At 36.8% G+C, this 72089-nt stretch overlaps 2 protein-coding genes across 3 annotated transcripts in view; one reads left to right on the top strand and one right to left on the bottom strand.

The window, feature by feature from the left end:
* Positions 1-11900, top strand: part of LOC145992152 (TLC domain-containing protein 2-like) — a 106730-nt gene extending 94830 nt beyond the window's left edge. The window contains exons 3-6 of the mRNA XM_083128425.1: positions 1711-1793; positions 4646-4817; positions 7642-7746; positions 8632-11900. Coding sequence (XP_082984551.1) covers positions 1711-1793; positions 4646-4817; positions 7642-7746; positions 8632-8825 — 554 coding nt within the window. The 3' untranslated portion in view covers positions 8826-11900. The remainder of the gene's footprint in view (positions 1-1710; positions 1794-4645; positions 4818-7641; positions 7747-8631) is intronic.
* Positions 11901-21408: 9508 nt separating this feature from the next.
* LOC145992739 (uncharacterized) lies at positions 21409-61485 on the bottom strand. Of its 2 annotated transcripts, none has more exons than XM_083129125.1 (9): positions 61259-61485; positions 59539-59680; positions 50843-50986; positions 48315-48549; positions 42213-42304; positions 41550-41687; positions 38638-39459; positions 29032-29117; positions 21409-21773 (listed from the first exon to the last, which is right to left on the bottom strand). In XM_083129125.1, exons 1-9 carry the CDS (start codon positions 61301-61303, stop codon positions 21675-21677), a joined length of 1803 nt encoding a protein of 600 aa, XP_082985251.1. In that variant the 5' UTR covers positions 61304-61485; the 3' UTR covers positions 21409-21674. The 2 variants fall into 2 exon arrangements, with proteins under 2 accessions (XP_082985251.1, XP_082985250.1); XM_083129124.1 differs by having other exon boundaries at positions 61378-61485.
* Between the last annotated feature and the right edge of the window lie 10604 nt (positions 61486-72089).

Genomic DNA, 72089 nt, shown 5'->3' with positions numbered 1-72089 from the left:
GTTGTGTAAATATCACTTTCAAGTTATTGCCATATTTTTTTGGGTCTAACCCAGGACATATTGGTGATCAACTCGTTACTGCTGAATTTCATTTTTTTTTACAAAATAAATTGAAATTACTTAAAAGCCTTAATATTTTATTGGAACATTAACTATAAATTGTACAAGAAAAATATTAACATTATTTTCTAAAATTAATCAATTAATTTTCAAATGTTTAATTGAATAATACATTTTCTGATGTTTAGGTAGCCTCTCTGTCCTAGGTAGTTAGTTGACTCAGTGGCTTGTTTGTTTTAAATTCTGGTCGTGAATATTCAATACCGGTAGCTATTTTCATATTTCAGATTCTCAAAACCCCGGACAGCACTAAAAAACCAGGACTGTCCGGGGTAATCCCGGACGTGTGGTAAGCCTACCGATAAAGGGGTTATGTGACTTTTGAAACACTCAGTAGAAACATGTCAGTTTCACATTGAGGGTCAAGCAGGAGGATACATGTGCAAAATTAGTTTTCAATGATTATGAAAAACTTGAAAAAGCTGGGAAATATTGCATGTGTTTGTTGTATTCACCAGCATTATGAATTGCAAGCATATTTGTTTTTTTCTGCAATTCAGTTTTTGATTGGGAATGTTCCATGCAAATGAATTTATCTTATCTTTAAGAGTTTTAAGAAAACTTCAATCTTTTCAATAGCATGCAATGAAGAATGTATATAACCCTTTGTGGGTCGTGCGAGAAAAGTTACGCCGATGGTCTCATACGGTGCCAGAGACCAGGTTTTTAAAATTGCTAAATTAATGGTCTAAAAACACCCAATCCTCGATTATTATGACTAGATCTTTTCTTTCAACAATTGAAATTCTATGAAACTATAAAAAAATAAATTCTATAAAATTGTAACAAGGCACTCTTTGTTGGTCGGGTATGGAAGTCAGACCGTATTTTCAATAAAAACTAGGTACGCCTGTAGGCGCTCATGGACCCATACACCAAGGGGCTTGAATGACCCCCCCCCCCCCCCCCAAGCGGCTCGAAGATCTGACTAACACTGAAAACAGAATTGTGGTGTAAAAAAAGTAAGGTTAGAAACTCAACTAGGCAGAGGAAGGTTATCGAAAAAACAATCATTGATAAATAACGACATTAAAACCACACACCCGGAACTAGAGACCGTGCGCAATCAATGCAGGGTTAAAGAGCATGTTGGAACCCCCTTTCATCTAAAAATTAAGTAAGCAAGGCACTTGTAAGCACTTTGTTTTATAATAAGCAGTTTTTTACAGCCATAGTTACATAAAGATGACACCATCTACATAGAATATGTTTTTTTAAACACAAATTTGAGGTGTCCTAACTATTATTATTACATGTGATATACCTGGTTAAAATACAAGGACTTCACCCAAAATATATTTCTAGATATATATATGCACGGTTAAATATTTAACACTAATTAATAGTGTAATTCAAAACATTACATGAGGTCCAGAAAGCCTGGAACATCAGGGAATTTGATTTAGAAAAATAAGTGGGAATCACACTGGCTTCTTTAGCTCTTTCCTTCTCCATTTTATATGCAGTTCCCTCCCCCATTTGTTTTTATTTTCTTGTGTCCTGTCTAGATTTTCACTTTCCTCTCAGTCTTAGAATCCATTTCCTCTTGTGTTGATTATTTCTTTTTCTACATCTGCATTTTTGTTGTAGGTTATTTCATCTATGATACAGTTGATATGCTGATGAATCACAGGAAAAGGAGTTCCTACGAGCTTATGGTTCACCATATACTGGTATGTTCAAATAATTTTAAGGTAAGCTGTGTGCCAAACTGACAAATGTTAGCGAGCCATTGTGACTACTGCCACAAACCCACACTGTAATCACTATAGAACGGTCATTCAACATTTGTCACTTTGGTATGTAAGTTGGATCGTATAAAGTCGAAGAGCGGGGATCGTAGATAGGCTATGACAGCCTTTAGCCACTCGCTTGTTAGGCGAGAGGAACGTTGTAAAAGGAAAGGGGTAGCTCTGGAGAGCACGTCGACACTTAACTACAAGGGGACTAGCCCCGTAAGTAAGAACACACGGACATATATTTAAACACTACCTTTGACTGAACAGGCAGGGGAAGGAAAGACAAGGAATGTTCGTTACCTGGAGTTCTACGGCGATCTCTTCTCCGCTGGTCCTTGGATCGACGTGGTCCTACTCTGAAACAAAACGGACGAGGGAGCAACTCCGGGCTCCAAACTCTGTACTTTCGCCGACCGATATTCTAACGATAACTTTAACTTCCCGATTGTTCGTTTGCTCCTTTTTCTGAACTTACGATGCCTTTGGAGCTCTCTCGCGTAAACTGCAAACAACTAGACACGGATTTCTTTTGTAATAACTACTTCATCTGACTGACGGAAGACAACTAAGAATGAGATTTTCTCACGCGACCTATTTATGTGAAATTTGAACTATCGGCCGTTACGACGCTTGCTTCGATCGCGTCCTCTCGCAACGGCAATCCTGAGGAAGAACGCTGATTCCTGATTTCATTTTCTAATGCAATGTCAGCGGAGTTTTTCCAACTCCGCTGAAGGACGCTGCCGCGATGAGCTTTTAAGAAGCTCTTTTTCAATGCTTCAGCGGGACCCTTTTTATAACGTGATTAGCTTATTTATTTATGATACCCGGGTCCTAGGTTCGATTCACGTCTGCGGCGTGATACGGGATGAGCATGAGCATTATTTGATTCATTATTAGATTCATTATTAAAATGTTAATTTATCACCTTAGACTGAAAATAATGGTAACGAAGAAATGGTAGTTTCTTTGTTGGAAGTATAGTCAGAGTTGTCATTTTTTTAAAATGAGCATCTGGAAAATGAATGTCCACCATAAATTATATATTTCACGCACATGAAAAGTAGTCGTACTCCATGTAAATAACAAAATGAAATTATCTGGAAATTATTGTTTTTCATTGCATTTAGGTTAAAATATTTGTGAATGCATATAATTTGCACATTTCATGAACCAAAATTATTAGCATCTATAGGTGTGCGCATGAAGGTCAATTGCCCCCCCCCCCCCTTATAATAATGGACGTCTGCAGATTTTTCCATGGAGGGACAAGCAAGGTATTTTTCCATGGGGTATATTACCCAGATAATAGTGTTGCCCCTCAAAAAACACCACTTGAATTTGAAATTATCGCATTAATGTAAATTACTATGACTGAAATCAAATTATACGGGTGAAATATATACTTACATTATTATACTTTCACCTAGAAAGTTAGTGTAGAGGAATCTTAACGCCGTTATTAAAGAAAATCAAGTATTTTCAAGTTGATTAAAGTTCAAAGCAAGAACGGGGGTAGGGGGATGCAGTGGTGCAGCCACAAGGGTACAAGGGGGAGGGCAAACATTGAGTGAAAGAAAGCAAAACTAGTAGAATCCGAGAGTAGCAGGACAAAAGGATACTCAAGATGCATTATTTCTTCCAGATGGCCAAGAGGACCTACAGGAGGCACAAAGGGGCAATTGCCGTAATCCTTCCCTAGCTTGTGAATTGTAATAATTTTCCAAATTCACTATTTTGCTGTTTGAATTCAAATCATGGAGAAGAAATTAAGTCAATTTCATAGAAGATAATATTGGTACTTAACAAATACATACCTGGATCTGTATGAGTTTATTATTTTCATTTGCAAAAACATCGATTTAGTTTAGTTTGTAATTGTCAGGGAAAAATGTAAATTTTGTCCTGGAAAACATGGAAAAGTCATGAAATTTCATTTGTGCTTGTTTGTAGCCACCCTGTCGCAAGCATCACAAAGTATTTCATAATTCTATGAACTCAGCTTATTATGGATCCAATCCAATAGCATGTCTAGAACCTTACATTTTGCATGTAATGACAGATGATTTCATGTCAGTCGCAGTAATTTGCATCCATTATTACAAGAGACTGATAATTACAAGTAAGACTCGTACAGATCATCGTAGAAACAAGATAACTTCGAACTGAAGCAGTGTTTTGGGAAAGAAAAAATACCCTTGTTCAATTTTTTTGTTTTTTATTGACTTAGTGCCCTTTGCCTAACCACCTAAGAGTAGATTTAAGATGAAACTTGAGTCCAAGTCAGTTTTTTACACAACATGAAGACCTCTGGAACTTTGACTGCGTTCACAAACATGTGAGGGATCTTTTCTTTTTTTGCACTGTTAAAAACACTACAGAGCTCCTACACAACCTAGTTGTTAGCATTCTCCCCTTTTGTGCAAGCAGTCCTGGGTTTTATTCTTGGTGGGAACTCCAAACTTTCCATGTCGACCCAACATCCTGAGTGCAGTTGGTGAGCTACTGAAGGAAATAATATCACACCAGACCAGAAAGCCAGAAAACAACAATGGAAAACTATGCACTCACCATGCATAACGGAATGAAAAAAGATAGGTTGTTTGCACCATGTTTGGTTTGGTTAAAACATTACATCCTGTAAAACTGCTTGTTTCAAGACTTGTTTAAATTCTTAAGAGAGGCTTATTGTAATTATTATGTAAATTTACGTACATTCACAGTTTTAAAAAAATGATAATGTTATGACATGATTTATGTATTAAAGGCCACTGTAATTTTTTCAGGTGATCATTTCTTTCTGTTTGGCTGTGTTTACAAGACTTTATATTGGATTCTCTCTCGTTGCACTCTTCATAGAAATCAACAGTGTCTTCCTACACATGAGGCAGCTGCTGCTCATTCAGAATTACGGAAAGGATAAGGTTTTCTACAGAGTAAACAGCATATTTAATATAGGTGAGTGCTGTTTTAAGAATTAAATTAATTGCTAAGTCTGAAAGCTTTTGTGTGTTCAATATATCTGGCATAGTCCATATCAATTCAGGCAGGGGGAAGGGGGGGGTTACCTTCATAGTCTCAGATGTTATTGAATTTGTTAAAATTCAGGACATAGTACGAAAACATAGTACGAAAACCGTATTTTTTTGTTTTGTCCACAAAAATTCCTGGCCCGAGATACAGGTCGCCAAAGATGGCATCCCTGGCAGCATTTCTCACGTGCAATTTTTGGCAAAATATTAAAATGCTCTATTTCTGGAACGGTTCAAGATATTTTGTTGCTGTTTCTTGTATTTGAAAGAGAATAAGTTTCTGATTAAAATGATAACCTCTGTTTGGAAATATGTGTCCCAAGTTCTCTTGCCATAGCCTTCTGTTTTTTTTTTTTTAAATCAAAACTAATATTTTTTCAAAAATGCCAATCCCAAAAATTTTGATTTTTCTTACTGTTGATCAGTATCATACAGTACTACAGAACATTCCCTGACATTCGCAACAAGACTCTGAGGCAAGCGTCCCGGCATCTGTGATTGTCTTTCCCAGTGAACGGGGTCCGTGACAGTCGCACGCTACAGTCGTCTTTTTTTTTTTTTTTTTTTTTTCGCTCTCCCTGCCTTTGCTCTTTTTCCCTTTCTGTTGACGTTGCAGACTTACACCAGTATAATCATCCCTGGGAACTTGTGTTGTGTCGTGTTCGTGTATTGAAGATTGTGGCTTAATATGGCACCACAAAGTTTACATTACAACAAAGGATTTATCTTGTCGAGTGTTACTTCGGAAAGAGAAATTGTGGAGAAGTGCAACAACGTTTTGCAACGAAATTTCCTTGTGTTCCTGTTGCACATAGGACCACTATATTAAACCTCGTAAAATCTAAAAAATGAAGTATACAAAGATAATCCGCACACCATCTGTGAGTTAAAAGAGAGTATTGTACGAGAAATCGTGAGAATAACAGTAGACGAACTTGCACGTGTAAATTCCAATTTCCTTCGGATATGCCAGGAATGTGTTGCAGCAGAGGGACATCATTTTCAACACCTTCTGTAGTCAAGGTTAGTACAACTAATTTTAATAGCCGACTCTACCGACTGTCGCGGACCCGTTCACAGGGAAAGACAAGCGCTGATGCCAGGCTGCTTGCCGCCGAGTCTTGTAGCGAATGTCAGGGAATGCTCTGTACATTCTCTGAAAAGGAGAACTTCCACTTTTGAGTTTAACAGGTTTTATAAACAATTGAAAAGTCCAGTCCCGATTGGTTCAACAGGAAGGCATCACTCAATTTCAAAGGAAGATACTGATGCAGTTGAACAAATTTTTAGTTCATTGAATTGCTAATTTTAGCTCTAAGCAGAGTGCACAGAAGTGTGCTTTGGAACCTGTAATATGTTTTGGAACTTGCACATATATTTTGGAAGCTTTAATATGTTTTGAAAGCTGTGTCTGTTACTTATCTTTATGAAGAATTGTGTCTGTTACTTATCTTTATGAAGAATTAAAATGCCATGTCAAATAAGACTAGATGTTGATTTCATGAGACCAATATGTGAGAATGTGGTAATGGAAACTGGTTTAATGTATGGCAAACTTTTCAATTGTTTATAAAACCTGTTCAACTCAAAAGTGGAAGTTCTCCTTTTCAGGGAATGTAGTACTGCATGGTACTGATCAACAGTAAAAAAATCAAAATTTTTGGGATTGGCATTTTTGATTTTTTTTAAAAAAATAAATCGGAGGGCTACAGCAAGAGAACTTGGACACATATTTACAAATGGAGGTTATCATTTTAATCATAAACTTATTCTCTTTCAAATACAAAAGACAGCAACAAAATATCTTGAACTGTTCCAGAGATAGAGCATTTTATTATTTTGCCAAAAATCGCACGTTAGAAATGACGCCCGAGGTGCCATCTTTGGCAGCCTGTATCTCTGGCCAGGAATTTTTTTGGACAAAACAAAAAAATACGGGTTTCTTACTTTGTCCTGAATTTTAACATATGTTAAATTCAATTACATCCGAGACTGTGAAGGTAACCCCCCCTGCCTGAATTGATATGGACTATGCTACACACGGGAGACAACTGGCCCATATATGGACACTACCTATAAGTTTGTTTATATATGTACAGTGGGATGCACAAGTATTTCTCGGTATGTTGCATCCTATGACTAATTAAGAGTTTCAAGAATTGAAAGAAAGCGTGAAGCAAGTTGCTGACAAAATCTCACCAGCATGTGTCATGTAGAGTGCAAGGAAAAAATCATGAAAATAGTCATGGGCAATACTTATGCATCCCATTGTACCAGAACCACAATTAACATATCAACTGGACATAATTCAGTTAGATATTTTTGCTCATTTATGTACAATATAAAAATATGACGTGTTCGAATTACAGTACAATATGAGTTTTGTATGTTTATTAGAGTTGAGCTTATTTTTCTGAATTTTTAATGCATGAAAATGTTTGTAAATATCATAGAATGACTATTCATCATAGAGAGTTGAAGATTGTTTTATTCTGAACAGAATTACTAGGCCTTTCGCATGAAGTAAAAATTTGACATTCCATCTTGATACAAGTGCAAGTACAATAGTATAAGGCTCCCACATTAAACTGAAGTGATTCGAAAAATTCCAAAATGCAGTGCTGATTTTTCTTAACATAACTTCACCATATGCAAGACAAGTATATTGCAGTATGCTTAAAGTAATAGTTTTAAAAAAATTGCATGGTACTCGGAGTGTAGCAGCTAAGTACACCATTTTCTATTTCCAGCCACATTCATTGTCTTTCGACTAACTGTCATTGGTTGGATGACACGATGGCTTGTGATCAACAGGGAAATATTGCATAAAGGACATTTTACGATAGCAATGATAAGTAAGTATTATACCATCATAGATGATTTTAAAAATCAGTGTGGATTTTTTGGACGTGTTTAAGTTAAGCTTTGAGCTTCCAGCAGCTCTATCTCATTCACTCACTCCGAAATTGCAATTGAAATTTTAGTTCTCATGCTTGAGCAGTTCCGTTATATAAAGCTTCATTCAATATAATTCCTACAATATTTACTCATACAAGATGTAATTGCAAATTTTCCATGAAAAACCTCAATCGTTCATTCACCACTTTAATTATAGGGCAAAAGGTATAACTACCAGCTTTCTGTAACTCCATGTGATGAAGTCACATGAATGTTTTCCTGATATGGGCCTTCCTGATGGCGTAGTGGTAATGTAGTCGCCTTGTAATCGAGGGATTCCATGTTTGATACCCGGTGGAGGAACATAGTGGTTCGGACTCCACTTTAAACATAGATCCAGCAAAAATTCTTGACCACAAACATAATTTCTTGACTTTCTTGACCTACATGTTGATTTCTTGACATTCTTGATTAGTAGACACCCTGTTATACTAATGGTCAATGAGATGCTTATCTAGCCTTCACCTGATGGGCCTGCAACTTTGCCAGAAGGTGTGTAGTGTTCCCAGTCTCGTTACTTCATTGACATTCCTTGTTTTTGACTGTAATAGGCTTTGCCTTAGAAGAAGGCAACTAGGGTTGCGACTTTCAAAAAAAAAAATAACAAAATGATGGACATTGGATATAAAAGTACAGGTTATTTATAGAAGTAACAGATTGGTAAAATTCTCAGCAATTTTCTGATAAATGGATACACAATTATGCTTGTCTTGGCCAATACTGATCAATCTGTCACATGACATTTGTATCAATCCTCCAGTTATGTTAATCTTCTTTTGCAGCATTGTCTGTCGTCATGGTGATGAACATTGTCTTGTTTCTGAGAGTCCTCAACTCTGACTTCAATCAAGTTATTTCTAAGCAAAAGAAGGACAGTAGATCCAACATTGCTAGATTTATGAGCGAAGAGGAAGCAGACAATTCACATATTTCTAACAATATCAAGGCAGATTCCAACAATATCAAGGCAGAATAATGCAACCTTTGTGTCCGTGAAATGAATCATTGCTGCAGTCTTGCGTCATCAGCTGCGTTGAGTTGTAGGTAACATTACTTTTTAAAACGTAACAATATAAATGGTGTTGAGGGAACATGCTTTGTGCTGCGGCAGAGTTTGTGCGTCCACATGTAACACCAGTTGTTCTGTGTTGAATATGTGTGTGGGTGTGCATAAAACAACAGGCTTCCATTTAGCGACATAATTTTAAATAGGTGAAATTGACGGAATGGAGACTTTTGTTTTTTAAGAGCAGCATACGCTACTGAACAGACTTGACTAACTCAGGTTATTTCTTTGTAAAGGAGGAGGAGGAATCTGCCCTTCAAAATAGTATTTTTTGTAGATATTTGTGAAGAATTATATTTTAGTACAGTTTTAAATTTTTAAAAAATGCAGACTCTTCTCAGATTATTCTTCATGCTCGAACATGTGATTTCTGTCAACTGGAAAACAATTCTGAGGTGGTTTACATATATAGAGCTGATAAAAATGACAAGTTTGAAGGAAAAGTGTATATTTTAAAAAGAAGATTCTAGTTTTCCATGCTCTTTTAGAAAAGTAAAACAAGATGCATCTTGTAAACATATTTTATTAATGTAGAAAGATGTACTTTTTATCAATGATTACATCCTATATGCTCAACACAAATCAGTAAAATCAACTCAAATAATAAGGAACATATTTAAAATTCTAGTTTCCTAAGCAATTGTAGTCCTGATGGTTCTGAGAAACGGGGTGCAATGAAGTTTTGTTTATTTTGAGTTTCTATTTCGTAATCCTTTACCAGTATTTTTTTTAAAACTAAAGGGAAGGGTAAAAGCAGAACATGGTTAACATCTATTAATGTGGTATTTTGGTAAGATAATCAACACTCATGATAGTACTGGATGCAATTATTGCATCCTTGTAAACACTATGAGAAAGTATCATTAAATAAAAATACACCAATAAAAAGAAACTGAGAACTTTGTCTTTTGAGCTTTTGTAATCAATGCATGTGCAAAAGTAGAGGACTTGATATTTAAACTAGTATTAACTAATGCAAACTATAAACATTTTCTTTCAATCCCCTTTGCATCTTCAGGGTTGCGAAGGATTTACAATGGAAGATTCTCAATGTTAGAACAGAAAAAGTAATCTGTATTACAGGAAATTTTTATAAGAGTTATTTTCATTTGATTAATTTCAACATCAGGACTTGTGGTGACCAAAATTAATCGAACGAAAATAAGCTGTTTCATGGTATATATGTACATTGCATGTAATGTTCCAAATTTCATTAGGAATGCATTCAACATACTGGCTGTATTAAAACTGGTGCAGTATTATAGTAAGCATTTTTTAAAAGCATTTAATAGTATTTTATACAATTTTAACTGTATTATTCACCTTTCATTGATTAATCAAGAAATCTTTGAGTTACAAAATAATAGGAAAACTACCTCTACTTTTTGGTAGCATTGTTTTACTGCATCTTGTGTTGAGAATGTAGGCAGTTTTTGCATCTTAAGTGAATTCTAAACGTATGAAACACATGAAGTATACATAAAAAAGTAAGTAATATTTTGTGCAAGTCTTTTAATGTCCACAGCTGCTTGTCATGTACATGTAAAAAATAAATTCTGCCATGCAATATAACAATGCATAATGAAATACACAATACCTATGCAAAATGAGTGTCACAATGTTGGTTAGTTATCTGATCCTTTGCAGGGATAATGTGTTACAAAATCATCTGGGTAGACAAACTGAATAATACCATGATTTGTTATTGGCTGCTTACCATATATTCCTTTCTTCACTTGTTTTTACATCCTGTTTTAGGAAAAATCATGTTTGTTTACAGAAACCTAAAACTTACATTTTCAGGGTATTTACAAAGGTCATGGTAAGAGCTGTTATCATTTTAAAAAATGTTTGTGATAGATATTTACTATTATAAAGTGTAGGGCTGAGCTGATACCAATGTATTGTTGCCTTTTCAAAGTCCACTTACTGTACAGTCACAGACAGTTCTGGGTTGTAATGATACAATTGAAAGTCTATGAGATTGTTAAAACCCAGAAATGTCCGTGACTGTACATTGCACATAAAATGCCTGTAACATCGTTCTATAAACACACTGGAAAATATTCAAAATATACACTTTACAATAAGTTTGATCTGAATGTTTTAGGGAGAATTCACACCAAAGAGACACATGTCGCTTTGAAGCCAACACTCAGTAATCAATGCAACCTTTCGAACTGAAGAGACACTGCAAGATGCACGTGTTGCTTACGTGTCTCTCTGACTGTACAGTTTCCTCAATACCTTGCAGCGTGTTGCTTCAGATTGTTGTTCGCGTATACGCAGTGGATGCTTCATTGCAACAAGCTAGCTATATTTAGACTCTGGAAGATAGTCCGGCCAGGATCATATTTGAGCTTTTAAGTCCATTGTATGCACAAATAGACTAATCAGTACTGGATGTGCCTGGTGCCTCCACTGGTTATTGAACCTGGGATCACTTAATTACAAGGAGACGACGTTACCACTTTGTCTTCCATATTTTTATAATTGTCAACAATCCTACACACGTAATACAACTTATTATTCTTTATGTAATTTCATAGGTACATGTTAATTCATGAATAAAATCTTAAATACTGTAAAGATTTATGATGAAAATTCTTCGGCTAAGGGCATCGACTTAAAAAAAAAAAGAAAAGAAATACCGTGACATGGTTTCACGAAGGTTGAGAACAATTTCTCTAGTGTTTAGGTATTCACTTTATTCAGGCTGAAAAGTCGAGCGTATACAGTTTGAGGTCAGTGCATATTATTTCTCAGTTTTCTCATGCACAACATGCCTGTCCCGAGTTTCAATAACTTGCACATTTTTTTTTTTTTTTTTTTGGTGGAGGGGAGGGGTGACTAATCAACTGATTAATGCAATAATATCGGTACCATCATGCATACTGAGCAAAGAAACCAGTGTCGCATACTGTGTGCATCTTGTCTCTTCGGTGTGAATTCTCCCTTAAAGCAAGTCTCTGGTTTTCATATGGCATAGTAAAGGGTGCGGCACGTAAAACCAGCCCGCTCTAATGATATCTTATGGAGGGACGGGCTGGTTTTAAGTGCCGCACCCTGTACAATGCAATACTTTCTACTAATGTTTATAATTATCCTGGAACTTTGAATTGATAGTGTTCAGATATTGCTATCAGTGGCAGAATCAGCATTGGTACTAGCTCTACCTTATAACTTATTGTTTTTTTTATTTAAAAGTATAAATTGAATTACTTTGTTATAGAGTACAGTTCATGGAAAAATTACTCCACTGCTAAAATTATTCAAATCAATAGCACTTATAGTCGGGACGTGTTAACAACCGGTGTGGAACCACCCGCTCTGGTAGTGACGCCGTTGCCAGATTGACCTATTTCAGGATTTTCACGAGCCCACAGAAACATGTGTAGGACAGTGTTAAACAGTCAACAACGGGCCCCTTCCACTGTTCTCATTCAGACTTTGTTCATATTTGAAGGAACAACGTTAACTACTTCTGTTCTTTCATTCATTTTTTGTTTTTACATACAGGTAGCTCGAAAACACATGTACCAAATGTATCATTAATGTTACGAAAATCGAGCAATTGCCAAGCGTTTCGTTGTAGCTTTCCAAATCATCTCACTTCACACACCCACATGTGCCTCCCTGATGGTACAGTGGTAGGGTAAGCATCGTCACCTTGTAATCAAGTAGTAACTGAACGATTTGCCATTTGTCATTTTCTTTTGTTGGTAATTGTGATACGATACAACACAGGCAAGTAAAAAGATGCCGGTAGCTGATGCTTGCAATGTACCAAAAACCCAAAGGTTCTTTTACTGAAGGTTTTTGGTTGCTATGTAGAGCAGGAAGAGAAAATGTTTCATGCTTGCCAGAAAGTAAAATTCACACGGGAAGTTAACGTTAACCTACAAGAAACTTCAGATTCAAACTTCTAGATTCGTTAATTTATTACTTTACGACGGAAATAACATATATTGGCATTCTGATACATATGTGCTTAATTTCGCGTGACGTTTTATTTTTTCCCGACCTTGCCAACAGCTGATTAGCCTGTCGACCCGAACATGGCAACACAGAAAACCCCCAGCCACATGGCAGCCAAGGAGGAACCAGAATTTGGTCACGTTCTGCCATCTTGTATTCTGATTGCACACCGCTTCTTACCGTGGCCCGACTCTAGGCATCTGAGGATGTAAGTTTACGAACATATAATATCATGAGGATACATTTATTTGAAATAATAATGCCATTGGGAAGTAATGCATAGTATATAAGTGAATAAAATAATATTTTGTCATCAAAGAGCATTTCAAAATCTTCCTATGTCTTGTGATTTCTTCAAATTTTGGCAGCTAAAAATGTACTTATGTTAGTGATTTGTTGACAGTGTTAAACGAGTAGTGTGCACAATGGTTTGTCGAGGTACACATTGAAATAGTTATATGTACTTACCACATTATTTGGCTGGTGCGTGTGGATTGTTTATGTAAATGAGTGCACAAGTAAAATTTGGTGCTAGTATTAAAGGTTTTAGAGCCCCATTTGAAAAATGCTCTAGTTTTAAATTGAATATCTGTACAAAATTTGGTGGTGGTGATAAATTATTTATGAACAAATAACTTATAACTTGCTAAGAAAGAATATGTTAATGTTGTGTATACATGATGCTTGCAAACAATTTATCTGCCTTCTATGTGAAATGCAAGTAGAAATTTGTTATTACATGAAAATGCCAATGTCTTATTGACAGCACTCCAAATTGATGGTATTTTTTGGAAACAAATTTTGTTGTGATGATGGAAATTTCAGTTACAGTTGTGTTAGGGAGATTTCAGACCGAAGTGTCTAGCAACATGTGCCTACTAACAGACCGAGACAACGCAGTGCACGATATGGAGAAGGCCCCAGTAGTCTATTGCGAGTTGGGAAGTAGACATCTATTGACTAAAGCAGAGCTGAAAACACTTTGAATCGATAGTCTTAACAAATTCCTCCTGATATTGATGCTTGAAAGTTGTAACAATTAGTATTAGTGTGAGAGTATTCTATTCCCATTATAAGCATCAATTTACTATGGTTTTGTTTCAAAATATTCAGAATTAGATTATCAAAACCCCCATTATGCAAGCACAATATTGATGCAAAATAAGTGGATACTTTGAATTTTGCATAACTTCCAGGATATTTAGTGTGCAGTGGCATTTTTGCAGGCCAAAATGCAGGAAAAGTATCGGCCAGTATTGGTACATAAAATTCAATTGTTATTCTTCCATACTGAAAAAATGTATTTTTTTGTATGGTATGGTCTTACATTTCTTCTCATACAAAGCAACTTTCTATGGTTTACTAACTTGGACAATTGTGAGCAGCTAGCAGGTAACCATAAATAACCAAAGTTTATTTGGTACTGAAGAGAGTTTGAAGGCATTCAACTGGGCAGCCATTTTGATGCTAAGTGAAATACATCACAACTGTATATATATCATTGTAATAATTATACTGTAGTCTTACTACTATATTTTGCATGTTATGTAAAGACCAATCTTACTTTAAGCATTTATGTTTAGTATAATTGCTTTTTTATTTAACAGATACCATGTGAATGTTCATGTAGGGCTGTGTTTACATGTAAATATTTTGTACATAATGTGAAAGCATTCTTATTGCCATCTGAAGTAGTAACGTTATATATGACATTCTCCTTATCTAAACAAGTTTCATAACTTTGCGTAAATATTGTTTCATGTGATTACTCACACTTGACAGGCAATTAACATTTGTTAATTGTTACTCTGAGAAAATGAACTAGTAGGCAATTGCCAGCTACAATATTGACAGCATAAATAGGTAAGTTAAAACCAGGGAAGCAAAGGAATTTGGATGTCTAGAATTGGTCGTATTTATCTGATCTAGTTTAATTTTATTGTCTACTTGTGTGAATTGCTGTTATTGACATGTTAAGGAAAATCATTTTCCATGTCCGACATTTTAGTGATACTCGTTCATTTTTAAAGATAAATTTTTAAGTGCAGTTGTTGTATTGGATTGCTTGTATGGTTGTAGCTGCAAGAAAATTGGAAGTAAATAACGGGTCATGGAATTAATTTATCCAGTTCAATATCATGTTTGCTTTGCTCTTACCTGATTCTATCATTGTTTGCAAAGGTAGCTAAAGGTGCAGTGTTCTTTCACTTTGTTTTCACAATCCTGAATTTGTTTTTAAAAAATAGTCTGATATCTCTTTTAAAAAAAATTAGGATCATTGATATAATTAACATTTCTTTTGTGCCCCTTAGCAGGCCCTCATAAGGAAGATTCTGGTTTCATGGTCGTGGTGGTGCTAACAAACCAGTTATGTGTCAACATTATTATGCATTACTGTTGTGAAAAAAAAATCTCATTTTGACAAGTCTATGTTCAGAATCAGCTTCATAGAAATCACACCTTCCCTTGGTGGCAAAGCTTAGTTATAATGCAATGTTCACATTTAAAAAAAAACTACAATGTCGAAAAAGTCCAGCTGTGTCCCATTTGCTTTTTTTTTACTAATGATCACACTTCAGTGTACATGAATTGTCAATTTAAAAATTAATCCTTTTCCACTGCCTATAAATCCATACATGTTGTCTTCCAATAATATATATATATATATGCACTATCCATGGAAACAATCTAAGCATGAAGCTATGTACAAAATATTTGTAGATGTTTTGGCAATTTGTATCTCAGGTGTACTGACCACAGTGTAATAAAAAAAATATGTCTCTTCTATACTTATTTCCTTATCCTGTAGTACTTTGTAATGTGTGCAGAATAACATGAGCTTATTTTCTCACCACGTGAATGAACATGCCTGCTACACTAAAATTGTAAAAGATGAAGTTGTTTCAACCATTGGAGGCCAGGATTTTCATCAGAACAAGTCACTTGGTCAGTGTTACACTGTTTTAAGTTATTTATACTGACAAAGATGCTGGTATGTATACATCTATGTTCTATATTATTATATACAGGGAGGTTATTTCAGTCGTTTACCGCCAGCGTGTATGCTGCTCAGCGGCCCCTTCATGCAACAGGCCCTGGCAAATTGCGTTACAGGAAGTCCGTAACAGAAACTGCTTGTTTTGTAATGTTCCCACTTTTCACAATTACAGTTACAATTGAAATAAGCACGTACCTTGTCGCAAGGATGCTGGAAAAGGTGTCCTCCCAAATACAAATATTTCTGACATCTAATCTTAGATTAGACATCGCTACTTTATCCTCAGTTGACAGAAAGGGAAGACAGCATCCCGGTGCATAAAGCAAACCGAAAGCGTAAAATGATATTTAAAAGTAATAATAATGATGATCACTAACCTCCTGTGTTATAAGAGATGTTGAAAATGACCTCCTTCAACAGCAATACAACACGTTTCTTAAGTTCAAGAGATCCTGTCTCTTGTAATTGCCTGACCACTTTTCAGCAAGAATTAGTTTTCACGTAATTATCGTACATAAAAACTCTTTGTTCAAGACTATATTTGTTTAGCGGCATAAATAATGAATGAATAACAATTAACACACAATAAAGCACTAGAACTGAATAGCACACCAACTCAATAAAATAACAGTATAAAAAACACGCAAACAGAAGTGAACATGAGGGTACGGTACACTCACATCTGGTAGCCGACAGTGTTGCTAACCATTTTTCGGCAATGTCCCTATGCCAAGTAAAACGACTAAAAAAAACACCTCATGAGCATGCAAAACAGAAGATAAAATATACACATTTACTTAGCAAATCTTTCTGCTCGGTGCTTCCACAATTAATGAAGGAGCGAATTTACAATACAGGACCCCTCCCCGATTTTTGTAATATTTCGCACACTCACTAATTGAGGCCTACTAATCATGAATTTGAAGTTAAAAACTGGGGGGTCACGTGTAGAAATTGCAAAATAAATTAAATTGAGTGGCCCGCGATCGGCATGATTGCTCATTATTTACCGGAAGATTTTTTGTTTCCAATACCTAAAAAATGAAATATACATTCCTGATATTACTATGACCCCAAATTTTAACTGTTTGCCTATCCTAACCTAACCTTACCTGAATGGTTCGTGGGGCTATCCGTCAATGGTTTGTGGGACTACCCGTGCATGGTTTTTTGACCCCAAATTTTAACTATGTTTGCCTTGCCTAACCTAACTTAATCTTACCGAGAATGGTCAGTGGGGCTATCCGCGAGTGCTTTTGCGCTAATTGTGATTACGAACCGAAAAAAAAATTTTTTCGTAGCACTTTAACGGCAAACGTTCATCATTGAAGATGCCATTTTCGTATCCTGCATTTTTACGATCGATGCACTGTTGCCAAACCTACCTGTAATGAAATCAGTCCACACTCCACATGTTCTTCTACATCGTGATTGTCGCTGTCACATGTAAGCACCTTCTTTGGGCAATATACCGAAATCCATAAGTATATTAATTAGCCCACGGCCATCCTCCTGCACACTCCACCTAACAATCTGTACAACATTAACAACTTTTGTACTGTTCTCTTCCGCCATTCTTACACGATCCATGCTCTTCAAGTATGAAATCAACAGTGTGGCAACGTAACTAATTGCGAACGTCAATTGTTCATATCAACAAATATGGCTACCATACTTGTATATGGAGAATCATTGCGAGAATTGAAAAGCTTATGTTACAACTTCTACATGTTAATGAACAATTTTTTCACTTCACCCCAACATGATAACTTGAGATAAATCATCACGACTAATTATTTCGTGAGTATAAGACATAGCATAGAAATTACAGAAGGGTCCGGTATTGTAAATTCTTGCCTTAATGAATAATAGTGGTGTGCGGGACAGAATTTTTTGGGTCGGGATGGGAATTTTTTTAAATCACGACATTCGGGATGGAAGCAATTTCCCAACCAAGTCAGAAAATTCTCTGGATGGGAAATGTTCGAAAATTCCCGAAGCTCTGGAAATCTCAAATTCTACACGTCATTTTCACTTTAAGTGATTGTTTTTGCATTTCTAGAATAAAAACTTACTATTTCCGATAAGTTCCAGAAACTTACAATGTAGAAAACATCAAGAATTAACGACTTTTTAAAGTGACCATTCGGTATTTCCCGACTGCTTGGGATCCCGAAAAGTTGGAAAGTCTTTTCCCGAAGTTGGGATAGGGACGGGAAATTTTTTTCCCGATCCCGGTCCTGACTTTTTGGGATCCCGCACACCCCAAATGAATAACGTTGAGTCTTTTACTGTTGATTATGTTATTTGAAGTCATACATGCTGCTACTGTGAAGAGATAGATGTTGGTTGGTGATGCTGTATTTCCTGCAGTTTTGAACAATTCTGGTCCAATTTTATTTCTCTTTTTTGTTTTTGTATCACTTAACATTGAAAATATTCTTTCCGTGGCAATGTTAGCACTATTTTCGCGAGAGTGGAAATGTTTTAAAAAAATAACTTGCTTTGAAAGTTCTTGGTAAACGATAACATGTTCCAAAATTCTGATAGAGATTTGTTAGTTAGTTCTTTTTTCTCCTCGCTAAAGTATCCATATAAACTAATCCATTCATTCCAAACCGAGCATGAAGAAAGTGCAACTGACTGGCAAGTAAGCTTTGCACCTCTGCACAAGAAAATGTTATTTTCCAAGATTGAAAAAAGTCCCTACGTTTTCCCTCTTTTGGCAAAATCTGTCCCTACGTGGGCGAAATATAGTGGAAAGTCCCTATGCGTAGGGACATGTCCCTACGGTTGGCATCACTGCTGACAGGTGCAGTATGAAGCGCCCTCTCGTGGCTGACAACTCCCCGATAAGCTGCCGGCGCTCTCGTGACAACTGAGGATAAAGTAGTGATATCTAATCTAAGATTAGATGTCAGAAATAAGGTGCCAGAAATATTTGTATTTTGGAGGACACCTTTTCCAGCATCCTTGCAACAAGGTACGTGCTTATTTCAATTGTAACTGTAATTGTGAAAAGTGGAAACATTTGAAAACAAGCGGTTTCTGTTACGGACTTCCTGTAATGCAATTTGCCGGGACATGTTGCATGAAGGTGCCGTCGAGCGGCCGACAAACTGGTGGTAAACGACTGAAATAGCCTCCCTGTATATAAAAATGGATGTAACAGTTGGGCTGAAAAGTTCATAGGCTGACTCATAGATGGCGTTACTAGAATTACATCCATGTGATTTTACTTAGTACTAACCTTCAAAAGATACGTGTATAAATTTCACAGCTGCCGGATAATTAGTTCGTGAGATATAGCATTGTGAGTGAAGCAGCTTTTGTTATTGTGAAAAAATGGATAAAAAAGAATTTCGTGTGTTAATAAAGCATTGCTTTTTGGCGAAAAAAAATACTGTTGAAGCCAAGGCTTGGCTTGATAAACATTATTCGGACTATGCACCAGGAAAATCAACCGTTGAGAAGTGGTTTGCTAAATTTAAACGAGGCGAAATGAGCATCGAAGACGATGCACGCAGTGGACGCCCCAAAGAGGCTGTTACCGACGAAAACATCAAAAAAGTCCACAAAATAATTTTAAATGATCGTAAAGTGAAGTTGATCGAGATAGCTGAGACTTTAAAAATATCAAAGGAACGTGTTGGACATATTGTGCATGAATATTTGAACATGCGAAAGCTGTGTGCAAAATGGGTGCCGCGCGTGCTCACAATCGATCAAAAGCAACAACGTTTTGATGATTCGGAGCAATGTTTAGCGATATTCAACCATAATAAACACGAATTTTTCCGTCGATATATTACAATGGATGAAACATGGCTCCATAACTACACTCCAGAGTCCAATCGACAGTCAGCCGAGTGGACTGCACGTGATGAACCGAATCCAAAGCGTGGAAAGACGCAACAGGCGGCTGGCAAGGTTATGGCATCAGTATTCTGGGATGCGCATGGTATTATATTCATCGATTACCTCAAAAAGGGCCAGACCATCAACAGCGATTATTACATAGCGTTGTTGGAGCGTTTAAAGGATGAAATCACGAAAAAATGGCCCCATTCGAAGAAGAAAAAAGTGCTGTTTCATCAAGACAATGCACCGTGTCACAAATCAATGAAAACGATGGCAAAATTATATGAATTAAGACTACGAATTGCTTCCCCATCCACCATATTCTCCAGATCTGCCCCCCAGTGACTTTTTCCTGTTTGCAGACCTTAAAAGAATGCTCGCTGGAAAGAAATTTAGCACTGATGAAGAGGTAATCGCCGAAACTGAGGCCTATTTTGAGGCTAAAGAGAAATCGTACTATAAAAATGGCATCGAAAAATTGTATGACCGCTATAATCGTTGTATCGCCCTCGAAGGCAACTATATTGAATAATAAAATCGAATTTTGTCAAAAAAATATGTTTTACTATGTTAGCCTACGAACTTCTCAGCCCAACTGTTATGTGTGTTTGTTCAGCAATAACTCTTGGAGCAATTTCAACCAAACTTTGTACACATACACTTGCAATCTCCAAAGAAATACTGTGGGGGTAAGACACCACTGGCACTCCTAGGGGTGGGGGTGGGAAGGGGACATAAAATAACATTCTGTTGCATGGCATTTTTGTGTTGTATCCTGCAATTCATGCTTCCTGCAACAACACAGCAAAGTTAGTTGCTTACACAGAAGGTGCGATATTGCTATCCTCGAGCAATTTCAAAACATATCACTTACAATCTGTAAAGAAATACTGTGAGGGTAAGATGCCCCTGGCACCCCTAGGGGTGGGGATGGGAAGGGGGTGATGTGTAAAAATAATCGAAAAAAAAACCCCACAATATTAGTGTGTAATCCATAGTTTTCAGATCACTAAGATGCATAGTTCAATGCTGTTCAAGTCCAAGTTAATTTTACACTATAGTTACAATTCATTATTTTCCTGTCTAATAGAAGATTGGGATAAATAAATACCTGAGCAATCAGCTAGTAGTGTTATATTTCATCATTAGAAATGTAATATGAAGTGTAGCCACCTTCACAATGCAGTAGGGATGGGCAGATATTAAATTTTGGCCTATACCGATATAAAATTTACCAATACCGATAACCGATATAAAATTAGAAATGGTCCTTGAAGAACCTGAAATGATCATTGATCTCTTTAATAAATGTGTGTTTCGAGGTGACTGCAGTGCAAAAGAAGTTGAATATTTAGACATTTACTTTTTTAAAAAGTAGGCCATCGAGATTCTCCAGAAAAATTGCAACAAAATGACAGAAGTTTGCACTAAATTATAAGATATTTATCGATATATCGGATCGGTAAAATAATCTGTAATTGTACCAATATCGGCCGATACCGATAGAGTACCGATTAATCGGTCCCATCCCTACAATGCAGTATACTCAGTGCTATAAGTGTATGATTTTAATTCCTTCCCGTGTACAAGGGAGAAAAGACTGCCATATAACTATTCTTGATTTTTACAAATGTAATAGAAATGACATTAATGTAAGGTACATTTTTATTAATTTGATTTTTCTAAAGAACTCTTGATTATAGTTACTACAAAACAAAATGATACATTATGAATCAATTCATATAAATTATATATAAAAAAAAATCAGACACTTCTGACAAAAAAATGAAATATTTTCTGGTATGTATATATTCAAAGGTAACTATTATACAAGACACAAAGCATTCATACATCCTTCCACAATTATAACAAGAATAGATGCAAAAAGAATGCTAGCTCTGAGGAACCCAAGGCTCTCGTATTTACATACCATACATTTGCTCTGCACATTCAGCTGCATGGCTACTCAGTCTTGAAGTTTCAAACACATCTCCACATACAGGACATTCTTCATATGATGCCTGAAACAAGTTTGAAATCAATCAGCAAATGTTTGGGGAGGTGCAGCAACTACTGCATTCACGTTGTAAAATTTACTCTTTAATTAGATAATACAGGATGTACACAAATGAAGTATACAAATTCAGAAATAAAACTTCAAGAGATTATATTTCTAAAATACATACATAGGTATGTCATCCCCTCTAAGGTCTGCCACTGGCCTTGCACTTTAACGCACTTCCTGTCTCTTTAAACATTTTAACCCACTACTCTCTTGCATAGGTTGTTGTACAATCTTATAGAAATTGTTGTCTGTACAAACCATAAGAGAAACGCTGAATTTTACCCATGGAGATAGCATTTCTGTTAACAATACAACTAGCACAATGTCACCAGTCTACAAAGAAACTTCCACAGTTAACAACTATTTTCCCATGACCGACAATTTCCCATATATTGCAATTTTATTTTTATTACACTCCGAAGTTGTATACTTCATTTGTGTACACCCTATATTATGTATAGATAATCTAATACTTGTGTAATTTCAAATCCAGTACCTCAATATACATAAATTATACACATTCTTACTCTCTTAAAAATAGGCAAAGACCAAATACTGAAACCAGTACTAAGCAAGAGTCTTTGAGGGCCAAGGTTTGTCGGCCAATTGGTATCAAAGCCAATGTAGCAGTGGTGGACAGTATTGATTCAAATTTAATCTACAGTATAGGTGCTTACAAACTGCCTGCTCAAATACACAGCCAGTAATAAGATGTAATGCACAATATTAACAGAACTTCCTTAACACCTCTATAAAAGGGTAGAAACAGATTAGGCACAGATGTATGTGTTACCTGGAGGTACGTCATATTGAATACAACTAAAAAAAAATATGAGATGCAATATATCAAATCAGGCTAGAATTTTACGAGAAATGCAGTGGTGAAGGTTTTCTCAATGAATCTTTAACCAGGAAGAAGTTATGAGTGCATGCTTGTAACCAATTTCTCCTTTTTGATATGTCAGAAAAAACATTAGCATGGGATCAAACTGATGTCTGGGGAGATAAATTCACGTACTGTTGCACATGTGACATCCCCGAAAAGATCCTGTGTCACATGTATAAGTTACAAAATTAAGACTGAATCAGTCCACGACAAGCAACGATCAGGATACCGCAAACAAAGTAATGCAGCCATAGCAGTACGTGCTTCATGTGCTAAGTCCCCAGACTGCAGCGCACGCTGATTATCACAAAGAATGTGGTGTTGGTCAACGATCTATCGTCTGATTCATGCAATTACACAAAATGACATCCCTATAAACTTCAGCTGCTCAAACTATTACTGTTACCCTTCCTTTGGAATAAAAAATCCTTCACGGTGACGAAGCTATTTATGTTGGTGAAATTAATAAGCAGAATATATAATACTGGTCATACAATAACCCACTTTAGTCATATCCAGCCAAATGGTTTGTGTTGGGGAGATAATGGAGTGGTGTATGTGGAATGCAATTTGTTGGCCCATTTTTCAGCGACAGAACTTTAAAATGGTAAGTGCTACGTGGATTTGTTAATGAACAGGTTTTTCCATCCTTGCTGACGGAAAATTGCACTTATTTCAGAGGTTTTTTCAACAGAAGGGAGTGCCATTACACTATGGGAACACTTGTGAGAAGAGAAGTTTCTTCACATTCAGTTTCCCAGTTGATGGACTGGCAGCTGGGGACCAGTTGAAAAGCCTGCATGTTCTCCTTTGGACACATTTGAAGATTGGTATATCCATTGTATTGACCATCAGAGAATGCATTGTTGCTGCTTGTGATTCTGTCACACCCATTACATTGCAAAATGTTCTGTGTGTGTGGAAACCTATGAGTGTGCACACAGGTACAGTGGGATCCACTAGTATTGTTTGGCAAATTGTCCACGACTATTTTCATTAATTTTCTCTTACATCCTATGTTTTTAAGCGATGGATTTTTTTATAAATCCTGGTGCAGAAGTTGTCAACAGCTTGTTTTGAGCTTTCTTTTAATTCTTGAAGCTCTTACTGGGTCAAATAAAGTGCACGAACATGGTGATGGACAATTTGCATGGTAATACTCATGTATCCCACTGTACAGCCAATGGCAAAGATAACAGTAGGCAAATTGTTCATCACTATTGTCATTCTCTTGTATTCTACATCGTGTATTGTTTCAACGCATGAACTTATATTGATTGAAAGCACATATTGTCCTCTGCTTATTGACCTTTTTTATATTAGTTCATGATCATGATGTGGAAAACTGAGTGAAAATGGTGATTGGCAATTTGCCTACTATTTCTTTTGTCGTAGCAGATTTGAGAAGTGGAAGATATTCATATAACATTTTACTATCATAACTCCTTTACATTTTATATTGGGGGGGGGGGGGGTTAAGGGACTTCCAACTAACCTTGTAGAATATTTTGAAACACAATTTGATAGAATTTACATGAACATGTGATCATTTCATGAGTTTGTACCAGTCATGGACAAATCGGGGCAAATCCATATTTTTTTTTGTCCAACCATTGGATGGCACAGAGAAACTGATGTATCCTTATATAGAGTATTCTTGGTCTAGCAACCAAATACAGATGGGGGACAAAATAATACGAACACCTGTGAAATTAGAAAAAATCTTTATTAATATGGGGTTGGACCACCCTGTGACGGACTCCAAATATCCCCACAAATGTTCTATAATGTTCAAATCAGGAGACTGTGGGGGCCATTCAAGATATCCTACTTCATCGTCATGTTCTTCGAACCGTGTTTGGACAGACCCAGCAGTGTGGATAGGAACGTTGTCGTCTTGAAAAAGCAGCCGCTCCCCAGGAAATAAAGTCTGGCCAAAAGGATGGAGATGATCCCCCAGAATGCTCCAATAGTGATTGGCGTTGATCGTCCCATGCAGAAAAACAAGTGGTCCCACACTATTGCATCCCATGCAGAAAAACAAGTGGTCCCACACTATCGCATCCCATGCTTACAGTCTGCAAGATGCAGTCAGGATGGAACTCATCTCGGGGCGTTCTCCACACATAAACATGCCCGGTGGTCTGAAATAACGTGAATGTTAATTCATCAGACCAGATGACTTGTTGCCACTGATGTGGGGACCAACTTCTGTGAGCTCTGCACCATTGCCGTCGCTTGACAGCATTACGTGATTTCACCAATGGCTTACAAATTGCCACTCTGCCAGGAATGTTTGCAGCATGGAGTTTCCTTTTGATAGTTTTGGTTGAACTGGGGTCCTGGAGATGCCTGTTCATTTCAGATGTTATCTCGGATAACGATTGCTTGTGCTTTCGGACCACTATGCGCTTCAACACCCTCCTATGATCCTATCCTGAGCAGCAAGCTTTGTCTTTCATCCACTGTTGTGCTTTGAAGATGCCATCTTACTTTGTGTTGTGTATGCTGTCATAACGGCTGATACTGTGCTCTTTGCACACCCCACAAGGTTTGCGGTTTCAGTCACCGTGCCTCCAGCTGAACGTGCTCCATCAATCATGTCTCTTTGGAACTCTGTCAGGTCTGACATTGCAGTGTCTCTTGAGAGCGTACAATAGACGAATGCACCACCAATTACTGCTGTTGACAGACTAATACCTTCCCCTTCACGGCCACTAGGTGGCAGACTTCAGTGCCAGGTGGTGCTGCTATATTGCCGGTGTGAAATGTGACATACTTTTCCACAGGTGTTCATATTATTTTGTCCTCCATCTGTATATTACAGAGTGCTTAACAGTGAAGCAATTAAACACTTTTTTGTTATCTGGAGAAGTTTCAAAGCTTTCATTTCTTGGGAGTTCGGAAATTTCTTCCAGAACTTACTTCGTTATAATTAAAAGAGTAGGTGTCTACTGACCAGGATCTCCTTGGGGAATTATTCATGTATGAAATTTTGCATTATTTCTACTTAAAAATGTACTGCACGTAGCAATTCAAATTACACTAAATCTAAAAATTCATAAGATTCTGATGTACATTTATCAAGGTTATTTTCCTATTATTTTCATTTACCTAGGAAGCTTAGAATATTGTTAAAAAGATTTGTAGGTTATTTAAGAGTGAAAATAAAAAGGAACAGCACCAATCCTAATTTTGCTGAGACCTGGATGTATAGTATCTAGGACAGGCGATGGCACAAAATAGTGTTTTAAAACAATAATAATACAGAAATTTGACTAGGCTGGGGTCACGTACCCCACATCCTACCATACTCGCATGATTATGAAGGTCTTTTAATTTTCTTGAATATTACTTTGTATAAATTTTAATATTCCTCAGTCTCAACAGTTCAATACAAATATGGAGGATCCCTGATTTTACAATTTCCTGCATTCAAGTGTTTTCAGCTTGGTCTCTTGGAAAACGTTAAATTGAGGTTCCACTGTAATGATTTATTTACCATCCTGTAAAATGCACAATGCAATTTTCATGTACTTGTGAATGAATGAAGAAAGAACTATTAGTAAGTACAAGGTGAGGCAGTCAAATGGGAAGATTTTAAAAATTCACAAAAAATAGAGAGAGCAAATATTAGTTATTTTTTTAACATGAATGTACTGTACATGAGTGGAAATTACTAGTGTACCTGAAAATGTTCATTTTTTAAATATGGTGTCAGCAAAATGGCATCCTTGGTTTTGCACACCTTGTCAGTCTCAGAGTAAATCTACCCATGACATTGCAAGAGGCAGTCAAACGGCAAGATTTCAGGAATGGCTCGTGGGTGTATTTGGGGGTTATGAGAGTGGGAGAGGGGTGACCTTGAGCATCTAGACAGCCGGAAGCTTCAGTAGGGATGACGCTGGACGTTATGCTGACATGTTAGTAACCTTTTTCCTGCCTGCCCTCGATGACTATGACCCAGATGAAGAAACACTTTTCCAGCAAGAAGGTGCCATACTGCCAGTGGTCTATGGATTTGCTTAGACTGGCATTTCCTGGTCGTCTCAGCAGATCCGGCGATATTCCGTGGCCTACCCATTCACCCGACTTGACAGGTCCTGACTTTTTTCTTTGGGGTTACCTCAAATCCAAAGTATTCAAGGACAACCAACCCTCCAAGAACCAGGGATTATTTGAAGGAGAAAAATCTGCAAGAGATCCACAACACACCGTTGGACATGCTACGCAACGTCATGTGCAGATTTACTCCGAGACTCCGACAATATCTGCAACACCAAGGACGCCATCTTACTGACACCATATTCAAAAAATGAACATTTTTAAGGTGCACTAGTAATTTCCACTCATGTACAGTACAGGGTCATTCCATGCCAAACCATCCAATGGTGGTTGCATGACCATTTTAGAAAAAAAATCATTTTTAGTACATACCTTTGTACAGGTTTCTAGATATCAAAACCAATGTTCAAAAAAAATATTGTCTTTAGTTCTCCTGGGACAGCCATTTTTCCAACATGGCGCATGGCTTTTTTTGCTCATGTAGCAGTATACAGAAACCTTAATATCTCAAAAACCATTAAAGCTAGGGACCTGAAACAAAATTCATTTTGTAGCTAATGAAGTATACTTCCTATGATATTCAGGTATGTTTTGCTTGAAATTGCATCATAAGTACGAAAAATTATGGTGGAAAATGGGGTAACAATAGTTAAAAAATTGCATTTTTAAGCCCGATTTTTTTAATGAAGGGGTTTTGTCTAAGGCTTGATTTTTTTTTCATTTGTAGACCTGCCTGCAGGGTGTCTGTAAATAAAAGATCAATGCCTAGAAATGCACCCCTTTTTTACAGCATGGGCTCAAACATGGCCGTTCATTGAATTTTGACAGTTTTCAGGGTTAAATATCTCAGATGGGTCCCCTTTAAAAATTCTGAAATTTGGCACATAGGAAGCCCTTCATGAACCTAACTCACAATAAAAATCTCAACTTTTAGATTCAACTCGTTTTGGTCAATATGAGGTACCGTATGCCACCTAATTCTTACGTTGCAAAGTAAGGTTGAACTACATCCCATACTTAAAATAATGAAGTCTTTTCTTTTTCTTTTTTAAATTTGGGTTAAATAAAGGCTCAGAAAATAAAGTAACGTAAGGTTTTTATACTTGACTTACCAGAAATTGAAATTACAAGGTATGACAATTGAAAATCTGCGAAATTTCATTGCAAAATGTTTGATTTATTAGGTACCCACGACCAGTTGGTATTGTCAGCTCCAGTTTCCTATTCATTCTCTTTGTTAAATCAGGCAGGATTCTTTGTTCTTTCACTAAGTTCCTAAGTTCATCACATATTTTTTCTTGACCAAGTGGTAGCAAACTGATGATTCTGACCTTTTCAACATTAGTTTTTTTCTTATTTATTTTTCTTCTTATAATTTCAATTATACGATTGTACTGGCCACACAAAGGATTGTCACACTTGCTTTCCTTTTCTTCAGTTTTAATACTTAGTGAAAAGCAACTTGCCAGTTTCCTTTGCACTCCTTGTAGGATGCGAATAGTTTTTCGAGCAAGATCACTTCATTGTTTATCTACAATCAGCCACCTCAGTTTTGAAACAGAAGATGCATAAAAAACAGAACAGACTTCATGCATTTCCTTTAGTTTTCCTTGGCTTGGCACAAAGATATGATTTCAATTCTGGCATTTAAGTGAGTTACTTTCCCCACTTTTTTACCTTACCTTACTTAACCTTATCTTTAAGTGGTACTTCTGAAGATCACAACATATTTTACCATATAAAAAGCTATATTTAATGGTATTTGCTATTGTCTCTAAGCCATACACCTGTAGTCTTGTTGGAAAAATGGCTGCCCCAGGAGAACTAAAGACAATATTTTTTTGAACATTGGTTTTGATATCTAGAAACATGTATAAAGGTATGTACTAAAAATGATTTTTTTTCTAAAATGGTCATGCAACCATTTTTTTAAAAAAATGGTTGATTTGACCCTACATTCATGTTAAAAATAAAACGATATTTGCTCTCTCTATTTTTTGTGATTTTTTTAAATCTTCCCATTTGACTGCCTAACCCTGTATTTGAACTTGCGTCTTGGTCTGAGAGTAGACACCCTCAAACAAGATCTTTTCACAATTCACCAATATAAAAAAATACCACAGAAGATTTGTGTGTTTGGATACTCAAGTTCATTCCAACATTACATTCAATTTTCTATACTGTGAAATTTTGACTTGGGTTTCTAAGAAACAGATATTGGAGAATAAATGATAGCCAATTAAACTATTTGATATCAGCTTACCAGAACTGGAGGGGGACCAATATCAAAATTTGGGCCATCTGTACAGGCAAATGCATGTTCCTGGATTTCCATTCGAGGAAAATTTTCTAGAAATAAATCAAGAAAAATATTAAGAAATATTTTATGGAGAGAGCTATTTATCAACCCACAATATTATTTCTACAACAGTTCCTACACAGAAAATTACTATAGTTTATGAACTATGCTGTTAGTAACAGTTGGGCTGAAAAGTCCGTAGGCTAACATAGTAAAAAATATTTTTTTGACAAAATTCGATTTTATTATTCAATATAGTTGCCTTCGAGGGTGATACAATGATTATAGCGGTCATACAATTTTTCGATGCCATTTTTATAGTACGATTTCTCTTTAGCCTCAAAATAGGCCTCAGTTTCGGCGATTACCTCTTCATCAGTGCTAAATTTCTTTCCAGCGAGCATTCTTTTAAGGTCTGCAAAAAGGAAAAAGTCACTGGGGGGCAGATCTGGAGAATATGGTGGATGGGGAAGCAATTCGTAGTCTAATTCATATAATTTTGCCATCGTTTTCATTGATTTGTGACACGGTGCATTGTCTTGATGAAACAGCATTTTTTTCTTCTTCAAATGGGGCCGTCTTTTCGTGATTTCATCCTTTAAACGCTCCAACAACGCTATGTAATAATCGCTGTTGATGGTCTGGCCCTTTTTGAGGTAATCGATGAATATAATACCATGCGCATCCCAGAATACTGATGCCATAACCTTGCCAGCCGACTGTTGCATCTTTCCACGCTTTGGATTCGGTTCATCACGTGCAGTCCACTCGGCTGACTGTCGATTGGACTCTGGAGTGTAGTTATGGAGCCATGTTTCATCCATTGTAATATATCGACGGAAAAATTCGTGTTTATTATTGTTGAATATAGCTAAACATTGCTCCGAATCATCAAAACGTTGTTGCTTTTGATCGATTGTGAGCACGCGCGGCACCCATTTTGCACACAGCTTTCGCATGTTCAAATATTCATGCACAATATGTCCAACACGTTCCTTTGATATTTTTAAAGTCTCAGCTATCTCGATCAACTTCACTTTACGATCATTTAAAATTATTTTGTGGACTTTTTTGATGTTTTCGTCGGTAACAGCCTCTTTGGGGCGTCCACTGCGTGCATCGTCTTCGATGCTCATTTCGCCTCGTTTAAATTTAGCAAACCACTTCTCAACGGTTGATTTTCCTGGTGCAGAGTCCGAATAATGTTTATCAAGCCAAGCCTTGGCTTCAACAGTATTTTTTTTCGCCAAAAAGCAATGCTTTATTAACACACGAAATTCTTTTTTATCCATTTTTTCACAATAACAAAAGCTGCTTCACTCACAATGCTATATCTCACGAACTAATTATCCGGCAGCTGTGAAATTTATACACGTATCTTTTGAAGGTTAGTACTAAGTAAAAATCACATCGATTTAATTCTAGTAACGCCATCTATGAGTCAGCCTACGAACTTTTCAGCCCAACTGTTACTCGAACATTGATATCAAAATTTGAGATGTGCAATCCATAGGTTGTGTCAGGATGGTTCTTGTGCACCCCAATTTTAATATCAAGTTGGGGCAGATTGATTGATTTGATTTATTTTACGTTGCTTTTCTGCCACTTTTGGCTAATCACGAAGATGAGGGTGAATGGTGATAAGATGACTTCCATGAAAGGACAATTACGGACAGCACATGAGAAGAGACCCAAGGAGGATTATACTGGGGTTGCAAGTCCAGAGCCTCGTTAGTCTGCAAAATGCAGTCCAGGGTGTACTACGGAGAAGGGAGGTTGACATGAGGCAAAAGTTCACCCCTTACACCCCCGGTTGGTGCAGATGCAATGTCCAGGAGATGACCAACATGTTCACACATATGTATAAATAAGAAACTTATTACTCACATAGCCAAAGCAGTTTCCTCGGAATCCAGCGACTGTTGTCAAAGTCCTACAGTCCCGTGCGAATTAATCGGAACAAGATATTGTTATGCATGATAGAGTCTCAAACTTGACTATGGTTTCATGATGATGAATCTATGACAAATCGTTAGAGGCACATATTTTTGGTAAATAAAAAAGCAAAATTTCGGTACAAAAATAGAGTTGATTTCGGGTTCAAAACCAGTAAATAAAATAAAATGTCGGTGTTATAGCGGTGAATAATCACATCAAAAGTGCTATATAAAATGACGTTTTGGTTTTAAAATTGTGAATATAATCCTAAATTTGATTTATAAACTGCACTTTTTACACAAAATAAACATATCCCTTCTAAAAGCACATTTATGGAGTTACCAGAGTACTAAGTTTATTCCTGTGTAAAGGGGTACATTTTTGCTTCTCAAATATTTACAGCAGAATTAATCAATTTTCCATGAATTGCATAACCCACAGGATACTTCAGACTTCAGAAAGTGTCACGTCGGTATATAAATGGTAAATTTCGTGTTTAAGAGTATATTTCGCATTTTGCAGTTCATTTCGCATTATTTTGTAACAAAATAGGGTAGGAAAATACACCTCACACCTTTCAGAAACATGAAAAATGAATATTACAGCATGTTATTTCATATTTCATGTTTTCGTCAAAAACGAAATTTGCATGCCTCTACAAATCGTGTAATACAAATTATATAACAGAAAGAAGAACAATAGTTTTTCTTGTATGTACGCATTGCTTGCATGATAGAATTATTTTCCTGTAGTTTACGGTTATTACAAGCATAAGAAAACAGTTTTTTCTTTGTGACGTTTCAGGAGAACACACGCTCCTTTCATCAGACATTTATTTTTATTTTGACTAAAGATACAGTTATAACAATGGTTATTAATTTATAAACAAAAAGAATCTGTTATATAATGGATGTTGTCAATGTTACATTGTTGTAATATAGCAACTTAACTGTGAAAAAAGCAGTCTATTTTATTTTTATTTTAGATTTTTTTTTTTTAATTATGAATCCCAAATATCATCAGGTAATTCAAATTCATCATTGTTTTCACAAAGTCTCTTGATGTTTTCTGTTACATTAAATTTTAAAGATGGTGGCTTACTCCATTTGTGAAAAAGAAAACTCCACACTGGATCTATGTTACCATTTTCATTATTTAATTTATTCCAGTGTTCTTCTGCAAAGAACGAGGCTTCCCAGACATTCAACTCTGTGTTTCCCGTTAATCTTTTTAAAACCCTTCTCTTTTTAATCAAATGCTTCTCTTCGATGATATGAGTTGACAAACCTGTTCTTGGGTTTAGATTTATAATGTCCAAATCATGTTCGTGCCATCTTATTGCCATTTTCCTTGCTGTTTGTCCCACATAATCTTTTGAACATGAACAACTTATATTATATATTCCTGTGGTTTCCACATCTGGTAGCGAGTTTCTCATTTTGAATTCATTAAATGTACATTCCAAACTTCTTGGTGATTTAAAAACAATTTTGAAATTAAAACTTCTAAAAATTTTTGCAATTTTATGTGAGAATCCCTTGTGGAATGGAATGCACACAAATTTCTTTTCAACAGATTTTTCATCTTGTCTGTATTTCTCTTTTCCTTTAGTTTTCTTGCAACTTGTTTTTTGATTTGGTTTATTCTGTTAGTGTGAAAGCCATTTTCTTTTGCTATATTAAAGAGCCTTTCTTCTTCATTTTTGATATCCTCATTATTAGAACATAGTCTTTGTGCTCTCAGGAAAAAATTTAAAAATATGTTATCCATTGTTATACGCGAATGTTCTGATTTGGCATGGATGTATTTTTCCCCCGCTAATTTTTTTCTATGGACTGATGTTTGAATTGTTGAGTCAGTTGTCTTAATTTGCAGATCAAGGAAAGAAATTACATTGTTATTCATGGGTTCGCAAGTGAATTTTATGCGACGATGTGATTCATTTAACGATTTAAATACGTCCATGATGGTGTTCTCATTTTTAGCAATAATTAGCACATCATCTACATATCTGATGTAGAGTTTGATATCCGCACCTATCGCATTAACAATTGGAGATTCTATGTAATGAAGGAAAATGCTGGAGATGATTCCGGATACTGGGTTTCCCATTGATAGACCATTATTTTGCTGATAGATTTTGCCATCAAATATAAAGTAATTGTAATTTGCACATACAGTAAACCATCGAACCATTTCCCATGATTCTACTGGGTTAACCTTCATCTCAATAAGCCATCTGTGTAATGCATCTGTGGCACCTTCTATTGGGACACTGGGATATAAATTTTCAACATCAAAACTTGCAATACGATACTCACTATTCCAAACAATATTTCTGTTTTTAAATCACCAAGAAGTTTGGAATGTACATTTAATGAATTCAAAATGAGAAACTCGCTACCAGATGTGGAAACCACAGGAATATATAATATAAGTTGTTCATGTTCAAAAGATTATGTGGGACAAACAGCAAGGAAAATGGCAATAAGATGGCACAAACATGATTTGGACATTATAAATCTAAACCCAAGAACAGGTTTGTCAACTCATATCATCGAAGAGAAGCATTTGATTAAAAAGAGAAGGGTTTTAAAAAGATTAACGGGAAACACAGAGTTGAATGTCTGGGAAGCCTCGTTCATTGCAGAAGAACACTGGAATAAATTAAATAATGAAAATGGTAACATAGATCCAGTGTGGAGTTTTCTTTTTCACAAATGGAGTAAGCCACCATCTTTAAAATTTAATGTAACAGAAAACATCAAGAGACTTTGTGAAAACAATGATGAATTTGAATTACCTGATGATATTTGGGATTCATAATTAAAAAAAAAAATCTAAAATAAAAATAAAATAGACTGCTTTTTTCACAGTGAAGTTGCTATATTACAACAATGTAACATTGACAACATCCATTATATAACAGATTCTTTTTGTTTAAAAATTACTAACCATTGTTATAACTGTATCTTTAGTCAAAATGAAAATAAATGTCTGATGAAAGGAGCGTGTGTTCTCCTGAAACGTCACAAAGAAAAAACTGTTTTCTTATGCTTGTAATAACCGTAAACTACAGGAAAATAATGAAAGAAGAACATATTAGCTATTGAGAAATATTACGAATATGTAATTTATTGTTTCTGAATAGTGTAATTGACTAATTTAAAAAAATACATAACATGTGTAGTTATTGTCGTATTTCAATTAATTCGCATGGGACTGTAGACCTCATTTCTGATTGGCCTACTTTATTTGAAATATTTTCTCAACCTTCATACATTTATTAGTGGGCGAATTCACACACACGTACAGTCCCGGGCGAATTAATTGCAATACGACAATAACTACACACTTTATGTATTTTTTTGCACTTATACCCTAATTCATCAATTAAACTATTCAGAAACAATAAATTACATATTCATAACATTTCTTAATAGCTAATATGTTCTTCTTTCTGTTATATAATTTGTATTACACGAATTGTCATAGATTCATCACCATGAAACTATAGTCAAGTTTGAGACTCTATCATGTATAAAAATATCTTGTTCCGATTAATTCGCACAGGACTATACCAAGGTGTGTGGCCTATGATGAAAGTGTAATGGCTGTAACACTGCATGACACATTAACCAAAAGTGGTTAGTGTGGTTTTGGCTTGAGTTCGCTTTAAGTCCACTTTATGCACAGCTAGTCTAATTGGGACTGAACCTGCATCTAAAGTTGGATCAAAACCACTATGTGCCTCCAGATGATATCAAACCTGGGATCCCTTTATTGCAAAGCAGCATTACCACTACATCATCTGGAAGGCCCTGGGCCAAGTGGTTAGAGATTATAATCAGTTGGGAAAGAGATATGGTGAATATGGAGAACGAGGAAGGGGTTCATACCGAAACTTGCCTAGTGTTAACTGCATTCTTTGACGCAAGGGGGTGAGCATTACCGTGGACAAGAATGTCAGAATAAGCCATAACTAGGGAAGGGATTTTAAGGTGCAAAATTATGGTCGGGAAAGGGGGAAAAAAATGTTTTCAAAAAGGTGCTGATAAAATGCCTTTCTTCAATGCTCTTTTTTTGAGCCTTCTGTATATAATGAGAGCGTACTGGATGGAGAACTGTGATTCTCCCAAATAGGTATTGTTGAAGTTTATGTTTTCTCTCAAGGGTTTTGCTACATTATCTTGGGAACTATTGGGGCTGCAATACCATTTTACAGCTCTCGTTCTGCTCTACGAAATAGGATTTTATGTCGCTGCTCAAGAAGAGTGAAAATCATTTACTTTTCTGTCCAAATTTTTAAAAAAACATGAAAGGAAATGAAGGAAAAGGTGCTGAAGCATCAAAGAAGGGATTAAAAGGGGATTAATGTGCAAATCTCATAAAAAAGGTGCAACAAAGCATGTTCATTTTACTTGATTTCATGTCCTAAAATACATAGCTCAAACGATCAGTATGAAAATAGCTATATTTTTGGAAGGGTGCTGCACTTTAAAATCCATTCCCTAGCCATAACTATTTAATTATGTCACTTCTGTCTTCACCTACAAACAATGTAAAATACGCAAAATATATAGGATAGAAATTTTATCGCAAAAACCAGTGTATAACCATACAATATTGGCACTGCCATGCTCAGAAATTTCATAGGGAGTGTGATATGACAAGGGAGCAGATTTGTATGAACTAAAAAGGCCACAATATGCATTAAAACAAGCAAAATATGCACTATAAATTTCAGCAATGTGTCCTAAAAATTGTGTATTTCAATCTCTGCCTCTGCCTGCACAATTCCAAGATTTGAGGCTTTCGCCTATAATATAATTGCTCAACATGGAATACAGAATGATGACTGGTTGCTGGGGTTTATTTAGGGTATTCGTTCCAAATAAATGGATCATCATGCACTAGTTATTAACAGCTAAACAGCAGTAAAAATACTCTTCACTACATGCAAAATTTGTAAAAGACGTTGATAAAGTTGCACACACATCCACAACAACTGGTGTTATGCTGTCAACAACTTATAATTGACCTACACTGTTGCACAGGGTTTACAAGGTCCTGAAATCCTTACCCAAACCCAAAAGACCAATTTTCTACTGTAATATTTTTATATGCAGGGAATGCATGGGCAAAAGTGGTATTAATCAAAAAATTTAGAACAAAAAGAAGGCTTTATCCAACATTGACTTTGCATGCTCATGGCCATGACGGATGGTAAGAAGTTGGATGTGTACGACAATAATAGTGTATGGAAATTTCCATGTGAATCACAAGAAATTATTATTGTAGATACCTAAGACATTAAATTTAATACTTAAATGCTCATAGTGGACCTAACATTAAATAACTGTGGTATCATTCTCTCTTCAATTACAAATTTCGGTATTACAAATTTCTAGCTATGGTCTGTCCACAGCAAGAATGGAGTGGATGTAAACAGATGCACATGACCCGTGAGAAATTCTACTGATTATTTTCGATGGCAGCTGTTCCAAAGCATAAAAATATAGAGCATTTGACAATGAAATGCCATTTACGTAAGCTTCTATATCAAAGCAAGGGAGGAGGATGGGAGCTTACTTCACATACCTTATCTAAAAATGAGCTAACATCAGAATTATGCTTTTGTTTACATTTACTTCATTCTTACAGTGGATGAACAATAGCACACTCCAATGTAGTATTTTATATATTTCCAGTTCGGGAGGGGATGCTCCAGTAAATTCTTTTTGAAGCATGAGCATATATATGTAGCTCTCCCCCAAATGATGTACAGTTGCAACCAGGAGAAATGCCCCCATTATCCCCCCCCCTTCCCCCAAACAAGTACCGCTTAGACATAGGCACTCACACAGATTTACGAAGATAACATATCAAAAGCTAATCAGTAAATAATGCCACTTTGCTGTTGTCAGTGATACCTGGAACTGGGTCCCAGGTTCGATACCTGGTGGAGACACATGGCACAGTGGTTCGGATCCCACTTTAAATTGTTGGTCCAGTCCTGATTAGCCTTTCTGTGCATAAAGTGGACTTGAAACAACAATTATTTTTAATGGTAGTGATTGGTGGGAGGGTGGATATCTTGATCTTTGCAACTGTAGTTTTCAGTTACTGGATGTCCTTGACCCAACTAGGGTGATATAGGTTACATTTGACACGAAGGACAATAAAATGGAAGAGGCACACTTGAAATAAACACTTGCATTAAATTACTACCATATATTGCAAATATATATGCATTAATGCCTCAAATATGCATTTATATGTACTACAAAACCTTGCTAGGTGTGTTCCCAATTAGGTTAAATGATTGATTCTATTGAAAGCATACAAGCTTTCCCCAAGGAAAAAAATATGCAAAAATCTGCATACGAGAAGAGGTAGATGTCACAGCATATATCTTCTATTGAGATAATCATGATGTGTGTGTGCTAATACATAAGGAGGAGATCTTTGAAGTAAGTTCTGTGCCACCAATGATTTCATCTCCAATTTTACAAGTCTTTTTATCTCTTATAATTAGGGCTGAGCTGATACTCTCAGAGATTCCCATCGATACCAATACTAATATTGGTGGTTGAGCACTCCATCCTGATTAAATGCATCAATTTGCCAAGATTTTGACCTTAAAATATTCGAGAATTACATCAGAATATTAAAGTACGGGGTGGCACAGAAAAACGGGAACATTTGAAAAACCCACCCAACACCAGAGAAATCAGATAAAAAACATATATTGACAGAAATTGAACTGTTACAACTTGCCATTTAAGATACAGTAATCCACAGTATCACTTTTTGAAATTACGTCCTTGAGATGGTGTGCTGCATTCTTACAATCTGCCATTGAGGTCCCTCATTGATCGCTGCAACATGTCAGGTGGGATGGCACGAATTTAGTGTTTAATTCGTTGCTTCAATTAATCCCTTGTTCTTGGCCGAGACGTGTACACCCGACTCTTAAGGTGGCTCCACAAGAAGAAATCACATACGGACAAATCCGGGATCTTGGTGGCCAGGGAATGTCACCAAATCGAGAGATAACATTTTTATGGTGAAAGCACGATGTTGACCATTCCACTGATCCATGATTACTAAATAGCAAGGTTGTCTGTTGCTCAAGATACCATTATGCAGTGCTGCCAATTACGCAGTGCTATGTTTTTCAAAAGTTCCCATTTTTCTGTGTCACCCTGTACATGTTATTACAAAATTAAGTTGTTTTTTTTACGGAAAACTGGTGCAAAGTAAAAAAGGAACTTTGAATTTTGTATAATTTCAAGGATAATTAGACCCTGCAAAAGTGTCTCGTGCGATTCTTGTGGAGCCCATGAAAAACCAAAATGCCAGGAAAAGTATCGACCGGTATCGGTAAATAAATTCTGACCGATACTTTTAGATACCAACACCACTACACTGGCATCAGCTGATACCAATATACCACCATCAGAATTGGCTCAGCTCTATTTAAAATACAGTCAACAATCTTGCCTTCTGTGATCAGGCCTTCAGCAGTATAAAACAATGAAAAATGTTTAACTTGCCCACACGATCAGACTACTAATCAAGCTTTAATTTTTACATTCATCACAAGAAACAACGAAGAAAAATACTCACTGTTACATAAGGGACATGTCACCATCCTATCAGGAGTTTGAATCACCAACCGAGGCTTCTCATCAGGTGACGGACATGTTTCAGTATCACTGGACACTTCAATAACATTGCTTTCCGGAATGTCTTCTCTCGTAGTCAGCCAACTGTCCGAATCTGTGCACCTGAAAGTACCTGTTGATCCATTACTTCTACGACCACCTCTGGAAGCTTTACCAGTCGGTTTTCTTCCCCTGGAACTGTTTTCCTTTGATTTTTGCACACACATATCAACAGGAGGTAAAAAATCACTGATATCATCATCACTATCTTCCACAGAGAAAAAGGTTCTAGTCTTAAAACTGGGTTCAACATATTCGAATCGTGAGTTGGAAGGACGTTTTGTAGGAGATTTAACGTTCTCCTTTCTGGAATTTTCACACACATCCAAAGTCGATATGTTGTTTCTGTAAACAGGCGAATCCACATGTTCACCGTCGATGGGAACTTGTTGACGTAACTTGTGGCGGGCTTCGTTGATCTCTTGAGACTTTGAGAAAGTCATCCTCTTCCCGCTGCTCACTGGTGTCTTGCTGCCATTTGCTGGACTGGATTTTGAATTTCCAAACGGGGAACTGGTCCTGCTTTCTGGTGTCCTTCCATATGGTACCTTCGGGGATTTCAAATTCCTATTTCTTGGCGTAGAGGTGCTTCCATTTTGATCCTGCTTCCCTGGACTGTCCGTGTTCAACCTGAGAACATAGCTGTGAGCAGCCTTCAAAAACATTTGCCTCTCCTGCTTGGAAAATTCCCGGTTTTTAATGGCTTCGAACTGTCGTCTCAAATCTGTAAATAAAAAGCAGAATTAGAATTTTCAATAATGCAAGGTGAAGGTTAGAATATCCAAGTGTCAATTACTTTCTCGCTTTATCTTAAACAATTTTTTTTTCATCACTTGACGGTGTTTAGTAAAGTGTGTCTGACTGTGTGTTGTCCGAGTTTGGCTCACAGAATGGCACAGAAATTAAAATAAATTTCTAATTAAGTAAAGAGGTAGAGTTTCTTTTGTCTCACACTTAACACAAAATTGTTCATGGCTATAAATCTGGGAAAATATTTTAAGAATAGTTATGTTTAATCAACAGTGTAAAGTTTCATATTTCATTGCCCAGAAGCTGTAAGAAAAATGTTGCTTAACTGTCAGTAGAATAGTTACTTTTAATATAAAAAATGTAGTTCGTATGTCCCACCCGTGACAATGGAATGTCATCACATTATATTTCTTCCTTTAACTTTCATTATTGCGAGGTACAGTGTATACACAATTTCACCTCCGCTAAAAGCACAGTCATTACAGGAAAAAAAATAAAAAAAATTATATCTCTCGCTAAAGGTTAATTTAAATACACTCAAGTCCATAAGTTAAGGGATTGCGAGATCCACTAGAGAACATTGGGCCATGGCGATAATTGATGCAATAAAAGGTGCCCTGGCAACACAAACACGTACCATACGTATCAGACAGGTCAACACCATGCCCGCTCTGTACAAGACCGATTAGTGTGACTGGAACAGTCAGTGTGGGAAGAGGTGTTTAGTAAAGTGTGTCTGACTGTGTGTTGTGCAAGTTTGGGTCATAGTGATCGAGTCGTACGGACACAGGGTAGCACAGTGAACACATTTGCATGACATTATTAATGGCTGGATCATCGACAGATTAGAGGCCGGCCAAAGTCAACAAGAGGTGGATCAGACATGAGTTGACGCCAGTAGCGTCATTTCTCATCTGTGGAGACGATTCCAAGTGGATGGAAACATTCAATGGCAGTATGGGCAAGGTCGACCAGGTGCTACAACCCAGCACCAGGATCGTTATGTTGCTTTAAATGCCCGAAGATGTCCAACCAGTACAGCACCTGCACTGGCTAGAGACCTTGAGGCAGCCTCTGGAACACACATCTCTTGTCAGATGCATTCCCTCAACTAAAAACACCACATTGCTCACCGAACATGGACTATTGCCCACTGTGATTGGACCCAGGAACAGTGGGGTAGTCTACTGTTCACGGATGAGTCTCGGTTTAGCCTCGAGGAGAGTGATTCTCGGTGCCTGTTCATCTGGCGTGCCCCTGGGACACGTTACAATCCTACAAACATTGTGGAAAGGGGTCGATATGGTGATGCCCGTGTTCTCGTCTGGGGATGCATCATGTTAGGAGCACGTATGCCACTGCATGTGTTTCCACAGGGTACTGTGACGGCTGTGGTCTATAGGGATAACATCCTGCAACATTATGTAAAACTCTTCCGTGGTGCATATAGACCTGGGTTCCGTCTGGTGGATGATAATGTCAGACCACACACAGCGTGCCTTGTGGAGGAGTATCTGCAGCGTGAGGACATCACGCATCTGGAGTGGGCAGATCGCTCACCAGACCTCAATCCGATTGAACATGCATCGATGCTCTAGGCTGCAGGGTTGCAGCCCTAACTCCACCACCACGGACCATTGTAGACCTCCGAAGGGCACTTGTCCAGCAATGGGATGAGTTACCGCAGGACATGCTGGATGGCCTGATTCACAATATGGGGAGCCTCTGTGCAACCTGTATTGCCATTTCGGTCTTTACATCCTGTATTGAATGGTTCTGGCACCGTCCACCACGTATGTATGCCACTGGCAGAGAGAGACCACACCACGTAAGTGTGCCCACTATCACGTTCCACTTCTCCTGTGTACCTTGTATCAGTATTACAGTGTCATGCGTTTCAGTGTTGCCAGGTCATGTTTTATTACATCAATCAATATTTTCCAGTGGATCTCACAAATACCTTAACTTATGGACATGAGTGTATTATCAGTATGGATAGAACAATGTAACTGATTGGACTCGCATCAAATAGCATTGTCATGAAAAAGGAAGAATGTAACATACCTGATACCTTCAATGTAGCCATGTGCTGGTTTTGCAAGTCCAGTGACTCCAGAAAGCTTAGTGATTCAACCTCGAACATATCTGCTTCCTTCTCTGTTGCTGGTATGGGTACTGTAGCACTGTAAGTCTCCTCTGTGTCTGAAATTTTTATACAGTGTTTCAGCAAATAAATATACTACTTTTTATTAATGCTACTTTTATTGATACAGTGTACAGTAAAATCTCAATTTTTAAGTTTTTCAGGGGATCAAGCTGAAAAAACTTAAAATACAGGAAAATATAAAATCGAGGAAAATTTCATAACATTTTGCCATGTTGGGACCATCAAGATTGAATATATAAGCTGGGAAAACGTAAAATCAGGGCTCCACTGTATCATGTAATTGGAAAATTTCAAAACTTGTCACAGGAGCAAGGATTTTTTACATAATAATTCTACCTTCTCTCACAATACAATGTTTGATCCTACTGATGCCATAATGAGCAATTTAAGTGCTACACATGTATGCTGATAGAAACTCTCAAATTGTTACTTAGATTACAGTTGCTACTAAGATGTATGACAGTACAAGACGATGAACATATTTAATTACGATTCAAAAGCCTCACTTATCATAAACAATCCTACGACAACATATGCACTTTGAAACACATATACAGTACCTTCAAGTTTCTGTGTATTTCTAGATGCACCATACTCAGAATCCTCTGCAAAGCTTGACTGCCTATTGCGAGATTTCTCAATTAAGTTGATGCTGGAAAAGAATGCTATGTTGTTATAAAAATACAAATCCAATTATAATGAGCACAAAATTACACAGCTAGAAATAAATTTACTGTACTGCAATTTGCTCCCTGCATACAAATCAGAATATTGGTATATCCCAGTGTGTTGGTTATTACACTTTTTAACCGAGTGCTAATGAGGATAATTTATAATATAATGAAGTATAATATGCCGCTTTTATTACACAAAATATTACTTTCTTTTAGCTTTCATGGTTTCATAAACAGCAAAATTGAGGCAGGCAACGTTTTCAAAAATTAATATTGTATTGGCATCTTAACATTCAAAATATATTTATATTTGTTAAGAATAGGTTCATATAATGCCTTTCAATTTCATATTTTTTACTCCCACTGACAAACAGTTCGATCAAGATATTAAATATCATATTATATTAGAACTAGGGTTGAGCTGATGTCAATCAGCCGATACCACTGGAATTGCAAAATTTGAAGTTTCCATTGAATTATTACTAATACTGTATTATTTATTTATTTAATTGAAACACAACAGGCACATGTCCAATTACAGTGTTCAATATTAGATGCCACCATTATATTACCAAGATCATAATAAAGATAGTTCAATAGAAATATGAATGACGTAATATACAATTTGAATTAAATAACAATTGTGCAAAGAATTTAATTATTAGATTATAGAGACAAAAAAACAGAGGTAATACAATAATAAAGAAACTAAATTGTGGGATATGACCTTACAAGCTAATTGAAAACTGAAATTCTATGAACAGAACAAAATATATAAAAATTCAAAGATTAGATCTAATTACATTTACATTTAAATAAGTCTATGCTTGGGATACTCTTAGAAAATGAGTTGAAATAATTGCACATTCTCCTCATGGGTTCAGCTTCGGCCATTTTGGTACTTCCGAGGGGGCATTTAAGAGAGATCAGTTCTGGGCCTTAACATACAGTTTGGTACGTAAAAATTTAAATTCGACAGCAGGTTAGAAAAATCTATTTTACCATTAATAAGTTTGGAGAGGAAAGTGAATTGACTTATTTGCCTTCTCTCTTCAAGTGACAAGATATTAAAGATTTCATGTAATATGTTACTAGGAGTGAGTTTTTGGATATGTACCATCAAGTTTAAATACTAGATATGAGAAATTTATTTTGAAGTTTCTCTAATTTTAGAAATCTTTCTTGAATTGTGGGTTCCATACAGCAATATAAATGTTTCCTTCCTTCTAAATTGATTACCCATTATCATTATAAATCCCAAATATCTGTGAGATTCGCTTAGAATGCGGGCAATGTGTGGTTGTAATGATAACTTTTGGTCAAAGGTGACCCTTAGGTCAGTAATGATATTCTCACTTTGTACTAACACATTAGAAATATTAGTTTTTCTTGTATGTACGCATTGCTTGCATGATAGAATTATTTTCCTGTAGTTTACGGTTATTACAAGCATAAGAAAACAGTTTTTTCTTTGTGACGTTTCAGGAGAACACACGCTCCTTTCATCAGACATTTATTTTCATTTTGACTAAAGATACAGTTATAACAATGGTTAGTAATTTTTAAACAAAAAGAATCTGTTATATAATGGATGTTGTCAATGTTACATTGTTGTAATATAGCAACTTAACTGTGAAAAAAGCAGTCTATTTTACAACAGAAGAACTAACAGAGGTCCAAAATACACAGAACGGGAGAAAGAGCATATAAGGTTGGGAAAAAAAGTTCATGGTTTCAAGATCTGGTTGAAAGAAAACGACATTTTCTTAATAAAATCGGACAAGGAAAATAAACCTGTCCTTATCCGAATTAAGGACTATAAAGAAAAAATGGAAGAATGTTTCAAATTAAACAATTTCACAGAAACCTCTCGAAACCCTATAACTAAAATAATAAATGAGGTAAAGAAAGTAATTGAAAGCAGTATCACGATAACAAGAGAAATGAAGAAAAAACTCATTGTCAAAAATTCAACCCTGCCGATTGCCTTTGGACTACCAAAAACTCACAAACCGGGAACTCCAATACGACCCATCATTGCAACTTTCACACATCCTGCATACAAACTATCCAAATATTTAGTTGAAAGACTTGCTATAATTAAACAACAAACACCATTCAGTGTTAAAAATGCATATGAAGTCAAACAGAAACTAAAAAATATTGTTTGGAATAGTGAGTATCGTATTGCAAGTTTTGATGTTGAAAATTTATATCCTAGTGTCCCAATAGAAGGTGCCACAGATGCATTACACAGATGGCTTATTGAGATGAAGGTTAACCCAGTAGAATCATGGGAAATGGTTCGATGGTTTACTGTATGTGCAAATTACAATTACTTTATATTTGATGGCAAAATCTATCAGCAAAATAATGGTCTATCAATGGGAAACCCAGTATCCGGAATCATCTCCAGCATTTTCCTTCATTACATAGAATCTCCAATTGTTAATGCGATAGGTGCGGATATCAAACTCTACATCAGATATGTAGATGATGTGCTAATTATTGCTAAAAATGAGAACACCATCATGGACGTATTTAAATCGTTAAATGAATCACATCGTCGCATAAAATTCACTTGCGAACCCATGAATAACAATGTAATTTCTTTCCTTGATCTGCAAATTAAGACAACTGACTCAACAATTCAAACATCAGTCCATAGAAAAAAATTAGCGGGGGAAAAATACATCCATGCCAAATCAGAACATTCGCGTATAACAATGGATAACATATTTTTAAATTTTTTCCTGAGAGCACAAAGACTATGTTCTAATAATGAGGATATCAAAAATGAAGAAGAAAGGCTCTTTAATATAGCAAAAGAAAATGGCTTTCACACTAACAGAATAAACCAAATCAAAAAACAAGTTGCAAGAAAACTAAAGGAAAAGAGAAATACAGACAAAGATGAAAAATCTGTTGAAAAGAAATTTGTGTGCATTCTATTCCACAAGGGATTCTCACATAAAATTGCAAAAATTTTTAAAAGTTTTAATTTCAAAATTGTTTTTAAAGCACCAAGAAGTTTGGAATGTACATTTAATGAATTCAAAATGAGAAACTCGCTACCAGATGTGGAAACCACAGGAATATATAATATAAGTTGTTCATGTTCAAAAGATTATGTGGGACAAACAGCAAGGAAAATGGCAATAAGATGGCACGAACATGATTTGGACATTATAAATCTAAACCCAAGAACAGGTTTGTCAACTCATATCATCGAAGAGAAGCATTTGATTAAAAAGAGAAGGGTTTTAAAAAGATTAACGGGAAACACAGAGTTGAATGTCTGGGAAGCCTCGTTCATTGCAGAAGAACACTGGAATAAATTAAATAATGAAAATGGTAACATAGATCCAGTGTGGAGTTTTCTTTTTCACAAATGGAGTAAGCCACCATCTTTAAAATTTAATGTAACAGAAAACATCAAGAGACTTTGTGAAAACAATGATGAATTTGAATTACCTGATGATATTTGGGATTCATAATTAAAAAAAAAAAATCTAAAATAAAAATAAAATAGACTGCTTTTTTCACAGTTAAGTTGCTATATTACAACAATGTAACATTGACAACATCCATTATATAACAGATTCTTTTTGTTTAAAAATTACTAACCATTGTTATAACTGTATCTTTAGTCAAAATGAAAATAAATGTCTGATGAAAGGAGCGTGTGTTCTCCTGAAACGTCACAAAGAAAAAACTGTTTTCTTATGCTTGTAATAACCGTAAACTACAGGAAAATAACATTAGAAATAGTATATGAATATTGAGTAGGGTGTTTGTTGTGGGTGAATTATAGATGTTTACATTTCTTTTAAGTTCAGGCTGACTTTATTAATTTCACACCACTGAAGCAAGGTATCCAGCTCTTTTTGTAATATCCTACAGTCATCAGCATTTAAAATATTTTTATATATTTCAACATGGTCAGCAAATATTAATGTTTCAGATTTTGTGAGTATCTCTGGCAAATCATTTATAAAAATTAAATATAGCAAGGGACCAAGATTCGACCCCTGTGGGACTCCTGAACTGGCCATGTATTCAGTTGATCTGCAGCCTTGATACATGACATATTGTCAGGAGTTCTGCAGGTACGAAGAGAGAAGGGAGGAGATAGGCTATTGATGGCTAATTTCTATATTAATATATCGTGGTGAACCGTGTCGAATGCCTTTGAAAGTCTGTATATAAAACATCAACTTGCTCTTTGTTACCTATACTGGATGTAATATAGCTTGTCAGCTCGACAAGATTAGTTACGGTTGAGTGCTTTTGGACAAATCCATGCTGATTGGGGGATAAAATGGGTTTAATATGGGAATATGTATATGCTTGTATATTATCTGCTTGAAGAGTTTTGCTGGTACTGACAATATTGCAATAGGCCTGTAGTTACATATGTTGGCCTTATCATGAGCTTTGAGAATCAGACAGATTTCAGTTGTTTTCCACATTGCTGGAAATCTCGAAGTTCTAATAGCCAAGTTGAAAAGGATGTGAACAGGATACTTAAATATTTCCGAACATCCTTTAATTAAATAAGGGATAAAAAAAACTATTTTGTGATTGCCTAACAGGTATATTTATATCATGATGTGATTTTTGTACATTTTGAAGAAAAACTCTGGTAAACTGATCCTTATAATTGGAACTGAATACTCACAATAAATAGAAATCAATAATTTGAAGAGGTTTTAATTGTTACAATTTAGAAGCATCGGTATTGGTTCAACGTGGTATCAACTCAGCCTTAATTAGAACTTACTTTTTCTTTCACTTCTGATTGCTTGCTTGCAACTTTCTGTCTCTATATCTTTAGTTAGGAGTAACTATGAACTGAAAATGTATCTGTGTGGTTTAGTCACTTTTCAGTCTCTTATTTTATTCAAAACTATGAGGATAAATGGTGAGTAGATGAAATCAGTGCACATTGACAAAAGGACACTCATGCCCAAGTGAACTTGAACGCAGAATGAGTTGACTGCTTAACGTGTTTAACCACCATTGGTAGTTCAACGGTTAAGTGCAGGAGGAGAAAAGTTAGCAGTACAGTTATGGGAGTATTATATTACTTGTTCTCCTGGGAATAAGAAACTTCCATAGAAAAACACATGAACGTAAAGATGACATGTTGAAGATTTGATTTGTCATAGGAAAAAGTCAAAAACTTCCATTCCATAACTTGAATAGTAGTGTTTCCTTTTCTGCATAAGGAATGCATGGGAATCTGAATATTCTCACTTATCATATTTTTCAAACAGCATGTCTAGCTTAATAATCAACTCTAACAGCTTCCACTTGCAACATGGGGAGGTTTCTTTTTAATAGCAGGGCCCATTTTGACAGTTGGAATCAATGCACATCTGGTACGAATTTTGGCTGCGTTGACTCCTCCTGCTTGAAGGGATCTAATTCCACCACATACCTCACAACTGGCAGGAGTAGTAATATGAGCAGCGTCAATGTCCGTCAGTTCCTACTCTGGCACTGTTGAAACATATGGACTGTGGTTGTGTGTGGAGTACGATTACACATTACTACTTGCTACTGCGCATGTGCCTTGGCGGTGTGGTTATTGCTTTTTGTAAGCTAATCGGAAGTTGATTTCCGAATAGCCCTCGTATATTATATAGTTAGATTTGATATATGTAAAAATAAAAATTACATTTGGCGAATTAGTACATAAATTTACGAATGTGTACAAGCTGATGGAATTCCAACGAATAGTTTGCATGAAATAAAAAAAAATTAAAATGTTGCATTAACGCAGTGTTGGTCTTTAATGGGTTGTTAAAAAAAGAAACACATATTTGGAAGTAAGTGTAATTTGAGTGAAAATGTTGCACACTTTGGGAACCACTGCCTCAAGGTGTTCAGTTGACCTAAAGTGATAACACCCTCTTAAAGAAAGACCTACCCAGCAACCCATTGACAAACACTTTCTTTTCAGAGAAAATACAAGAGTCAAACCTTCCCATTAACGCTGAATTTTTGTCATTGATTCTTGGAAGAGATGCCAAGAGCTTGTCTCGTTTTTCTGAAGCATCAAGTTCCTTCCCTTGTTCCACATCCTTGCTGTCAGCATTGGAAGACGAATGAACCCTCAGGAAACTAAGACCAAATTGCTTTGACTTGTTGTACGGCTGAGTACAAACAACTTTGATACGATCCCATTTGTCCTTGGAAGCTTCCTGGTTAAAGTTCTCTGGAAAACCAAAAATTTTAATACAGCAGATATAAAGATACATGATAAACATGTGACTAAACCCATATCTGAAGTCCAGAAAAAATACAGGTGAGTCAGAAATATTGGTATAAGTTTGAAGTAAATGTACAGTTTTACTGCAAAATGTAGAGGAAAATGAGGAATGGTATATTAAACTTGAAATTTCATTCTTTCACTTCTGATAAAAGTCACGCAACAGCTTATGTCATTAGCCAAGATGGCGCTGAAGGCAGCAGCAAGTTACAGTTGCAGCGTGGGCAATTCTATACCAGAATGATCGTGAGACTGGCGAGACGTCATTTTAACGTAACATTGTTTCCGTTGACTGTGGGAAAGTGGAGAAAACGACTGCTTACATCAAATTGTTGTTTAGTTTAAGTCCATTGCTGTGCTCAAGGCACTCACGATCATTATGGCATGCAATTGCCAATGGTCCAACTGTAACTTGTTGCTGCATGTTCAGCACCATCTTGGCTAATGACATAAGTTCAGGCGCGTGACTTATCTGAAATGAAAAAAATGAAGTTTCAAGTTTAATGTACCATTCACAATTTCCCCTCTGAAAATAATAATAATTATTATCCTGGAAATTATACAAAATTCAAACCTTTCTTTTTGTTTTGTTTTGCACCAATTCTTGCGTGAAAACTGGATTGTGTGATTGCATAACGTGTATTTTAATATTCTGATGTAATTTTTGAATCTTTTAAAGCAAATTTCTTGATAAATTGATGTACATAATTGGGGCAGAATACTTACTCACTAGACCTAATATTAATAATTATTTTGAACAACTTTTAATTATCATAGTTTTCAAGTATGTATGAATCAGTATTGATTCAGCTCTGGTAAAAACTTGATTTCAATCATGTAACGTAATGGCTATATTTGTAAATTCCTATTTGAACTTCAAGTCTGAATATAAATTCATCAATTACTTGATTCACTTTGCTTTGTGAAGCGATTATGATTTGAACATGTCTTTATATCTAAAGTATTTTCTAACCCTGGATATTAAAACTCTTGAGTAAAATATTTTTTTGAATAATTTTCTTAGTGCAGGCCTAAAAAAGTGTTTTCTATAAGATGTAATTTTCATAAAATATGTAGAGCAAATTGCTACAAGGCCAGCTCTGGTCATGAGTATACAGTAAGTGGCTGAGGCAATCACTGACATACAATTGTAATGATCAGGGGTAGACAAAATTAAAAACAATTCAGGCTCCACCCTCCCCCCCCCCTTTAATATGGGCTAATACAGCAGATATAAAATACATGATAAACATGTGACTAAACCCATATCTGAAGCACTGTAGCACTGCCACAAGTGCCACGAATCTAAGATAAAGCTACACATTTTGAAATGTGACCTTAATTTATTAATACAAAATGGATTAAAAGTAATTAATTCCTTCTCCGGAGTGGCCTTTCTATAGAAAACTTTACCAGTAACACTATTAATAACCATGCAATACATATTAATACATGGCTGACTACCATATTGGTGCTTATTTGCAACAGTGCAAAAATTTATAAAGGCATGTTTATTATTCTGATTTAATGATACACGCGATACAGAAAACACAAACATTAAAAAACATACACTGTACTTTGTATCTAAAGATATCCGTAATTAACTCTGATAAACTTCCTATTCATTTTTTCGCGAAAGTTTTTTTCAGCGATCGATTTCGCCACTCGTCTGGTGGCTTCGTCAAGCGTGAACTGTCTTGCTGTGGCTGGCGTGGTTCCTTCTTCTTCCGCTTGCACTTGTGGCTGCACATGGGAACAAACAGCACTCCACGAAAGCAGACGACAAGATCTAGAACAGCCTTGTGCAGTGCCAAAACCCCGAGGCGCGACAACAGAAGGAAGCTCTACACCCGCATGAGAACTACAAAAAGTGAAAGGGCTGCATCAACTAGCGCCACCACAAGTGCAAGCGGAAGAAGAAGGAAGACAGTTCATGCCTGACGAAGCCACCAGGCGAGTGGCGAAATCAATTGCTGAAAAAAAAAAAAACTTAAGCAGAAAAACGAATAGTACGTTGATCAGAGTTAATACACTGTACTTATTATTTGAAGAAAGGTAATGGAAATTTCCATCGGTGAACTCAAAATATTTCTTAAAAAATTAAAACTGGATTTGAAATATCAGTTCTCATGGCAACCCTGTATGTGTTTACTTCTGGTAATGAATATTCCAAGCTTATATTAAATCTACAAATGAAATAAATACTTGGAGAAATGTGTTAAATAGTGCGACAAATTACCTGAACTAAACATTCTAACTGTTGTACAATTCTTCCATAGTTTACTTTCAATTGGCGTCATAAATACCATCGCAGGAAGAAAAGACACGAAGTTTGAAGATGAGCGGGAAACCCACACTGCTATGCATGCAGATCCACAATTTCCTGTTTAAGAGAAGCATTACGTATTAAAGCAATGTCATGTCCTCCAGAAAGCATCTCAAATGTCATGCTACATTACTAATTATCATTTTAATCTTCAGCCAAGCATGTTAGATATCAGGTGTAACATACTTCAAAAGACAATACCTTAGTATCAACCGTAAAGTATTTTGATCCAATGTTTCATAATGTTGTGGGAAGACTTGACAGATTGTACCCCTGTCGATTTTTTTAAAAATCGATATACATATTTCAATGTTTTGTGTAGAATAAAATGTGTTTCAGGGCACATAAACCATAATCGAGACATTTGATCCTAAAGTATGGCGTGTGTAAATAAAAAAAAACTATCTCTCAGCACTATTACTATTTTTATGCATAAAAAAGGTTTGTGTGCACGAAAAACATGTGCAAATGATTATGCCACCAAATTTAGCATTCATAGCCTAACAACGTATGAAGTGGTAGGCAACGCCCCATCAGGTGTTGTCTTGGCTTGTTGCGCTGGGTGCAATATTCACTTGTGTTAGGTCTTCTGGCTACGATGCTTTAACAGAAGTACAGTACTCCACCATAACAAATCTCAGTGAGATAAACACGCTAAAATGTTAATAAACAATATATTTATTTACAAGTAATGTGCATTTTAAAATTTTCTAGCGAGGAGACAGAGGATCAAGGGTACTGACGAAGAAAAATTAATGTTTTTGTTGCAAGGCAGACTTAAAGTTACAGGGCACAGAACATGTTTTGTGCAGCAATTTCACAGAAAAAAAAGGGGGTGGGGAACTGTTGCATAGTCTACATAGGTTCCCATTATAAATGTGGTAAACCTGTTAATGCTGAAGCTTCTTAGGAAATCATGCCTAACAAAAGCATAAACTCACTGTAATAAATGTGACACACAATTCACATGTTTTTGAATTTAAGTGCAATTTTATGCCAGGAACTAAAACCGCTTAACTCATTTATAGAAACAAAGTACCCGAAAGAAAATGTCATTATACATATATTAACAATGTCAAGAAATAAATATATTATTTAGAAGGATGACCAAATGTAGCTGGCTAACTTACATATATGTAATGCATCACATTAATAAATACATTGGATTGGTGCAGATGAAATCTGGGAGGTAGCCCACACATTTACACGTGTATAACATTAAATGAAAGAAGTGTCATAGCTGCGACATTAAGATCCACTGCATGGTAGTTCTGAAAACTAACAGAATGATCCAGGTGATGGATTATAATCAGTTGAGAGAGAGGTCTGGTGGATATGGAAGGTGACAAAGGGTTTCATATACCAACCCATGTATGCTGCATCCCCACTTGTATCAGATCAAAACTTGACATGCACTACAGATACAGCCTGAATACTTGTAAGCTAAGCAGCGTGGATGCCGCAGTGACCAGTTTCTCCAACAGATGATATCACGCAATGAAATAAGAAGTGTGCTGATTAGAGTCCTGCATGGGAACACTTTTGCTCACTCTAACATTCTAGTATAATTTTAATGTGAGAATAATTGCAGACACATCAATGTAAAATGATCCGCCTAGGTAGTTTCAGCCCACAATCATCTATTTCATTTCATATATCACTGTGTATTAGTAAGATAGACTAAACCTCATTTTAACATGGAGATGATGACTGTTCACTTAAGTTTCAATTTCACTGTCTTTCACTTCACAGTCCATATTTGAGGACAGACCACCACAGAAAAATTACTGTTAAATGTGTACTACTTGGCTTTTGAGTGTATACCTGTGCCCGTTTGAGCATTATTTGCTCGAGCGAAGCAGCTCTCAATTCTGTATGCTATCTAGGGTCGTCCATGCATACTATTTGGCACTCAAGCAAAACTCTAGTTCTGATGAATGATGCCAGCTACAGACCACCACACAAGCAGAAGCACCTTTTGGGTGTTGTTGAGCAGTACTCTTGAGACTATCAACAGCAACCAATCACTGTGCTCATTGGCAATTATTACCACATCAGAGCCACATTTCATATTCATTGAATCAAGTCATGGAACACCCACATCTCCAATGTAAACCATAGTGGAAGTGTGCATATGCAGCCTCTTACCTATTGTGTGGGCACTATACCAGGGATCAGCTTCAGAAGTTAATCTGAAAATGATTATCGTGGATGTCCAAGTGGTTGATGAAATGAAGTGGGTGGGAAATTTTGAAAACCAGGAGCATGTAGTGCATTCTAGAGCCTTATTATTCCAAATGTTGTGTTAATGTTTTCCACGGGACAAGCAGTATGATGTAGTTTCAAGATGACCAGATTTTAAAAACATTTTTTCACATTTTCTTGAAGGAAATATGGGACAAAACAGGTTGCAAAATGTACATATTTTAATTTTAAAACTGCTCGTCATAAATACTGAGCACTGCAATAAATTTGATATCATTTTGTAATCTAATAACTAGAGCCCGGAAGTTTGGCAAAATGCCTCTTTTTATCTACTGCATATATTGATAAAATTTTTCCGGACATATGTTTTTTATGTTGTTTCGAATGTTTTAGAAGCCTTTTCATTTTGCCTATTTGGGACCCCACTGCCTATTTTTCATTATAATGCCTTTTTTTGCCTTTTTCAATGAAATTTGAATATTTTTTTTAAAAAAATGTGTAAATAAATTATTTTTCTCCCAAAAAACGTTGTTGGCATTTATTTTTCTTCCGTTTATTATGTGAATAATTTTTGCCTTATTTAAGTAATATTGAACTCACGTATGTTTCAACATTGCTGAAGGAGAAAAGTGTGTTTAAAAAAAATAGTATTTCATGCTGAGTTAAGATATTGCCTTTCCGTTAACATGGCCTTGTGAATGATTGACTGCTGAAAACCTGTTGTAGAACACCTGCACAAATACGTCATCACGTCCAGCATCCATGTCAGGAGGTTACTGACAAGAAACAGCACTAATGCCCAAGGGCCTTTGCATGGATTCCAAAATCAAGTTCTCTATCTTTAGTTTAGTTCTGCACTTTGGAAGGAAAGGATCGTGTAGTTGTCATCATGCCGAAATTTAGTATGCCATTAAGTGGTAAGTTACATGGTTACGTGCATGAATTTGGTGAAAGCACATTTTTGACAGATGGTACTATTCTTCTCTGCAAGATATGTGAAAAATCATTCAACCATGAGAAAAAATACTTTATATCTCAGCATGTGTCAACAGCAAAACATAAATCTGTAGTTGCCAAAAAGGTTGGACAGAAGAAGATATCCCAAATTTCAACAGTGGGCACTTCATCCAACAGGCAATCTCAGTTTTCTCTTGAACTGAGCAAAGCTTTCATGGAAGCAGGGATACCTTTCTGGAAAGTGGAAAACAAGTCACTGAGGAAATTCCTGGAGAAATACACTAAAGAAACGGTGCCGTCGGAATCAACGCTGCGGAAAACATATTTAAGCATCTGCTACGAAGAAGCTCTGCAAAGAATTCGTGCTGAAGTTGGTGTAAAGAAGGTTTGGATTTAAACAGATGAAAGTACTGGCACTATGGGACGCTGAATAGCCAACGTCATCATATGAACTATGGACCCACCATGCGGAGAATCCTCGTCATTTCTTCTCACATCAGAACAACTAGAGAGAGCCAATGGTTCTTCAATAGCTCAGTTATTCTCAAATTCCCTACTTCTGCTCTGGCCAGATGGTGTACTACATCATGATGACATGTTACTTTTTATCAGTGATGCAGCTCCCTATATAAAGAAGGCTGCCATAGCATTGAAAATTCTCTTCCCGAACATGCTTCATATCACATGTGTAGCCCACGCAATGCACAGAATCGCCGAAAAAGTTAGTGTTGCACCCAGAAGTGGACAGGTTGATTTCGAACACAAAGAAGATATTTCTGAAATCTCCCTCTCGAACCCGAACATTTTAGGAAGTTGCACCTGAGCTTAGTTTAACTCCGCAACCAGTCTTGACGAGATGGAGAACCTGGATATCAGCAGCTATATATTATGCTAACCACCTTGAAAAAATCAGTGAGGTGATCGATGCTCTTCCAGAAAATGAAGCGGCTTCAATTCGTGAAGTGAAAAAACTCCTGTGCTATTCAAAACTGAAGAATGAACTGTCGTTTATTTTTGCACATTATGGTGCATTGCCAGAGACAATTACAAAGCTAGAAAAAAGAGGTGAGACTCTTGTAGCATTAATGAAAATTTTCGAGGAATCTATGCAGCAGATGATGGAAGTGTCAGGAGAAAAGGGGTCAGCTGTTGTGCAAAAGTGCAAATGGGTAGCGAGTGCAAATGATGACTTGAAACAATTGAAAACAATTTGTGATATTCTAAAAGGTGAAAATGCTGTTATCGAAATGAGTCCAGCTACATTTGCTTGTTTTATGTATGCTTCATTAACATTTTGCCAGAAATTATAGATAAAAGTAAGTGACTTTCAAATGTGCCTTTTTTCCCATTTTTAGTGCCTATTTTCCACATTATAAATGCCTTTTTGCCTGCCTATTTTAACGAAAATAAATGCCTGAACTTTCGGGCTCTACTAATAACGTTACTAATTCTAGTTCAAATGATCCGAAAATTTAATAGTATGTGTAGAAAAAAGTGTGTAATGTGCATGAAGACAACTTTGATACATAACTCGTTTTTAGTGATGAGGCCATATTCCACACGAATGGCAAAGTCAACAAGCACAATGTTCGCATTTGGGGCGAAGAAAATCTCCATGCGACACTCGAGAAACTGAGAGACTCACCAAAAGTGGCTGTCTTCTATGCCATCTTTTCATGGCAGTTTCTCTTTGCGGGAAATGTGACCACTGATGAATATATGCAAATGTTTCAGATCTGGCTCATGAATACAGTCATTGTAAACGAACATGAACACTTCATTTTGCAACAGGACGGGTCGCCACCTCATTGGAAGCTCACTGTGCAGGTTTATCTCAATGAGAGACTGCCATGGTGTTGGATCGGGCATGCTAGTGATGATGATAATGTGCTTTTGAAATGGCCACCACGTTCACCAGACCTGAGCCCTTGAGATTTTTTCTGGGGCTATGTGAAGGGATTAATCTATGTCTCCCTTCTTCATACAAGTGTAGAGGAACTCCAACAGAGAATCACCACCGCACTGGAGACTGTTACCGCATACATGCTACAGCATGTTTGGTAGGAGCTGGACTACGAACTTGACGTGTGCCGTGTGGGCATGTTGAACACTTGTGAACAATCATTTGTGACATCCACGTACCTTTGAATTTCTTATTCAATTTTTTTGAACGAATCTTATTGAGTTGAGCATTACAGCCGCGTAGTTTCCTTTACCTTGACTATGTAGTTAATGAGATATATGTACATCTGTAATGATATAATTTTTTTTGAAACACACTGTACTTATGCTGAAAACTAATAAAATAAATAAATACTGTGTAAATAATATGGTGATATTCACTGCACTCCAACCAAGCAGTCCATTAGAATTAGAAGACATTCATTGACATTTTGCTGGTAAATCGATCTTCTTCAGTACATCCATCTATCTTTTCGAATAACATTTTGTAAAAGTAAAAATTTACACACATATGATTAAAGTTCACTATATACCTTATTATAATAACCCAGATCAGGGCCTACCTACTCACTGCTGGCCTCACCCACACCTGCAAGGTTGGAGATCATTCAACACGTTATGGGATGATGTGTGGTCAGCACGACGAAACTCTAGTCGTTTTAGTTATCCATTACGTTAGTCATTCATAGCTTCCTACTTTTCTCACCCGAAATCTCAAGAGAAAAGTTGTTCAACTTCCCCCAGGATACTAAAACCTTTGTGTGTCCCATAGCAGGAGCCCAAAGCATGGTGCCTTAGACATCACAGCCATATATATGTATTTGGTTTAGGAATTAATTTGTGCGCCTGGACAAGAGATGGCATAACGAGTGTATCGTCCCACAGTTCCGTGTAGCCACACATGCTTTGAAAACTCCTGTCAGCGTGCATCGTTCGTAGTATAGGGCAGTTGACTGACGCGTCAACAACAGCATTTTGTAGTCAACTGAACATGGCGCAGTTCGTGCCAGATAAAGTGTTTTTGTAGGGTGTTCTGCTTCATTACTTTAACATGCAGAAAAGTGCTACCGAAATTCGCTAGCTGAGCGAACGTGTCAGAAGTGGTTTGCACGGTTTAGAAGTGGTGATTTCGGCCTGGAAGACCAAGAGCGACCTGGACAGCTAAAAAAATTTGAAGACGAAGAATTGAGAGCATTGCTCGATCAGGATATTCGTGTCAAACGCAGGAAGAACTTGCAGAAGCATTAGGCGTTGATCAAACAACAGTTTCCAAATGCCTCAAAGCCATGGGAATGATTCAAAATATGTCACATTGCGTTCCACATGAATTGAAAGACAGACGTTGAAAGACGAAAAACCATTTGCGAATTGCTGCTTCAAAGACAGAAAAGAAAGGGGTTTTTGCATCGCATTGTTACTAGCGATGAGAAGTGGACCCATTATGAGAACCCGAAACGAAAAAAGGCCTGGGTGAAGCCAGGTGAACCAGGTCCATCACAACCGAAACGAGATATTCACTGTGCAAAGGTTATGCTGTGCATATGGTGGGATATGAAAGGTGTGGTGTACTATGAGATGCTGCAACCGGGTGAAACTATTAATGGAGAACGTTATCGACGACAATTACTGCGTTTGAAGCAAGCTCTGGCCAGGAAACGACCAGAATGGGAGAACAGACATGAGAAACTTATTTTTCAACATGATAACGCTCGCCTACATGTCGCAAAACCCGGTCAAAACCTATTTAGAGAATGTCGGATGGGAAGTTTTACCCCACCCACCGTATTCACTAGACGTTGCTCCTTCGGACTACTACTTGTTCGATTGCATGAATAACGATTTGATTGGACAGCGGTTCACTTCTTCAGAAGATATCGAAAAATGGGTCTCTGACTGGATCGCTTCAAAGGATGAGGACTTCTTTCGCCACGGAATCCATAACTTGCCTGACAGATGGGCGAAAGTGGTGGCTCGCGATGGACAATATTTTTCTTAAGGTATTTATGTATTTTGTGTTTGAACTACAGCTTCAATGTGTGCGTAACAACCGCACGAATTAATTCGTAGACCATATATATATATATATATATATATGAGTTGGTGTTTTAAGTCCACTTTATGCACAGTAAGGCAAATTGGGACTGGGAAAGTGGGATCCGAACCACTAATTGCCTCCACCGGGTATCGAAACTGGGACCCTTGATTACAAGGTGATGACAACCACTGCACCATCAGGAAGGGCTATATATATATTAAGGACTTATAGTTTATTAATCCTAGAAAGCTAATGCGTTGTCTGGTAGACTACGCATGTGGGGCCATTTTCTTGTTTCACTCCCTTCCACTAAAATTTTCCACTCCCCCTCCCCTCTACCTTCATTTGGATCGAAGAGACTGACAGTGTAGGTGCCCTTTTACAAGCGTTCCTTCAGTGTGCTTTTAACGGTTTTTAATTTTGCATCGTCTGGCGAACGAAACATTAGTGTCTACAAACACCAAAACCTACATAACAACTTTGTAATATTTTGCTATCATCCTGAATGAGGAAATGTCAAAAACTTATGTAGATGCTCAACAAGAAGGAAGGAAAATTTGTGCATTCTGCCCCTCAAGCAAGAGAAGGATGAGCAGATTTTTCTGCTGCCGTTGCTCCAAAGATGTGTGTGAAGAACACCAGTCAAAGGGTTGTTTTAAGTGCACACAAGACTTAGCTTTAACGTTTGGCACAGGACACGTTACCTTTCTAGGGTTAATCAACATAATTTTCAAAGTTTGTAGTGAAAGAGGGTTCTAGTCACTTGTCCACAAACTATTCATGTACAAAAACACTCGACCCGCTGCAGCATGTCAGGTGTAACTTCCTCAACTGCAGCGTAGATTCTTGCTCTGAGATAAACAGGAAAGAAACTCCAATATTTAAAGAAAATTGTAACATGGCACATTGTATACATAGAATGTTAAATAATTTCTACCCAAAGTAGACAGGGGTACATTTTGGCATCCTATATATCGTTAAAAAAAAAAGGGACTGCTACAGTTGATACAAGACATCTGGTCACCTTAGTTTGAACCTGAACAGAAAAACATCCGCAGTTGTGGAGAGTCCATGGTTCAATTTTGAAGGACCAGCCTGCTGCACAAGAGCACACCCAAGGATTAAATGATACAGCTTATCACCTGCCTACCAAGTGCATGACGTTACACACAGCATTACACCAATTCCTTTGAGCCATCAGTGTCATGAAAATACACAGACTCAATGGAGTCCTAATATCGTTATGTTATACTTATTGCATCATGCCAATAGTTTTAATGTGATGAAAGAATGTTCTAGCATACTCCAAATAGGTTTTGAACATGAACCTGCACTGAAACAGGTTATCTTTTACATGTATGTATTTAGTGCCACTGAATAATGCAAACACACTTAACTGCAAAGATATGTCTGAAATTAAGAAATATTATCGGGATTACAAGATCCTTACCTATATCCAGGAAATCTATAACAGTAGCTCTTTGCAACTGGAATGTTCCCTCCAAAGTCCCACTCTTATCTTTCGACGATATCAACCACTTTCCATCTGATAGCTTATTTGTAAGTAGATTTTCTGCTGTATACTTGTCATCCTACCAAATTAAAAATTATTAGCATAATTCCAGCATTACGTGTGACATTTTTACATAGCCTATAAAACATAAGGTTCTAGACTTGAGATTAGATTAAAATATTCACAATGAACTGATTTTATAGAATTACGAAGTACTTTGTGATGTTTGCTAACAAATGAAAGAAACTAGGGGGAGAGGGACAATTTTCCATAGGTCCTTCTCTCTTCAGCAGCTGCCGATCACTGTTGCCAGCTTCGCTCTTTTGGAGCCAGATCTGGCTTTCGTGAACTCGTTTGGCTGTGAATTGTGGCACCTGCTCCCTGCCCCACTATGATGCCATCACTGGCTCCAGCTTACATAGACCAACTTTTGTCATAAGTATACATTTTGCACGTGACGTGATATTGTTATATTCGCTGCATCGCCCCATCCCCTCTTACATCCCCAGCTACTTTTATTTATAGTGCCTTGGCTGATGCAATATTGTTATCAGGGAATATGGAATACTTTATTTTCGATTTCATACAACCATTGTTGGATTATTGAGATGGGTGATGCCGCCGGATCTAGATGGTGAAAACTAAGAATAAATTGCCATCACTTTAAAGCTAATAATAATAATAATAACAGCCCCTCCTCACCCACACCCAAAATTACCCCAGGGGGGCACTTTATCCAGTTTCATAAATCTAGCTACTTGAAAGTATTTACTCTGCTTACGGTGAAATTTAGCTCTTTTATGCACATCAGGTTTGGCAACACTGCCAGGGTGGAAGTAGGAGGCAAGGAGAAATACATTGCTCTTATGGAAGTATTATTTTATTTGTTCTCTTGGGAATGTCAAACTTCCGATGACAGAGAAATATATCAACGGAAAAAAGACAGACCGAAGTAGTAATTGACAGGCGGAAAAGTTGAAACTTCCATTTGATTAGCCATAACTTGAAGTTGATTCCCCATAAGGAATACATAGGTTTCTGAAAATTCTTATTCATCATATTTTTCAAACATCGTATCTAGCTTAATAATAAACTTTAAAAAAAAACACTTTCACTTGCAACATGTGGAGAAATTCATACTCTATTCAACACCAGCTTTCTTCCTCAGTAGCATTGCCCATTCGGACGATATTGAAGTAAATGCACAACTGGTGCGAAATTGTCCCTCATCCCCTTAAGTATTATGACAAAAAAGCCTGAATGCATGAACAAGAACGTGTTAAATTTTTTGCAAAGTTTAGCTTCATTTATCTGTGAAGCATATATGCTACAGATAGTAATAATTTTTGTTGGTGAAATATACAAATTATAAACATTCACAAATATTTAAACCTTAATGCAATTATAAACAATAATACTTTTCAGATTGACTCATTTTGTTATTTGCATGGGGTCACTTTTTGTGGAATGTTCCATCGTAAAAAGTAAAAAATGATTGTAAAATGATAACTACGCACATGAACTTCAGAGCTCCTACAGATCAAAATTTCACAAAGCAAATAAATAAGTAAAATATCAAAACGGGACAAGATAGTTCATTATGTATTTGAATTTCTATATACAAAAAGGAAGACAATATACGTCTGGTCTTATTTACCTGCGAGCTGAACGATATAACTTCTGTCAAGTTAACCAAAGGCATTCTGATAATAAAACAACTTATTCATCGGTCACTTAGTTGTATCACTTTTCACTAGATTTTGAATAAAATTGTACCTGTATGCAATTCGAATCAATAATTAAAGCCATATACGCAAAGTACTTCATCATTTAACTTCCTCACATTTTCCTATCTTCCCGCCTCAACTTCATGCACAGACATGCAGAAATTAACCGATATGCCATCTACCGGGATTTTCAGGAAGTACTCTAAGTAGGATACGTTGTGTTGAAGTCGTTTAAAGCATGGTGAATATGCGAGAAAGTAAGGTCTATTGTTCAGTTTTTTTTTGTGTTTTTTTTTGCTCTAAATAGTTTTATGGGTCAGAACAAATTAAAAGTTTTTATGTGTTTCCACCCCGTGGAATCAACAAAATGAAATTTGTTAATAAATCAGGGAAAACGTAATTGACAGAAGATTGGTATGGGGCAGTAGCGTACGCAGGATTTCATCAAGGGGGTGTTATTTCTAAAACTTTTTTCCAAATTCACATTACCATTGTTTTATTATACTTTAATTAAATAATAATAATCACAATTAATTAATAATACTTATAATTAATTAATTAGCTAAATTAATGCTAATAATACTACTAATACCACTACTACTGCTATTAAGTAGTAGAGATCTACATAAATATATTATTTATGAAAACAATAGAACGAAATTACTTTCTAGTCATTCGATTTTTATCAAATCCTGGGAGCATTGTTCTGTTTCTTTGTTACGAAATAATTGTCTGGTCAACGAGGTGAGACATTTCAAGGGTGAAGAAGATCCATAAATACAAGAAAATATATTAAAATAAATTGAAATAATCAAAGTATGGAACTCATCCAAGGAGCTGCGGTGATCTGGTCGGTAGAGCGTCTGACAAGTGACAATCACGCGGGAGATCCGGATTCGATTCCCGGAATTGGTTGGAATTTTTCCGGCTTCTTCCCCGCATAAATGTCCCCGATAATTCACATCTGGATTGTCTCCCTGTTCTTACCAATAAAACATTTTACAATAGTTAAGCTTATTGTCGTTTCAATAATTGTCTAGTCAACAAGGTGACACATTTTAAAGAGAGACATTCAAACGAGCTGCGGTAAACAATACAATGGGAAGGCGAATTGGTGACTGTATTTTTGTCCGCCTAGCCTTTGTCTATACATTAGCCTCTTACAACGAACCAATAACTTTATTTAGTTAATTCTCATTGTTCACACACAAAAAAAAATACATGTTCGTTGAACACTGGCGTACGTAGAGGGGTGGCCGATGGTGTTCCAGCCCCTACCGAAATTTTGAGAAAATTAGAATTTTCAAATAAAAATCCGTTAAGAACTTTAAAAAATCAAAATGTGTAAATGCGAAACCTCTTTTAAAGTGAATCCCGATTACCATTTTTGTCTTTGAATACAATTTTAATAGACTGAAAATCTCCAAAAATACGAAATATTTTATTATGTATCCTGCCCTCCAAAACGGAGCCATGTGCTATCCACACTTACTATTCCAGCCCCTCCCGAAAAAAAACCTGCGTACGGCAGTGTATTGAACATTGTTGCAACTGAGATACAAAACAACTTTTTTTCTCTTTTAAATCAGTTACCCTAACCTAACCTCATAAACTCGTGTTTATTTTCAAGGCATCACTCTGAAAGACGCCTATGTTTGGAATGCTGTGCTTTTCTCCATGCTGCATGGAAATAATAATTCAAATTATTATTATTATTATTATTATTAGTAGTAGTAGTAGTAGTAGTAGTAGTAGTAGAAGCAGTAATAGTAATATTATTGTCCCAGATCTTTGACTGTGAAAAATTGGCCATTTCATTTTTTTCCACAGCATTTTTCATAATATTTCACAAGCTCAAGGGGGGGGTTTAAACCCCGTAACCCCCCCCTTGCGTACGCCACTGGTATGGGGGATATAACACTGTAATTCGGCAAGGAAATTACGAAGAATGCACGAGTCTGCTTACTTTATTTATCGAGAGATAAATATATATTTCCATGAAAGTAAAGTTTTAAATTGTACTTTATAAATAAAGCTTTTTTTTCCGAAAAATCATGAAGCGTCTTAACCAATGCGTCCATGTATTACCGGTGTTACGTATGTGTGAAATTTGGAACAGGTGCAAGTCGATTAAGAGGGAAGATGAAAATAGTTTGAGAATGAATTAATGTCAAATGTAACCAGAAAAAAAGTGCATGCAAAAATAACACGGAAAATGCAGACGAAACTATGATACAGCACTGCTTTGGACAACCAGTGCGTATACATAGTTTCGTCTGCATTTTCCGTGTTATTTTTGCCTATCATAATTAAATGCTTCGTTCTCAGTACAGCTTCACGTTTGTTAGAGTACCTGGAATTCACATCGCATTCGCAATATTTAAAAATAATGCGTAATTTAAACGTTTTCTACCATGCCAGTCATGACAACACGCTGCTCTTTTGTACTACTGCTGAATGTAAACAAAGATCTATCCAGGGGGGTGAAACTCTAATGCCACGAGTTGTGGTCTTCGTGACGTCAGCGATGTTAGCGACATCTATTGGCAGTGCACCCAAGTTATGCGCTTCTCAGTCGCGATGTATTTCATAGTTCAACGCTAGATGTCACTCCATCGCCAACTAACAGTGAAACCAAACACAATATACATTTGCTGATCCTAGTTACATTGAACGTTTTTAGGACATCTACTTGAAAGTTCTCGCAGGAATATCTCCAGAAGAAGTCTTGAATTTTAAGTTTGTTTTATGCACAGATAGGCTAGTTGGGACTGGCCCAGCAGGTTAAAATGGGATCACACCATTAAATACTTAAAATGGACAACGATGTGCGGGGTATCTCCAAGGTAGAAATATCTACGCAAAGCATCCCAATCTGTCCTATTTTATAATTTATTATTTGAAAATATAGGAGCATTCAACAACTGAACTCACGGCTCCAGCTAGCATTCCCTCATCTAAAAACTTCCATTTCGAACACACTCTCCAGTCTCCACCAGTGTGATATCGAACCCGACACACCTTGATTACATGGCAACGAAGTTACCATAACGCCATCCGGGATGCGACATGGTCTTATGCATCGTGCATTATGTAATACAGTGTTGAACTTCTTTCCTTGAATAAGAAACTCGAAATCTGGCCCTGAGTTCCCAAAGAATACTGTAGACATCTTAGAATTAATTATTTATTAATTAGTATTAATTATGAATTATATCTAATCCTTGGTATTTGCTGCTTGTAATATGAAGCTTATATTACACAGCGCTTCACATTGATATTTATTTCCACAAAACATTTTTTTCTGTCATCCAGTGCTTAGCTTATTTTCTGCTGGTAGAGTTAGCAACACTCATTCAACGTTCGCCAGCCCCCGCGAGCTCAGCTTTGAATTTGAAACGGCTGTCACCGCCAGTTGGACAATAGACGTGGATAGACAAGGGTCGAAGGTGCAGCGTGATGTATGGAGGATGCTTTGTTTTGGACTCGTTAGCAACGGCAGTGGGTGGATGCAGTTTAATGCACTGTTATTGTAACCTATAGCTGCAAAATTAGTTATTTCGCTCATGCTTTCATAGAAGAGAAGATGATATTAACAGTAGGATATTTAAAAGGTAAAAAGGAGAAACTTAGAAAAATATTTGAAATATATTTGTTGGTACAACCCCCTCCCCTCCCACTCCTCTACACAGCCTGCCATCTAGCGTGCCCACAGAGAAGCAAATTGGCAACGTAGTTGGGTGCACTGCCAATAGGTGTCGCTAGTTTCGCCCGTGACGTATTAAGGCCACAGATTTTAACATTGAGTTAACAAGTCTCTCCTAGTAGTTTGTCTATGGATCTATCCTACTTAGAGCGGCCATATTGGAAGCGACACTAGCGCTCAGGTGGTCATTTTAATCGCTCTGTGATTGGGGTCTTCCCTTCAGCACAACAGTTCTGCTACCTTGTGTTCTGACGTCAGTCGAGGTATGCCTACGAGGTTAGGTTAGGCTTTTAGCATAAATACAATTAAAAATTATTATTTAGGCTAAGATAAGTAAACATGGCTATCCTAACCTAACAACGTAGGCACTTAGCCTAAAATTAAAAAGCCGTCTCCCGTGACGTCAGAACACAAGGTTGCTCAAGTGTTGTGCGATAAGTGAGACCCCCCCTCAGGTTGAGCCAAGTTCAGCAGACTTGTAATGTTGCCAAAAGGGGTGATAAAAAAAGATCAACAACACTCCTAAGATGAGATAAAATATGAGATACAGTACTGTATATTTAATTTATATCAGACATATAAAGGCAGGCAGCAAATGTTTTGGTTCCGCACATTTAGAGCACTTTCCAATGATGATAAAGATTGGCATTACAGTGCAAAACAAAAAAAATAGTCGTTTGTGCAAAAGGGCCAGATTTAGTTCCAAAATAATCCAGTTGGCAACAGTGCGGGTTGGGCTGTCGAACAGATAGTCATGGAGCCACATCAATATCTATGACGTCACGCGTCATACATATCCATTTGACGCACTGAGTCTTCCTTATCGCACAACACGCTAGCTGCTTTGCGTTCTGACGTCACAGCGGAATGTCACCATCGTGACACTTTCGCCCGAGGAAATGAAATCTGAAGATTATCCAATGATATCATTGAGATTATCCCTCTCTTTACCACTGTTAAAGCTACAACTGTTTTAAACATTGCCATTAGCTTTTTGGGGTAGTAATCGAATCCGGGACCCCTTGGTGATAAGGCGACGACGCTACCACTGCCATCGGGCCTCCAGCGGATATTGAACCCGGGACTCCTTGATTACAAAACGACGACATTACCAACACACCATCTGCAAGGCCCCTGGAAAATTAATGTCTATCTAAAATGATACTTATTATCAGAGACTGAAAATTACGAGCAAGAAAAGTACATGCACGAACAAAACCATTTCAAATTGGGAAAACATCCTTGCTTGCACCACCCCCAGGAAAAAATGAAGAAACTGTGAAAGCTCCCGAGTTCATCTCAATTTCTTTTAAAAAATGATAGCATTAAGGTAGAGGTAAAGAATAGGTAAAATTAAAAGGGAGGACCTGTCGGGGATTTGAACTTGAAACTCTCGCACTGGCGTGGCGTGACTTTTACAAAAGTGTTACCGGCTATCAGTACTGTCTATCATGGCTGCTAGACGTTATCACCCCTCCCCCCCGGCCCGGTAAAGAAAACATGTCTTCTGGCTAGATATTTGTTCATTTCGTTCTTGATTTGCAATCAGCACAGTGATTTAGCCACAAACACTCCTAGAAAGAACTACTACTCATGAGCAGAGCTAGGAATTTTAGGTGCAAAAATTTTCCAATAAAGGTGCAAAAAAGGTGCCAATTTTTGTACAAAAAAAGTGCTAAAATAGGTGCTAATTTTCAGATGTAAAATTTATTGTGAGCAGTGCATACATATATGATTCAACTTCTCTGGATAAACACATAGAGTATTCTCTGGTTTTAAATCGTTTAATATAACTAAGAAAAGAAAATTCTCTGATACATTAGAAAGCGACATAAAGGAAAACATTCTTCTTCTTACTTGCTTAGAATTAGTCATCTAGAAAATTGTTAAAATAGATTACATTCAAAATTGCTATGTTCTTCTGAGTCTACATCTGCTGTCACTAAGCAGATACAAGTGGTGTATATTTTGTTTTCAACTGGTAATCCACATCCTTGTTGGTTGCGACTTCTTGAACATCAGGGTTTTTGGCTAAACTTTGTTCTAACTTCTCTTTCCCGACCCCTTGCAGCTCTCGTTGCACATCCATCAAAACAGCCCACTGCGCTTTCTTTTCAGGACACTGCTCCTCCAGGTTTGTGATTGCAGTAGTAAGGAAAGAGAAGCCATGTACAATATAGAGTTCATCTTGCAATTCCTGTTTAAGTACAAGTTTTTTGGCTTTTTCTACAGCTGAGGAATTGCTAGGCAAAGCATATAAAAATTTCGATATTGTATGGAAATGATTGCAAACTGTGGAGGATGGAAGAGGATGGTAGTGGAAGTTTCGTAATTTCTACGTACTTCTGTATTCTAGAAGGAGCCTTTTTCAGTATTTTCGTAATGCTAGAAACAAATTCGTTCACATATGTATATTCATCTTTAAGAGCTTCACAAACTCGATGCAAAGCATGAACAATGCAGGTCATATGTTTTAAGTTAGGATACATATTCTTCAGATCAGAAAATGCAGCTAACATGTAAGATGCTGGGTTGAAGAACTAACCACACACTATCATATTTTACGCCCTCCGGCCACAATACAAAACATGCATCATTGAAACTTTGCATTATCTGTTTTGCCGAGAAAATAAGTTTTTAAAAGCATGGGTTTCACTTGATGTCCATTGAGAGGTGCTACTAAAATGTTCAAAACGTACCTGTTTTGCCTATCTGTGGTTTCATCTAGTATGAAATAGACTGGATGGTCAGCTACTACTTGCCTGATCTGCGAGATTTTAGCTTCATAAAGAGGTTGAAGGTAAGATTTCCTTAAGGTGGTCTCATCTGGAACTGACTTCCCAGTACATTTTTGCAAATATGATTTCATGACAGGATTGTTAAGTTTCGAAAGAGGTATTCCACACCTAACTTTTCTATGTCCACACGCTATAAATGTCCTTGCTGTCTCACTGAAAAATTCATTTTTATTTCTGGAACTCTAAGATGCAAGCGCCTCACCAATGAATTGCTGTCGCTTCCCATCTTTACCATCTCGTAGTTCTTTATTCCTGACGTGCTTCCCACTTTGTAGATGCTGCACAACACGAGTGCGTTGGTGTTTGTCATCAACAGAAATAGAAATATCACACACATCACACATCAGAACAGATCCATCACTCTGAATGCCGTCACCGCTAAACTGTTTAATAATGTCCTGCAGTTTCCCAACATTTACTTTATGTTTTGGCATGGTGAACAAGCAAATCCGATGCATCGATCAGTCGATCACAGACTGCAGTTACCTTGCTAGCTGAGACGGGAGAAGGAAACGAAAACAAAACAGCTTTCCTACAACAATTCGTAAACAATACAGCATAGGACCAAAAGGAGCACAACTTCTAGCAATTGTAACGCGTCATTGTTGGCACTGTTTAAAGTCCGCGCGCTTACTACATTAACGTCCAAGAACTGAAGAAAGCCGATTCATTGTTGTGCGGTAAACAAGAATCGCGTGCCAAAAAGCCGTGCCTCGAATGTGGGTGGGGTTAAACAGCGCGCGAGTTGTATTTAAAAAAAATGATAAAGATGCAAAAAGGGCGAAAAGGTGCAAAAGGTTCTGAGATTGTGATAAAGGTGAAAAAGGTTCTGAGATTGTGAAAAAGGTGCAAAAAGGTGCAAGCTAAACACCATGAGTAGAGTTCAATACGTGCTTATTTTGGGGATGAGTCACTTTTTTACCCATTTTCACACAAAAAAATTTAAGGTGCAGCACCTAAAATTCCTAGCTCTACTCATGAGACAGTTACCACGAAAATCCAATGAATAGTGGTAGACCCTTGTCAATTCTTCATCTGTCTCTGTTTCTTTGCAATGAGGTGCGAAGGGGAAGAAGAAGAAGAACCACACTTTTCTCGGGTCAGTTTGACGTTTGTGTGGTGAGCATTGAGCAAACGACAGAACTCCGCTCCTTTGTGAAAGGGAAGCGTCCAGCTGTACGTACTACTGTCGCCAACTTACGCCAGCTTTAGACGAAACCATATCCTTTAGCTTTTTTGCTAGCATAAATGCTATGTAAATGCTTCCAAAAATCTTATAACAGATAGTACTTTTACACGCAAACATTTCATGTAACTTTTCGGTTACTTTTTGTGATTACAATGTATAACATATACAGCATGAAAGGCACGTCGCGTTACACCATCTTGCTGAGTGCTGCTTACATTTGATTTGATTTGATTTTTGATTTGATTTAGTTTATTTTACTTTGCGTTTTGTGCCTCTTGGCTAATTTGCGAAGATGGGGATGAGTGATGAAATGATGAAATTGATGAATGGACATTCACAAACAACCAAGCCCGACCGGGATTCGAACCCGGGACCCTTGGCGTCGCAGCGCGATCTGCTAACCACTCGGCCACAGCCCTGCTTACATTTGAAACAACTAAAATATTCTTCCATACGTGTACAGTAAAAGTTGTAAAGCATGTATTTAAGCAGCGCCATCGTTTTGTACTTAACGTTTTATACGAAACGTTATTCCTCTCGTGAAATGCTATAAGATTTTTCTCTTTACACAGTAGTTTTGGTCATGGCGTAAATGTTAAGAAAAATGCTAAGGAAAATGCTTTCGTCTAAAGGGGGGCCTTAGTATTTTGGAACAAGGTTTATCCAAATCACGAATCACACCAAGGAAGTATATTTTCGTGTTTACCTAATTAGTCTCAGTTGTAGTTCAATCCCCTTGGCTTTGCAGTCTACCTCTAGTTGCTTTACAGAAATGGCATTCCTATTTTAGGCGGGATTTAGCTCTTTTTTGCCAATCCGATGTGACAACACTGGCTGATCCGGTAGGTCTGAACTGCAACAGGGCTCCTTAACAGGCATATGAATAACCCCATAGCACACTATGCCCCAAAGTCCTTCCCCGCTCTTTCCTTCCATTGGCGCCCTCTTCTCCCTTGTTGCCTCTTCAGGGTAGCAGAACGGCCTCCCTCTTCACTTCTGTCGGCTGCAGAAAAAAATGTCCTAGGCAATATCTACTCGACAGCAACGGTGTTCATTAACGTATTTAACAATGTTGTCATTTTATTGAAACAACTTTTTAATTCTTTACATTTTGCTGTTACCTGCGGTAACCCCGGCTACTCGCACCTAAGGTGTAACGGTATATTTTGTGCTTTTAAGTTGATTCTCAGCAACATACACAATATACACTACCATACATTTTTGAATCCTTGTCCCGAGGTTCAAAACTTGCAGTACCTGAAATTCTGTGGATGCTAGTTTAGGCAATAGACACGTACCTCTTCAAATTACAACTTAACGCCCATTTCCTTTTAGATATATATAGGTTTATTCATATTATATTTACAGAAGTTAATTCTTGGCCGTTATTAGCACAATTACATTTCGGTGTACCCTGTCTCCCCTTCCCGAAGAGAGTGTGTAGACTCGCGTAGCCACTGGCTCCACGAGTAAAAAAAATGTATAACCCTCAGTACCAAAAAAGGTGGCTGAAGGTATGTGTGTTGTGTACCCGGTTTCCCACATGAAATGAACTATTGGAATGATATGAAAAAAGCAAGTGTGTGTATTAAAAGAAAGTTAACATCCCCGCCGTCGGTTCACATAATAAGGAAAGAAAGCTCGCCCAGCCGCTCCCCTCAGAGAAAAAGATACCTCTTACATTGCTGTACTCCGCCAAACATCTGAGGCCGACTGCTCCTCTGCCCTTCCTATTTATAGGCCCCGCTAATGACCTAAACCGTTACTGGAAACTTACCGCTCTCCCAACGGCCAAGAACCCAAAAGTACAGGAATACATAGCCATACACAATTTATAACATAAAAAGGATCCAGTAATGATCGCATCATTACAAAGGTGAGAACCATACCCGGAAAGTATAACAGACCACAAGATATTGAGGTTTAGAGAAAACGAAATTTTAATTAAGATCCTTAAAACAATATTTTCAAACTTAAATAGCATGCATATAAACTAAATGTTTGTACACATCTTTCTACCCTGGTCCTCCAACTTTCCACCTTCCTCCAATAAAAAAAATAGTATTGTCTTTAATCGCATTAGGTTTTATATGTATACGAATGCATATAATTTGCACATTTCACCAATAAAAGTTACTAGCATCTGTCACCTATATGCTTCACAGGCAAATTAAAATGAAGTCAAAATTTTATTTTTAGAGTGTCACGCACATAACGCACTTTTGTTAATGCTTTTCATGCATACAGTCTACGCCATATCATACTCAAGTTTCTTTAATTTGTTAGCAGACACCCACAAAGTACTCCATAATGCTATGGAATCCGTTCATTATGAATATTTTAATCCAATCTCATGTCTACTAGAAACGTAAATAAGAATGCTCCATTTACGGTTTTAATAACGAAAAATAATAGTCATATTTTAAAAATACGAAGGAACACTTTTATTGTAGGTATGTGTTTATTTAACACCTAGGCCTACGTAATGACATCAAAATAACAGTAATTTCTTAGCTAAAATTGCTACACGATGATTGCAATATACTTATTATGTAATCCAGCAGTAACTTCAATTAATTCTTGAAATAACCACGCACCCGGTGGAGGCACATACTGGCTCGGATTCCTCCTAAAATGTAGGCCCAGTCCAGTAGCCTTTCTGTGCATAAAGTAGACTTAAAAAATAAACTAAAACAAACAAATAGCCACACGTATTTAATTCTAAATAGAGACTGGATTTTAAACGCAATTCCTATTTATGTTTTCAACACGGATCATGGAATAAACAACAACAGTGTTGATAATTATCTTCCACCAACAAGATTTGCTACCTCCATTTGGTGCAAAGGTACATAAACCTTAATCTTAAAACTCAACTAGTTTATCTACAGGGTAGGGTTCTTTGTAGACAACGAAACCAGACAGGATGCCTTCCAATGGAGACGTTTAAACGAATATATTATTTAAACACAGGATACATGGAGTAAGAATTTTACATGATAAGCTACATTCTTCTATAATTTTCTCGTTTACAGTCAATTTTCATCTCAATATTCTTCCTTCGTAAT

This window comes from Lepisma saccharinum, chromosome 9 (assembly GCF_977018435.1).
Source record: "Lepisma saccharinum chromosome 9, izLepSacc3.1, whole genome shotgun sequence".
NCBI classification, from domain to species: domain Eukaryota; kingdom Metazoa; phylum Arthropoda; class Insecta; order Zygentoma; family Lepismatidae; genus Lepisma; species Lepisma saccharinum.
This window is presented reverse-complemented; position numbering and strand designations above follow the sequence as displayed.

Bases quoted from the DNA above. Each gene is read 5' to 3' on its own strand.
- LOC145992739 (XM_083129124.1), bottom strand. From the start codon at position 61,431: ATGATGAAGTACTTTGCGTATATGGCTTTAATTATTGATTCGAATTGC. The intron at 59,681-61,377 runs GTACAATTTTAT...TTAATTTGGTAG, and splicing joins TTGATTCGAATTGCATACAG to GATGACAAGTATACAGCAGA. The intron at 50,987-59,538 runs GTAAGGATCTTG...TCTCTTAAACAG, and splicing joins TATAGATTTCCTGGATATAG to GAAATTGTGGATCTGCATGC.